The sequence below is a fragment of the Schistocerca serialis genome, unplaced genomic scaffold, assembly GCF_023864345.2.
Source record: "Schistocerca serialis cubense isolate TAMUIC-IGC-003099 unplaced genomic scaffold, iqSchSeri2.2 HiC_scaffold_1393, whole genome shotgun sequence".
Lineage (NCBI taxonomy): Eukaryota > Metazoa > Arthropoda > Insecta > Orthoptera > Acrididae > Schistocerca > Schistocerca serialis.
In genome coordinates, this window is record NW_026047617.1 from 32,610,134 (window position 1) to 32,682,222 (window position 72,089).

Genomic DNA, 72,089 nt, shown 5'->3' on the forward strand with positions numbered 1-72,089 from the left:
TCTCGACGCAATTCGAGTGTTCCATCGTCATTAGGAGGCCCTGAACGTTTCAATAAACTATCAGTTTTTCGTCGTATTCGATAATCCTCACCCACAGGAGAACGACCAAAAGGCGCACGAGCAACAATAGACCCTTGGAGACAAGTCGGCTGGAGGACGATGTATTGAATCGCGACGGAATTTGAGTGTTCCATTGTCATTAGGAGGCCCTGCACGTTTCAATTAACTATCATTTTGCGTCGGATTCGATAATCTAGACTCACAGGAGAACGACCATAAGGTGCCCGAGGCAGCAATAGACCCTTGGAGACAAGTCGGCTGGAGGACGATGTATTGAATCGCGACGCAATTTGAGTGTTCCATCGTCATTACGAGGCCCTGAACGTTACAATTAACTATCAGTATCGCGTCGGTTTCGAAAATCTAGACTCTCAGGAGGCGGACCGTATGGTGCCCGAGGCAGCAACATCCCCCTGAAGACAAATCGGCTTGTGGACGATGGATTGAATTTCGCCGCAATTTGAGTGTTCCATCGTCATTAGGAGGCCCTGAACGTTACAATTAACTATTAGATTTGCGTCTGATTCCACAATCTAGACTCACAGGAGAACGATCATAAGGTGCCCGAGGCAACAATAGACCCTTGGAGACAAGTCGGCTGGAGGACGATGTATTGAATCTCGACGCAGTTTGAGTGTTCCATCGTCATTAGTAGGCCCTGAACGTTACAAATAACTATCAGTTACGCGTCGGATACGAAAATCTAGACTCATAGGAGACGGACCATATGGTGCCCGAGGCACCAATATCCCCTTGGAGACAAGTCGGCTTTAGGACGATGTATTGAATCTCGACGCAATTTGAGTGATCCATCGTCATTAGGAGGCCCTGAACGTTTCAATTAACTATCAGTTTTCGTCGTATTCGATAATCCTCACCCACAGGAGAACGACCAAAAGGCGCCCGAGCAACAATAGACCCTTGGAGACAAGTCGGCTGGAGGACGATTTATTGAATCGCGACGGAATTTGAGTGTTCCATTGTCATTAGGAGGCCCTGCACGTTTCAATTAACTATCATTTTGCGTCGGATTCGATAATCTAGACTCACAGGAGAACGACCATAAGGTGCCCGAGGCAGCAATAGACCCTTGGAGACAAGTCGGCTGGAGGACGATGTATTGAATCGCGACGCAATTTGAGTGTTCCACCGTCATTAGGAGGCCCTGAACGTTACAATTAACTATCAGTATCGCGTCGGTTTCGAAAATCTAGACTCACAGGAGACGGACCGTATTGTGCCCGAGGCAGCAATATCCCCCTGAAGACAAATCGGCTGGTGGACGATGGATTGAATTTCGCCGCAATTTGAGTGTTCCATCGTCATTAGGGGGCCTGAACGTTACAATTAACCATCAGTTTTGCGTCGGATTCGAAAACCTAGATTCACAGGAGAAGGACCACAAGGTGCCCGAGGCAGCAATATCCCCTTGGAGACAAGTCGGCTGGAGGACGATGGATTGAATTTCGCCGCAATTTGAGTGTTCCATCGTCATTAGGAGGCCCTGAACGTTACAATTAACTATCAGATTTGCGTCTGATTCCACAATCTAGAGTCACAGGAGAACGATCATAAGGTGCCCGAGGCAACAATAGACCCTTGGAGACAAGTCGGCTGGAGGACGATGTATTGAATCTCGACACAGTTTGAGTGTTCCATCGTCATTAGTAGGCCCTGAACGTTACAATTAACTATCAGTTTTGCGTCGGATTCGAAAATCTAGACTCACAGGAGTACGACCAAAAGGCGCCCGAGGCAGCAATAGACCCTTGGAGACATATCGGCTGGAGGACGATGTATTGAATCCCGACGCAATTTGAGTGTTGCATCGTCACTTGGAGGCCCTCAACGTAACAATTAAGTATCAGTTTTGCGTCTGATTCAAAAATCTAGACTCTCAGGAGAACGACCATAAGGTACCTGAGGCAGCAATAGGCCCTTGGAGACAAGTCGGCTGAAGGACGATGTATTGAATTTCGACACAATTTGAGTGTTCCATCGTCATTAGGAGGCCATGAACGTTACAATTATCTGTCAGTTTCGCGTCGGATTCGAAAATCGTGACTCACAGGAGACGGACCATAAGGTGCCCGAGGCAGCAATATCCCCTTGGAGACAAGTCGGCTGGTGGACAAGGTATTGAATCTCGACGCAATTTGAGTGTTCCATCGTCATTAGGAAGCCTTGAACGTTACAGGTAACTACCAGTTATGCGTCGGATTCGAAAATCTAGACTCACAGGAGTACGACCAAAAGGCGCCCGAGAAAACAATAGACCCTTGGAGACAAGTCGGATGGAGGACGATGTATTGTATCTCGATGCAATTTGAATGTTCCATCGTCTATAGGAGACCCTGAACATTACAATTAAGTATCAATTTTGCGTGGGATTCGATAATCTAGACTCACAAGAGAACGATTATAAGGTGCCCGAGGCAACAATAGACCCTTGGAGTCAAGTCGGCTGGAGGACGATGTATTGAATCTCGATGCAATTTGAGAGTTCCATCGTCATTAGAAGGCCCTGAACGTTACATTTAACTATCAGTTTTGCGTGGGATTCCATAATCTGGACTCACAGGAGAACGATCATAAGGTGCCAGAGGCAACAATAGACCCTTAGAGACAAGTCGGCTGGAGGAAGATGTATTGAATCGCGACGCAATTTGAGTGCTCCATCGTCATTAGGAGGCCCTGAACGTTACAATTAACTATCAGTGTCGCGTCGGTTTCGAAAATCTAGACTCACAGGAGACGGACCGTATGGTGCCCGAGGCAGCAATATCCCCCTGAAGACAAATCGGCTGGTGGACGATGGATTGAATTTCGCCGCAATTTGAGTGTTCCATCGTCATTAGGAGGCCCTGAACGTTACAATTAACTTTCAGATTTGCGTCTGATTCCATAATCTAGACTCACAGGAGAACGATCATAAGGTGCCCGAGGCATCAATAGACCCTTGGAGACACGTCGGCTGGAGGACGATGTATTGAATCTCGACGCAGTTTGAGTGCTCCATCTTCATTAGTAGGCCCTGAACGTTACAATTAACTATCAGTTTTGCGTCGGATTCGAAAATCTAGACTCACAGGAGTACGACCAAAAGGCGCCCGAGGCAACAATAGACACTTGGAGACAAGTCGGCTGGAGGACGATGTATTGAATCTCGACGCAATTTGAGTGTTCCATCGTCATTAAGAGGCCCTGAACGTTACAATTAACTATGAGTTTTTCACCTGATTCGAAAATCTAGACTCACAGGAGAACGACCATAAGGTGCCCGAGGCAGCAATAGACCCTTGGAGACAAGTCGGCTGGGGGACGAGGTATTGAATCGCGACGGAATTTGAGTGTTCCACCGTCATTATGAGGCCCTGGACGTTACAATTAACTATCATTTTGCGTCGGATTCGATAATCTAGACTCACAGGAGAACGACCATAGGGTGCCCGAGGCAGCAATAGACACTTGGGGACAAGTCGGCTGGAGTACGATGTATTGAATCGCTACGCAATTTGAGTGTTCCATCGTCATTAGGAGGCCCTGAACGTTACATATAACTATCAGTATCGCGTCGGATTCGAAAATCTAGACTCAAAAGAGACGGACCGTATGGTGCCCGAGGCAGCAATATCCCCTTGAAGACAAGTCGGTTGGTGGACGATGTATTGAATCTCGCCGCAATTTGAGTGTTCCTTCGTCATTAGAAGGCCCTGAACGTTATAATTAACTATCAGTTTTGCGTCGGGTTCGAAAATCTAGACTCACAGGAGAACGATCATAAGGTGCCCGAGGCAGCAATATCCCCTTGGAGACAAGTCGGCTGGAGGACGATATATTGAATCTCGATGTAAATTGAGTGTTCCATCATCATTAGGAGGCCCTGAACGTTACAATTAACTATCAGTTATGCGTCGGATTCGTAAATCAAGACTCGTAGGAGAACGACCACAAGGTGCCCGAGGCAGCAATAGACCCTTGGAGACAAGTCGGCTGGAGGAAGATGTATTGAATCTCGACGCAATTTGAGTGTTCCTTCGTCATTAGGAGGACCTGAACGTTACAATTAACTATCAGATTTGCGTCCGATTCCATAATCTAGACTCACAGGAAAACGACCATAAGGTGCCAGAGGCAGCAATAGACCCTTGGAGACAAGTCGGCTGGAGGACGATGTATTTAATCTCGACGCAATTTGAGTGTTCCATCGTCATTGGAGCCGTGAACGTTACAATTAACTATCAGTTTTGCGTCGGATTCAATAATCTAGACTCACAGGAGAACGAATAAAAGGCGCCCGAGGCAACAATAGGCCCTTTGAAACAAGTCGGCTGGAGGACTATGTATTGAATCGCGATGCAATTTCAGTGTTCCATCGTCAATAGGAGGCCCTGAACGGTACAATTAACTATCAGTTTTGCGTCGGATTCGAGAATCTAGAGTCACAGGAGAACGACCATAAGGTGCCCGAGGCAGCAATAGACCCTTGGAGACAAGTCGGCTGGAGGACAATGTATTGAATCTCGTTGCAATTTGAGTGTTCAATCGCCATTAGGATGCAGTGAACGTTACAATTATCTGTCAGTTTTGCGTCGGATTCGACAATCTAGACTCACAGGAGAACGACCAAAAGGCGCCTGAAGCAACAATAGACCCTTGGAAACATGTCGGCTGGAGAACGATGAATTGAATCGCGACGAAATTTGAGTATTCCATTCTAATTAGGAGGCACCGAACGTTACAATTAACTATCAGTTTCGCGTCGGATTCCGAAATCTAGACTCACAGGAGACGGACCATATGGTGCCCGAGTCAGCAATATCCCCTTGGAGACAAGTCGGCTGGAGGACGATGTATTGAATCTCGACGCAATTTGAGTGTTCCATCGTCATTAAGAGGCCCTGTACCTTACAATTAACTATCAGTTTTGCGTCTGATTCGAAAATCTAGTTTCACAGGAGAACGACCATAAGGTGCCCGAGGCAGCAATAGACCCTTGGAGACAAGTCGGCTGACGGACGATGAATTGAATGTCGACACAATTTGAGTGTTCCATCGTCATTAGGAGGCCAATGAACTTTACAACTAAGTATCCGTTTTGCGTCGGATTCGATAATCTAGACTCACATGAGAACGACCATAAGGTGCCCGAGGCAACAATAGACCCTTGGAGACAAGTCGGCTGGAGGACAATGTATTGAATCTCGACGCAATTTGAGTGTTCCATCGTCATTAGGCGGCCTTGAACGTTACAATTAACAATCAGTTTTGCGACGGATTCGAAAATCTTGACTCACAGGAGAGCGACCATAATGTGCCCGAGGCAGCAATAGACCCTTGGAGACAAGTCGACTGAAGGCGATGTATTGAATCTCGACGCAATTTGAGTGTTCCATCGTCATTAGAAGGCACTGAACGTTACATTTAACTATCAGTTTTGCGTCGGATTCCATAATCCGGACTCACAGGAAAACGACCATTAGGTGCCAGAGGCAGCAATAGACCCTCGCAGACAAGTCGGCTGGAGGACGATGTATTTATCTCGACGCAATTTGAATGTTCCATCGTCATTAGGAGCTGTGAACGTTACAATTAACTATCAGTTTCGCGTCGGATTCGAAAAATAGAGTCGCAGGAGTACGACCATAAGGTGCCCGAGGCAGTAATAGACCCTTGGAGACAAGTCGGCTGAAGGACGATGTATTGAATTTCGACACAATATGAGTGTTCCATCGTGATTAGGAGGCCATGAAAGTTTCAATTAACTACCAGTTGCGCGTCGGATTCGAAAATCTAGACTCACAGGAGACGGACCAGAAGGTGCCCGAGGCAGCAATATCCCCTTGGAGACAAGTCGGCTGGGGGACGATGTATTGAATCGCGACGGGATTCGAGTGTTCCATCGTCATTAGGAGGCTCTACCGCGGGCACCCTATTATCGTTCTCCTGTGAGTCTTCGAATCCGACGGGAAACTGACGGTTAATCGTAACTTTCAGAGCCTCTTAATGACGATGAAACACACAAATTGCGTTGCGATTCAATACATCGCCCTCCAGCCGACTTGTCCCCAAGGGTCTGTTGCTACCTCTGGCACATTATGGTCGTTCTCCTGTGAGTCTAATGTTTGGAATCCGACGGAAACTGACAATTAATTGTAACGTTTAGAGCCTCTTAATGACGATGGAACACACAAATTGCGTCGAGGTTCAATACATCGTCCCCCAGCCGACGTGCCTCCAAGGGTCTATTGCTGCCACGGGGACCTTACGGTCGTTCGCCTCTGAGTCTAGTATTTCGAATCCGACGCAATACTGACAGTTAATTGTAACGTTTAGAGCCTTTAAATGACGATGGAACACACAAATTGCGTCGAGATTCGTTACATCGTCCTCCAGCCGACTTGTCTCCAAGGGTCTGTTGCTACCTCTGGCACATTATGGTCGTACTCCTGTGAGTCTAGTATTTGGAATCCGACGCTAAACTGACAGTTAATTGTAACGTTCAGAATCTCGTAATAAGCATGGAACACACACTGCTAACGACGATGGTAAATTTAGTCGAGATTCAATACATCGTCCTCCAGCCGACTTGTCTCAAAGGGTTTAAGGCTGCCTCGGGCACCTTATGGTCGTTCTCCTGTGGGTTTACATTTTCGAATCCGACCAAAACTGACATAGAATTCTAACGTCCCGACCCTGCTAACGCCGATGATACATTCAAGTTTGGTCGGGATTCAATACATCGTCCTCCAGCGGACTTGTCTCCAAGGGTCTATTGCTGCCTCGGGCAACTTATGGAAGTTCTACTGTGAGTCTACGTTTTCGAATCCGACGCAAAAGTGTCATTGAATTCTAAGGTTCCGACCCTGCTATCTACGATGATACATTCAAGTTTGGTCGTCCTCCAGCCGACTTCTCTCCAGGGTTGTATTGCTGCCACGGGCAACTTATGGTCGTTCTCCTGAGAGTCTAGATTTTCGAATCCGACGCAAAACTGACATTCAATTACAGCATTCCGACCCTGCTAAAGACGATGGTAACCTCATGTTTGGTCGAGATTCAATAAATCGTCCTGCAGCCGATTTGTCTCCATGGGTCTACTTCTGCCTCGTTCACCGTATTGACGTTCTACTGTGAGTCTACATTTCCATTGGAGACTAGCCGGCTGGAGGACGATGTATTGAATCTCGACCAAACTTGAATGTATCATCGGCGTTAGCAGGGTCAGAACGTTAGAATTCTATGTCAGTTTTGGTCGGATTCGAAAATGTAGACTCACAGGAGAACGACCATAAGGTGACCGAGTCAGCAGTAGACCCTTGGAGAGACGTCGGCTGTAGGACGACTTATTGAATCTCGACCATACATGAGTGTACCATCGTCTTTAGCAGGTTGGGAACGTTTAATAGAATGTCAGTTTTGCGTCGGATCCGAAAACGTAGATTAACAGGAGAACGAACATAATGTGTCCGAGGCGGCAATAGACCCTTGGACACAAGCCGGCTGGAGGACGATGCGTTGAATCTCGACCAAATTTGAATATACCATCGTCGTTAGCAGGGTCGGAACGTTAGAATTAAATGTCAGTTTTGCGTCCGATTCGAAAATCTAGACTCACAGGACAACGACCATATGGTGTCCGAGGCAGCAATAGCCCCTTGTCACATGTCGGCTGGAGGACGATGTGTTGAATCTCGACCAAACTTGTGTCTACCATCGTCGTTAGCTGGGTCACAACGTTAGAACTAAATGTCAGTTTTGCGTCCGATTCGAAAATCTGGACTCACAGAAGAACGACCAGTAAGTGCCCGAGGCAGCAATAGACCCTAAGAGACAAGTCGGATGGAGGACGATGTATTGAATCTCGACCAAATTTGAATGTATCATCATCGTTAGCAGGGTCGGAAAGTTAGAATTCAATGTCACTGTTGCGTCGGATTCGAAAATCTAGACTCACAGAAGAACGACAATAAGGTGCCCGAGGCAGCAATAAACCCCTGGAGACAAGTCGGCTGGAGGACGATGTATTGAATCCCGAAAAAACTTGAATGTAGTATGGTCGTTAGCAGGGTCGGAACATTGGAATTCAATGTCCGTTTTGCGTCGGATTCGGAAATCTAGCCTAACAGGAGAGCGACCATAAGGTTTCCGAGGCAGCTGTAGACACTATGAGACACGTCAGCTGGAGGACGATGTATAGAATCTCGACCAAACTTAGGTGTACCATCGTATTTAGCAGCTTCGGAACGTTATAAGTAAATGTCACTTTTTCGTCGGATTCGAAAATGTAGACTCACAGGAGAACGGCCATAAGGTGAGCGAGGCTGCAATTGACCCTTGGACACAAGTCGGCTGGAGGACGATGTATTGAATCTCGCCCAAACATGTGTGTACCATCGTCTTTAGCAGGGTCGGAAAGTTATAATTAAATGTCAGTTTCGCGTCGGATTCGAAAACCTAGACTCACAAGAGAATGACCATAAGGTTCCCGAGGCAGCAATAGACCCTTGGACCCAAGTCGGCTGGAGGACGGTATACTGAATCTCGACCAAATTTGAATGTACCATCGCGGTTAGCAGGGTCGGAACGTTAGAATTAAATGTCAGTTTTTCCTCCGATTCGAAAATCTAGACTCACAGAAGAACGACCATAAGGTGCCCGAGGAAGCATGAGACCCTTAGAGACAAGTAAGCTGGAGGATGGTGTATTGAATCTTGACCATACTTGAATAAACCATCGTCGCTAGCAGGGTCGGAAAGTTAGAATTAAATGTCAGTTTTGCGTCCGATTCGAAAATCTAGGATCGCAGGAGAACGAATATAAGGTGCCCGAGGCAGACCTAAACCGTAGGAGACAAATCGGCTGGAGGACGATGTATTGAATCTCAACCAAAATTGAATGTACCATCGTCGTTAGCAGGGCCAGAACGTTAGAATTAAATGTCAGTTTTGCGTCGGATTTGAAAACCTAGATTCACAAGAGAACGACCAAAGGTGCCCGAGGCAGCAATATACCCTATGAGACAAGTCGGCTGGAGGACCATGTATTGAATCTCGACCAAACTTCAACGTATCATCGTCGTTAGCAGGGTCGGAACGTTAGAGTTCAATGTGTTTTGCGTCGGATTCGAAAATCTAGACTCAGAGGAGAACGTCCCATATGGTGGCCGTGGCAGCAATAGCACCTTGACACAAGTCGGCTGGAGGACGATGTATTTAATCTCGACCAAATTTGTGCCTACCATCGTCGTTAGCAGCGTCGGAACGTTAGAATTAAATGTTAGTTTTGCGTCGGATTCGAAAATGTGGACTGGGAAACCGCCATAAGGTGCCCGAGGCAGCAATAGACCCCTTGGAGACAAAACGGAAGGAGGACGATGTATTGAATCTCGACCAAACTTGAATGTACCAGCGTCGTTAGCAGGGTCAGAACGTTAGAATTAAATGTCAGTTTTGCGTCCGATTCGAAAATCTAGACTCACAGGAGAACGACCATAAGGTGCCCACTGCAGCCTTAAGCCCTTGGAGGCAAGTAGGCTGGAGGACGATGTATTGAATCTCGACCAAACTTGAATAAACCATCGTCGTTAGCAGGGTCGGAACGTTAGAATTAAATGTCGGTTTTCCATCCGATTCGAAAAAGTAGCATCACAGGAGAACGACCATAAGGTGCCCGAGGCAGCGTCAAACCCATGCAGACAAGTCGGCTGGAGGACGATGTATTGATCCTCGACCAAAGTTGAATGTATCATCGTCGTTAGCAGGGTCGGAACTTTAGAATTAAATGTCAGTTTTTCGTCCGATTCAAAAATCTAGACTCACAGAAGAACGACCATTAGTGCCCGAGGCAGCAATAGACCCAGTGAGACAAGTCGCCTGGAGGACGAAGTATTGAATCTCGACCAAAGTTGAATGTACCATCGTCTTTAGCAGGGTCGGAACGTTACAATTAAATGTCAGTTTCGACCAAATGTGGGTGTACCATAGTATTTAGCAGCTTCGGAACGTTATAATTAAATGTCAGTTTTTCGTCGGATTCGAAAATCTAGACTCGCAGGTGAACGGCCATAAGGTGAACAAGGCTGCATTAGATCCTTGGACACAAGTCGGCTGGAGGACGATGTATTGAATCTCGATCAAACTTGTGTCTACCATCGTTGTTAGCAGCGGCGGAACGTTAAAAAAGAATGTCTGTTTTGCGTCGGATTCGGAAAGGAGACTCACAGGAAGACGAACATAAGGTGCCCGAGGCAGTTATAGACCTTTGGAGACAAGCCGTCTGAAGGACGATGTATTGAATCTCGACCAAACTTGAATGTATCATCGGCGTTAGCAGGGTCGGAACTTTAGAATTCTATGTAAGTTTTGGTCGGAGAACGACCATAAGGTGCCCGAGGCAGCAATAGACCATTGGAGACAAGTCGACTGTAGGACGATTTATTGAATCTCGACCAAACTTGAGTGTACCACCGTCTTTGGCAGGGCCGGAACGTTATACGTATTTGAAGGTCAGTTTTGCGTCCGATTCGATAGTCTAGAGTCACAGGTGAGTGACCATAAGGTGCCGGAGGCAGCCTTAAACCCTTGGAGACAATTCGGCTGGAGGACCATGGATTGAATCTCGACCAAACTTCAATGTATCATCGTCGTTAGCAGGGTCGGAACGTTAGATTTCAATGTGTTTTGCGTCGGATTCGAAAATCTAGACTCACAGGAGAACGACCATAAGGTGACCGACGCAGCAATAACCTCATGACACAAGTCGGCTGGAGGACGATGTATTAAATCTCGATCAAATTTGTGTCCACCATCGTCGTTAGCAGCGTAGGAACGTTAGAAATAAATGTCAGTTTTGCGTCGGATTCGAAACGGAGACTCACAGGAGAACGAGCATAAGGTGCCCGAAGCAGCAATAGACCCTTGGAGGCAAGTCTGCCGGAGGCCGATGTATTGAAGCTCGACACAATTTGTGTGTTCCATTGTCATTACGTGGCTCTGAACGTTACAATTAACTGTCAGTTTTACGTCGGATTCGAAAAGGAGACTCACACGAGAAATACCATAAGGAGCCCGAGGCAGCAATAGACCCTTGGTGACTAGGCGGCTGGAGGACGATGTATTGAATCTCGACCAAACTTAAATGTATCATCGACGTTAGCAGGGTCGGAAGGTTAGAATTCTATGTGAGTTTTGATCAGCTTCGAAAATGTAGACTCACAGGAGAGCGACCATAAGGTGCCCGAGGCAGCAATAGAACCTCGGAGACAAGTCGGCTGGAGGACGATGTATTGATTCTCAACCAAATTTGAATCTACCTTCGTCGTTAGCAGGGTCGGAATGTTAGAATTAAATTTCAACTTTTCGTCCGATTCGAAAATCTAGACTCACAGAAGAACTTCCATAAGGTGCCCGAGGCAGCAATAGAACCTATGAGACATGACAGCTGGAGGACGATGTATTGAATCTCGACCATACTTAAATGTATCATCGTCGTTAGCAGGGTCGGAACGTTAGGATTCAATGTGAGTTTTGATCGGCTTCGAAAATCTAGACTCACTGGAGAACGACCATAAAGTGCCCGAGGCAGCAATAGACCCTCGGAGACAAGTCGGCTGGAGGGCGACGTATTGGATCTCCACCAAACTTGAATGTACCATCAACGATAGCAGGGTCGGAACGTTAGAATTAAATGTCAGATTTGCTCCGATTCGATAATTTAGAGTCACAGGAGAACGACCATAAGGTGCCCGAGGCAGCCTTAAACCCTTGGAGACAAGTCGGCTGGAGGACGATGTATCGAATCTCGATTAAACTTGAATTTACCACTGTCGTTAGCAGGGTCGGAACGTTAGAATTAAATGTCAGTTTTTCGTCCGATTCGAAAATCTAGACTCACAGAAGATCGTCCATAAGGTGCCCGAGGCAGCAATAGACCCTATGAGACAAGACGGCTGGAGGACGATGTATTGAATCTCGACCATACCTGAATCTATCATCGTCGTTAGCAGCTTCGGAACGTTAGGATTCAATGTGAGTTTTGCGTCGGATTCGAGAATGTAGACTCACACGAGAACGAACATAAGGTCACCGAGGCAGCAATAGCCCCACGCACACAACTCGGCTGGAGTACGATGTATTGAATCTCGACCAAACTTGTGTCTACCATCGTCGTCAGCAGCGTCGGAACATTAGAATTAAATGTAAGTTTTGCGTCGGATTCGAAAATGTACACTCATGTTTGGTCGAGATTCAATAAATCGTCCTGCAGCTGACTTGTCTACAAAGGGTCTACTGCTGCCTCAGGCACCTTACGGTCGTTCTCCTGTGAGTCTAGGTTTTCGAATCCGACGTAAACTGTTATTCAATTATAACGTACCGACCAGGCTATAGGCGATGGTACACTCATGTTTGGTGGAGATTCAATAAATCGTCCTACACCCGACTTGTCTCCAAAGGTCTATTGCTACTTCGGGCACCTTATGGTCGTTCTCCTGTTAGTCTAAATTTTCGAATCCGACGCAAAACTTGTAGTTAATTGTAACGTTCATGGCCTCCTAATGACGATGGAACACTCAAATTGCGTCGAGATTCAATACATTGTCCTCATGCCGTCTTGTCTCAAAGGGGATATTGCTGCCTCGGGCACCATGTGGTCCGTCTCCTGTGAGTCTAGGTTTTCGAATTCGACGCAAAACTGTTATTTAATTATAAAGTTCCGACCCTGTTAAAGACGATAGTACACTCATGTTTGGTCGAGATTCAATAAATGGTCCTCCAGCCGACTTGTCTCCAAGGGTTTAACGCTACCTCGGGCACCTTATGGTCGTTCTCCTGTGAGTCTAGATTTTCGAATCGGACGCAAAAGTGACATTTAATTCTAACGTTTCGACCCTGCTAACGACGATGGTAAATTCAAGTTTAATCGAGATTCAATACATCGTCCTCCAGCCGACTTGTCTCATAGGGTCTATTGCTGCCTCGGGCACCTTATGGTGGTTCTCCTGTGAGTTTACATTTTCGAATCCGACGCAAAACTGACTTTGAATTCAAAAGTTCCGAGAAATGCTAACGACGATGATACATTCAAGATTGTTCGAGATTCAATAAAACGTCCTCCAGCCGACTTGTCTCCAAGGGCCTTTTCCTGGCTCGGGCACCTTATAATTGTTCTCCTGTGGGTCTAGGTTTTCGAATCCGACGCAAAACTGTTATTTAATTATAACGTTCCGACCCTGCTAAAGACTATAGTACACTCATGTTTGGTCGAGATTGAACAAATCGTCCTTCAGCCGACTTGTCTGCAAGGGTTTGACGCTGCCTCGGGCACCATATGGTCGTTCTCCTGTGAGTCTACATTTTCGAATCGGACGGAAAACCGACATTTAATTCTAACGTTCCGACTCTGCTAACGACGATGGTACATTCAAGTTTGGTCGAGATTCAATACATCGTCCTGCATCCGACTTGTCTTCTAGGGTCTACGTGTGCCTCGTGCACCTTACGGTCGTTCTCCTGACAGTCTAGATTTTTCTATTCCGACGCAAAACTGACATTAAATTCTAAAGTTCGGACCCATCTTACGACGATGGTGCATTCAATTTTGGTCGAGATTCAATACATCGTCCTCCAGCCAACTTCTCTCATAGCGTCTATTGCTGCCTCAGGCACTTTATGGTCGTTCTCCTGTTAGTCTAGATTTTCGAATCCGACGCAAAACTGACATTGAATTAGGACGTTCCGACCCTGCTAACGACGATACTATATTCAAGTTTGGTGGAAATTCAATACATCGTCCTCCAGCCGACTTGCATCCAAGGGTTTAAGGCAGTCTCGGGCAGCATATTGTCGTTCTCCTGTGAGTCCAGATTTTCGAATCATACGCAAAACTGACATATAATTCTAACGTTCAAAAACTGCTAACGACGAGGGTAGTCACAAGTTTGGTCGAGATTCAACACATCGTCCTCCAGCCGTCTTGTGTCGAAGGGGCTATTGCTGCCTCGGTCACCTTATGGTCGTTCTCCTGGGAGTCTAGATTTTCGAATCCGACCCAAAACTGACATAGATTCGTAACCTTCCGAACCTGCTAACGACGATGATACATTCAAGTTTGGTCGAGATTAAATACATCGTACTCCAGCCGTCTTGTCTCTTAGGGTCTATTGCTGCCTCGGACACCTTATGGACATTCTTGTGTGAGTCTAGAATTTCGAATCGGACGAAAAACTGACATTTAATTCTAACGTTTCGACCCTGCTAACGACGATGGTAAATTCAAGTTTAATCGAGATTCAATACATCGTCCTCCAGCCGACTTGTCTCATAGGGTCTTTCGCTGGCTCGGGCACCTTATGGTCGTTCTGCTGTGGGTCTAGGTTTTCGAATCCGACGCAAAACTGTTATTTAATTATAACGTTCCGACCCTGCTAAAGACGATAGTACACTCATGTTTGGTCGAGATTCAGTAAATCGTCCTCCAGCCGACTTGTCTGCAAGGGTTTGACGCTGCCTCGGGCACCTTATGGTCGTTCTCCTGTGAGTCTACATTTTCGAATCGGACGCAAAATCGACATTAAATTCTAACATTCCGACCATGCTAACGACGATGGTACACACAAATTGCGTCGAGATTCAATACATCGTCCTCCAGTCGACATGTCTACAAGGGTCTATTGCTGCCTCGAGCACCTTATCGTCGTTCTCCTGCGAGTCTAGATTTTCGAACCCGACGCAAAACTGACGTTCAATTATAACGTTCCGACCCTGTTAAAAACGATGGTACACTCATGTTTGGTCGAGATTCAATACATCGTCCTCCAGTCGACTTGTCTCCAAAGGTCTATTGCTACCTCGGGCACCTTATGGTCGTTCTCCTGTTAGTCTAAATTTTCGAATCCGACGCAAAACTTGTAGTTAATTGTAACGTTCATGGCCTCCTAATGACGATGGAGCACTCAAATTGCGTCGAGATTCAATACATTGTCCTCACGCCGTCTTGTCTCAAAGGGGATATTGCTGCCTCGGGCACCATGTGGTCCGTCTCCTGTGAGTCTAGATTTTCGAATCCGACGCAAAACTGTTATTTAATTATAACGTTCCGCCCCTGTTAAAGACGATAGTACACTCATGTTTGGTCGAGATTCAATACATCGTCCTCCAGCCGACTTGTATCCAAGGGTTTAAGGATGCCTCGGGCATCTTATGGTCGTTCTCCTGTTAGTCTAGATTTTCGAATCCGACGCAAAACTGACATTTAATTCTAACGTTCTGACCCTCCTAACGACCATAGTACATTCAAGTTTGATCGAGATTCAATACATTGTACTCCAGCCGACTTATCTCCAGAGGTCTATTGCTGCCTCGGGCACCTTACGGTCGTTCTCCTGTGAGTCTAGATTATCGAATCTGACGCAAAACTGACTCAGAATTCAAAAGTTCCCACAATGTTAACGACGATGATACATTCAAGTTTGGTCGAGATTCAATACATCGTCCTCCAGCCGACTTGCACCCAAGGGTTTAAGGCAGTCTCGGGCAGCATATTGTCGTTCTCCTGTGAGTCCAGATTTTCGAATCGTACGCAAAACTGACATTTAATTCTAACGTTCAAACACTGCTAACGACGAGGGTAGTCACAAGTTTGGTCGAGATTCAATACATCGTCCTCCAGCCGACTTGTGTCGAAGGGGCTATTGCTGCCTCGGTCACCTTATGGCCGTTCTCCTGGGAGTCTAGATTTTCGAATCCGACCCAAAACTGACATAGAATCGTAACCTTCCGACCCTGCTAACGACGATCATACATTCAAGTTTGCTCGAGATTAAATACATCGTCCTCCAGCCGTCTTGTCTCTTAGGGTCTATTGCTGCCTCGGACACCTTATGGATATTCTTCTTTGAGTCTAGAATTTCGAATCGGACGAAAAACTGACATTTAATTCTAACGTTTCGACCCTGCTAACGACGATGGTAGATTCAAGTTTAATGGAAATTCAATACATCGTCCTCCAGCCGACTTGTCTCATAGGGTCTATTGCTGCCTCGGGCACCTTATGGTCGTTCCCCTGTGTGTTTACTTTTTCGAATCCGACGCAAAACTGACTTTGAATTCGAAAGTTCCGAGAAATGCTAACGACGATGATACATTCGAGTTTGTTCGAGATTCAATAAAACGTCCTCCAGCAGACTTGTCTCCAAGGGTCTTTTGCTGGCTGGGGCACCTTATGGTCTAGGTTTTCGTATCCGACGCAAAACTGTTATTTAATTATAACGTTCCGACCCTGCTAAAGACGATAGTACACTCATGTTTGGTCGAGATTCAGTAAATCGTCCTCCAGCCGACTTGTCTGCAAGGGTTTGACGCTGCCTCGGGCACCTTATGGTCGTTCTCCTGTGAGTCTAGGTTTTCGAATCCGACGAAAACTGTTATTCAATTATAACGTTCCGACCAGGCTATAGGCGATGGTACACTCATGTTTGGTCGAGATTCAATAAATTGTCCTACACCCGACTTTTCTCCAAAGGTCTATTGCTACCTCGGGCACCTTATTGTCGTTCTCCAATGAGTTTACATTTTCGAATCCGACGCAAAAGTGACTTTGAATTCAAAAGTCCAAGAAATGCTAACGACGATGATACATTCAAGTTTGTTCGAGATTCAATAAAACGTCCTCCAGCCTACTTGTCTCCAAGGGTCTTTTGCTGGCTCGGACACCTTATGGTCGTTCTCCTGTGGGTCTAGGTTTTCGAATCCGACGCAAAACTAGTATTTAATTATAACGTTCCGGCCCTGCTAAAGACGATAGTTCACTCATGTTTGGTCGAGATTCAGTAAATCGTCCTCCTGCCGACTTGTCTGCAAGGGTTTGACGCTGCCTCGGGCATCTTATGGTCGTTCTCCTGTGAGTCCCGATTATCGAATCGAACGCAAAACTGACATTTAATTCCAACGTTCCGACCCTGCCAACGACGATGGTAGATTCAAGTTTTGTCGAGATTCAATACCACGTCCTCCAGCCGACTTGTCTCCAAAGGTCCATTGTTGCCTCGGGCACCTTATGGTCGTTGTCCTGGGTCTACATTTTCGAATCCGACGCAAAACTGTTATTTAATTATAACGTTCCGACCCTGCTAAAAACGATGGTAAACTCATGTTTGGACGAGATTCAATAAAGCGTCCTGCAGCTGAATTGTCTACAAAGGGTCTACTGCTGCCTCAGGCACCTTACGGTCGTTGCCGGCCGGTGTGGCCGTGCGGTTAAAGGCGCTTCAGTCTGGAACCGCGTGACCGCTACGGTCGCAGGTTCGAATCCTGCTTCGGGCATGGATGTGTGTGATGTCCTTAGGTTAGTTGAGTTTAAGTAGTTCTAAGTTCTAGGGGACTGATGCCCACAGAAGTTAAGTCCCATAGTGCTCAGAGCCAGCCTTACGGTCGTTCTCCTGTGAGCCTAGATTTTCGAATCCGACGCAAAACTGACGTTCAATTATAACGTTCCGACCCTGCTAAAAACGATGGTACACTCATGTTTGGTCGAGATTCGATAAATCGTCCTCCACCCGATATGTCACCAACGGTTTGACGCTGCCTCGGGCACCTTATGGTCGTTTTCCTGTGAGTCTAGATTTTGGAATCCGACGCAAAACTGACATTCAATTATATCGATCCGACCCTGCTGAAAACAATGGTACACTCATGTTTGGTCGAGATTCAATACATCGTCCTCCAGCCGACTTGTCTACAAGGGTCTATTGCTGCCTCGAGCACCTTATGGTCGTTCTCCTGTGAGCCTAGATTTTCGAATCCGACGCAAAACTGACTTTGAATTCAAAAGTTCCGAGAAATGCTAACGACGATGATACATTCAAGTTTGTTCGAGATGCAATAAAACGTCCTCCAGCCGACTTATCTCCAAGGGTATTTTGCCTGCTCGGGCACCTCATGGTCGTTCTCCTGTGGGTCTAGGTTTTCGAATCCGACGCAAAACTGTTATTTAATTATAACGTTCCGACCCTGCTAAAGACGATACTACACTCATGTTTGGTCGAGATTCAGTAAATCGTCCTCCAGCCGACTTGTCTGCAAGGGTTTGACGCTGCCTCGGGCACCTTATGGACGTTCTCCTGTGAGTCTAGATTTTGGAATCCGACGCAAAACTGACATTCAATTATATCGTTCCGACCCTGCTGAAAACTATGGTACACTCATGTTTGGTCGAGATTCTATAAATCGTCCTGCAGCCCACTTGTCTTCAAGGGTCTACTGCTGCCTCGGGCACCCAACGGTCGTTCTCCTGAGAGTCTAGATTTTTGAATCCGACGCAAAATTGACATTTAATTCTAACGTTCGGACCCTGCTTACGACGATGGTAGATTCAATTTTGCTCGAGATTCGATACATCGTCCTCCAGCCGACTTGCCTAAAAGGGTTTAAGGCTGCCTCGGGCATCTTATGGTCGTTCTCCTGTGAGTCCCGAATATCGAATCGGACACAAAACTGACATTTAATTCCAACGATCCGACCCTGCTAACGACGATGGTAGATACAAGTTTTGTCGAGATTCAATACATCGTCCTCCAGCCGACTTGTCTCCAAAGGTCCATTGGTGCCTCGGGCACCTTATGGTCGTTCTCCTGGGTCTACATTTTCGAATCCGACGCAAAACTGTTATTTAATTATAACGTTCCGACCCTGCTAAAAACGATGGTAGACTCATGTTTGGTCGAGATTCAATAAATTGTCCTGCAGCTGACTTGTCTACAAAGGGTCTACTGCTGCCTCAGGCACCTTACGGTCGTTCTCCTGTGAGTCTAGGTTTTCGAATCCGACGAAAACTGTTATTCAATTATAACGTTCCGAAAAGGCTATAGGCGATGGTACACTCATGTTTGGTCGAGATTCAATAAATCATCCTACACCCGACTTGTCTCCAAAGGTCTATTGCTACCTCGGGCACCTTACTGTCGTTCTCCTGTCAGTCTAGATTTTCGAATCCGACGCAAAACCGACATTTAATTCTTACGTTCCGACCCTGCTAACGCCGATGATACATTCAAGTTTGGTCGAGATTCAATACATCGTCCTCCAGCCGACTTGCCTCCAAGGGTTTAAGGCTGCCTTGGGCACCTTTTGGTCGTTGTCCTGTGAGTCTAGATTTTCGAATCGGATTCAAAACTGACATTCAATTATAACGGTCCATCCCTGCTAAGGACGATGGTACACACATGTTTGGTCGAGATGCAATAAGTCGTCTTCATCTGACTTGTCTTCAAGGGTCTATGTGTGCCTCGGGCACCTTAAGGTCGTTCTCCTGAGAGTCTAGATTTTCGATTCCGACGCAAAACTGACATTAAATTCTAACGTTCGGACCCATCTTACGACGATGGTACATTCTATTTTGGTCGAGATTCAATACATCGTCCTCCAGCCGACTTGTCTCCAAGGGTTTATTTCTGCCCCGGGCATCTTATGGTCGTTCTCCTGCTAGTCTAGATTTTCGAATCCGACGCAAAACTGACATATAAATTTAACGTTCCGACCCTCCGAACGACCATAGTACATTCAAGTTTGATCGAGATTCAATACATTGTCCTAGAGCCGACATATCTCCAGAGGTCTATTGCTGCCTCGGGGGACTTACGGTCGTTCTCCTGTGAGTCTAGATTTTCGAATCTGACGCAAAACTGACTCTGAATTCAAAAGTTCCGACAATGCTAACGACGATGATAGATTCAACTTTGGTCGAGATTCAATACATCGTCCTCCAGCCGACTTCTCTCATAGGGTCTATTGCTGCCTCGGGCACCTTATGGTCGTTCTCCTGTGAGTTTACATTTTCGAATCCGACGCAAAACTGACTTTGAATTCAAAAGTTCCGAGAAATGCTAACGACGATGATACATTCATGTTTGGTCGAGAACAGTAAATCGTCCTCCAGCCGACTTGTCTGCAAGGGTTTGACGCTGCCTCGGGCACCTTATGGTCGTTCTCCTGTGAGTCTACATTTTCAAATCGGACGCAAAACTGACTTTGAATTCAAAAGTTCCGAGAAATGCTAACGACGATGATACATTCAAGTTTGTTCGAGATTCAATAAAACGTCCTCCAGCCGATTTGTATTCAAGGGTCTTTTGCTGGCTCGGACACCTTTTGGTCGTTCTCCTGTGGGTCTAGGTTTTCGAATCCGACGCTATACTAGTATTTAATTATTACGTTCCGACCCTGCTAAAGACGATAGTACACTCATGTTTGGTCGAGATTCAATAAATCGTCCTCCACCCGATATGTCACCAATGGTTTGACGCTGCCTCGGGCACCTTATGGTCGTTTTCCTGTGAGTCTAGATTTTGGAATGCGACGCAAAACTGACATTCAATTATATCGATCCGACCCTGCTGAAAACTATGGTACACTCATGTTTGGTCGAGATTCTATAAATCGTCCTGCAGCCCACTTGTCTTCAAGGGTCTACTGCTGCCTCGGGCATCCAACGGTCGTTCTCCTGAGAGTCTAGATTTTCGAATCCGACGCAAAATTGACATTTAATTGTAACGTTCGGACCCTGCTTACGACGATGGTAGATTCAATTTTGCTCGAGATTCGATACATCGTCCTCCAGCCGACTTGCCTAATAGGGTTTAGGGCTGCCTCGGGCATCTTATGGTCGTTCTCCTGTGAGTCCCGATTATCGAATCGGACACAAAACTGACATTGAATTCCAACGTTCCGACCCTGCTAACGACGATGGTAGATTCAAGTTTTGTCGAGATTCAATACATCGTCCTCCAGCCGACTTGTCTCATAGGGTCTATTGCTGCCTCGGGCACCTTATGGTCGTTCTCCTGTGAGTTTACATTTTCGAATCCGACGCAAAACTGACTTTGAATTGAAAAGTTCCGAGAAATGCTAACGACGATGATACATTCAACTTTGGTCGAGATTCAATACATAGTCCTCCAGCCGACTTCTCTCATAGGGTCTATTGCTGCCTCAGGCACTTTATGGTCGTTCTCCTGTTAGTCTAGAATTTCGAATCCGACGCAAAACTGACATTGAATTAGGACGTTCCAACCCTGCTTACGACGATAGTATATTCAAGTTTGGTGGAAATTCAATACATCGTCCTCCAGACGACTAGTCTACAGGGGTCTATTGCTGCTTCGGGCACCTTATGGTCGTTCTCCTGTGGGTCTAGATTTTCGAATTGGACGCAAAACTGACATTTAATTCTACGGTCCGATGCTGCTAACGACGATGGTACATTCAAGATTGGTCGAGATTCAATACATCGTCTTCCAGCCGACTTGTATCCAAGGGTTTAAGGCAGTCTCGGGCACCATATTGTCGTTCTCCTGTGAGTCTAGATTTTCGAATCGGACGCAAAACTGACATTTAATTCTAACGTTCAAACCCTGCTAACGAGGATGGTAAATTCAAGTTTAATGGAGATTCAATACATCGTCCTCCAGCCGACTTGTCTCATAGGGTCTATTGCTGCCTCGGGCACCTTATGGTCGTTCTCCTGTGAGTTTACATTTTCGAATCCGACGCAAAACTGACTTTGAATTCAAATGTTCCGAGAAATGCTAACGACGATGGTACATTCAACTTTGTTCGAGATGCAATAAAACGTCCTCCAGCCGACTTGTCTCCAAGGGTATTTTGCCTGCTCGGGCACCTCATGGTCGTTCTCCTGTGGGTCTAGGTTTTCGAATCCGACGCAAAACTGTTATTTAATTATAACGTTCCGACCCTGCTAAAGACGATAGTACACTCATGTTTGGTCGAGATTCAGTAAATCGTCCTCCAGCCGACTTGTCTGCAAGGGTTTGACGCTGCCTCGGGCACCTTATGGACGTTCTCCTGTGAGTCTACATTTTCGAATCGGACGCAAAACCGACATTTAATTCTAACATTCCGACCATGCTAACGACGATGGTACACACAAATTGCGTCGAGATTCAATACATCGTCCTCCAGCCGACTTGTCTCCAAGTGTCTATTGCTGCCTCGAGCACCTTATGGTCGTTCTCCTGTGGGTCTAGGTTTTCGAATCGGACGCAAAGCCGACATTTAAATCTAACATTCCTACCATGCTAACGACGAAGGTACACACAAATTGCGTCGAGATTCAATACATCGTCCTCCAGCCGACTTGTCTCCAAGGGTCTATTGCTGCCTCGGGCACCTTCTGGTCGTTCTCCTGTGAGTCTAGATTTTGGAATCCGACGCAAAACTGACATTCAATTATATCGTTCCGACCCTGCTGAAAACTATGGTACACTCATGTTTGGTCGAGATTCTATAAATCGTCCTGCAGCCCACTTGTCTTCAAGTGTCTACTGCTGCCTCGGGCACCCAACGGTCGTTCTCCTGAGAGTCTAGATTTTCGAATCCGACGCAAAATTGACATTTAATTCTAACGTTCGGACCCTGCTTACGACGATGGTAGATTCAATTTTGCTCGAGATTCGATACATCGTCCTCCAGCCGACTTGCCTAAAAGGGTTTAAGGCTGCCTCGGGCATCTTATGGTCGTTCTCCTGTGAGTCCCGAATATCGAATCGGACACAAAACTGACATTTAATTCCAACGATCCGACCCTGCTAACGACGATGGTAGATACAAGTTTTGTCGAGATTCAATACATCGTCCTCCAGCCGACTTGTCTCAAAAGGTCCATTGTTGCCTCGGGCACCTTATGGTCGTTCTCCTGGGTCTACATTTTCGAATCCGACGCAAAACTGTTATTTAATTATAACGTTCCGACCCTGCTAAAAATGATGGTAGACTCATGTTTGGTCGAGATTCAATAAATTGTCCTGCAGCTGACTTGTCTACAAAGGGTCTACTGCTGCCTCAGGCACCTTACGGTCGTTCTCCTGTGAGTCTAGGTTTTCGAATCCGACGAAAACTGTTATTCAATTATAACGTTCCGAAAAGGCTATAGGCGATGGTACACTCATGTTTGGTCGAGATTCAATAAATCATCCTACACCCGACTTGTCTCCAAAGGTCTATTGCTACCTCGGGCACCTTACTGTCGTTCTCCTGTTAGTCTAGATTTTCGAATCCGACGCAAAACCGACATTTTATTCTTACGTTCCGACCCTGCTAACGCCGATGATACATTCAAGTTTGGTCGAGATTCAATACGTCGTCCTCCAGCCGACTTGCCTCCAAGGGTTTAAGGCTGCCTTGGGCACCTTATGGTCGTTGTCCTGTGAGTCTAGATTTTCGAATCGGATTCAAAACTGACATTCAATTATAACGGTCCAACCCTGCTAAGGACGATGGTTCACACATGTTTGGTCGAGATGCAATAAGTCGTCTTCATCTGACTTGTCTTCAAGGGTCTACGTGTGCCTCGGGCACCTTAAGGTCGTTCTCCTGAGAGTCTAGATTTTCGATTCCGACGCAAAACTGACATTAAATTCTAACGTTCGGACCCATCTTACGACGATGGTACATTCTATTTTGGTCGAGATTCAATACATCGTCCTCCAGCCGACTTGTCTCCAAGGGTTTATTTCTGCCCCGGGCATCTTATGGTCGTTCTCCTGCTAGTCTACATTTTCGAATCCGACGCCTAACTGACATATAATTTTAACGTTCCGACCCCCCGAACGACCATAGTACATTCAAGTTTGATCGAGATTCAATTCATTGTCCTCCAGCCAACATATCTCCAGAGGTCTATTGCTGTCTCGGGGGACTTACGGTCGTTCTCCTGTGAGTCTAGATTTTCGAATCTGACGCAAAACTGACTCTGAATTCAAAAGTTCCGACAATGCTAACGACGATGATAGATTCAACTTTGGTCGAGATTCAATACATCGTCCTCCAGCCGACTTCTCTCATAGGGTCTATTGCTGCGTCGGGCACGTTATGGTCGTTCTCCTGTTAGTATAGATTTTCGAATAGGACGCAAAACTGACAGTTTATTCTAACGTTCCGGTCTTGCTAACGACGATGGTACACACAAATTGCGTCGAGATTCAATATATCGTCCTCCAGCCGACTTGTCTCCAAAGGTCTATTGCTGCCTCGGGCACCTTATGGTCGTTCTCCTGTGGGTCTAGATTTTCGAATAGGACGCATAACTGACAGTTAATTCTAACGTTCCGGTCCTGCTAACGACGATGGTACATTCAAGATTGGTCGAGATTCAATACATCGTCCGCCAGCCGACTTGTATCCAAGGGTTTAAGGCAGTCTCGGCCATCATATTGTCGTTCTCCTGTGAGTCTAGATTTTCGAATCGGACGCAAAACTGACATTTAATTCTAACGTTCAAACCCTGCTAACGACGATGGTAAATTCAAGTTTAATGGAGATTCAATACATCGTCCTCCAGCCGACTTGTCTCATAGGGTCTATTGCTGACTCGGGCACCTTATGGTCGTTCTCCTGTGAGTCTACATTTTCGAATCGGACGCAAAACCGACATTTAATTCTAACATTCCGACCATGCTAACGACGATGGTACACACAAATTGCGTCGAGATTCAATACATTGTCCTCCAGCCGATTTGTCTCCAAGGGTCTATTGCTGCCTCGGGCACCTTATGGTCGTTCTCCTGTGAGTCTAGAATTTCGAATCCGACGCAAAACTGACGTTCAGTTATAACGTTCCGACCCTGCTAAAAACGATGGTACACTCATGTTTGGTCGAGATTCAATAAATCGTCCTGCAGCTGACGTGTCTACAAAGGGACTACTGCTGTCTCAGGCACCTTACGGTCGTTCTCCTGTGAGTCTAGGTTTTCGAATCCGACGAAAACTGTTATTCAATTATAACGTTCCGACCAGGCTATAGGCAATGGTTCACTCATGTTTGGTCGAGATTCAATAAATCGTCCTACACAAGACTTGTCTCCAAACGTCTATTGCTACTCGGGCACATTATTGTCGTTCTCCTGTTAGTGTAGATTTTCGAATCCGACGCAAAACTGACATTGAATTAGGACGTTCCGACCCTGCTAACGACGATAGTACATTCAAGTTTGGTGGAAATTCAATACATCGTCTTCCAGCCGACTAGTCTCCAGGGGTCTATTGCTGCCTCGGGCACCTTATGGTCGTTCTCCTGAGGGTCTAGGTTTTCGAATCCGACGCAAAACTAGTATTAAATTATAACGTTCCGACCCTGCTAAAGACGGTAGTACACTCATGTTTGGTCGAGATTCAATTTATCGTTCTCCAGCCGACTTGTCTCATAGGGTCTATTGCTGCCTCGGGCACCTTATGGTGGTTCTCCTGTGAATTTACATTTTCGAATCCGACGGAAAACTTACTTTGAATTCAAAAGTTCCGAGAAATGCTAACGACGATGATACATTCAAGTTCGTTCGAGATTCAATAAAACGTCCTCCAGGCGACTTGTTTCCAAGGGTCTTTTGCTGGCTCCGGCACCTTATGGTCGTTCTCCTGTCGGTCTATGTTTTCGAGTCCGACGCAAAACTGTTATGTAATTATAACGTTCCGACCCTGCTAAAGACGACAGTATACTCATGTTTGGTCGAGATTGAATAAATCGTCCTCCAGCCGACTTGTCTTCAAGGGTTTGACGCTGCCTCGGTCAACTTATTGTCGTTCTCCTGTGAGTCTACTCTTTCGAATCGGACGGAAAACCGACATTTAATTCTAACGTTCCGACCCTGCTAACGACGATGGTACATTCAAGTGTGGTCGAGATTCAATACATCGTCCTCCAGCCGAGTTGCCTCCAAGGGTTTAAGGCTGGCTTGGGCACCTTATGTTCGTTCTCCAGTGAGTCTACATTTTCGAATCGGACGGAAAACCGACATTTAATTCTAACGTTCCGACCCTGCTAACGACGATGGTAAATTCAAGTTTAATCGAGAGTCAATATTTCGTCTTCCAGCCGACTTTTCTCATAGGGTCTATTGCTGCCCTAGGCACCTTATGGTTGTTCTCCTGTTAGTCTAGATTTTTGAATCCGACGCAAAACTGACATTGAATTAGGACGTTCCGACCCTGCTTACGATGATAGTATATTCAAGATTGGTGGAAATTCAATACATCGTCCTCCAGAAGACAAGTCTCCAGGGGTCTATTGCTCCCTCGGGCACCTTATATTCGTCCTCCTGTGGGTCTAGATTTTCGAGTAGGACGCAAAACTGACATTTAATTCTAACGTTCCGATCCTGCTAACGACGATGGTACATTCAAGTTTGGGCGAGATTCAATACATTGTCCTCCAGCCGACTTGTCTCCTGGGTTCTATTGCTGCCTCGGGGACCTTATGGTTGTTCTCCTCTCAGTCTAGATTTTCGAATCCGACGCAAAACTGACATTGAATTAGGCCGTTCCGACCCTGCTAACGACGATTGTACATTCAAGTTTTGTGGAAATTCAATATACCGTCCTCCAGCCGAATAATCTCCAGGGGTCTATTGCTGCTTCGGGCACCTTATGGTCGTTCTCCTGAGGGTCTAGATTTTCGAATCGGACGCATAACTCACATTTAATTCTAACGTTCCGACCCTGCTAACGACGACGGTACACACAAATAGCGTCGAGATGCAATACATCGTCCTACAGCCGACTTGTCTACAAGGGTCTATTGCTGCATCGGCAACCTTATGGTCGTTCTCCTTTGAGTCTAGATTTTAGAATCCGACGCAAAACTGACATTCAATTATATCGTTCCGACCCTGCTAAAAACGATGGTACACTCATGTTTGCTCGAGATTCAATAAATCGTCCAGCTGCCGACTTGTCTTCAAGGGTCTACTGCTGCCTCGGGCACCCAACGGTCATTCTCCTGAGAGTCTAGATTTTCGAATCCGACGCAAAATTGACATTTAATTCTAACGTTCGGACCCTGCTTACGACGATGGTAGATTCAAGTTTGTCGAGATTCGATACATCGTCCTCCAGCCGACTTGCCTCCAAGGGTTTAAGGCTGCCTCGGGCATCTTATGGTCGTTCTCCTGTGAGTCCCGAGTATCGAATCGGACGCAAAACTGACATTTAATTCCAACGTTCCGACCCAGCTAACGACGATGGTAGATTCAAGTTTTGTCGAGATTCAATACATCGCCCTCCAACCGACTTGTCTCCAAAGGTCTATTGCTGCCTTGGGCACCTTGTGGTCGTTCTCCTGAGTCTACATTTACGAATCCGACGCAAAACTAACATTTAATTCTAACGTTCCCACGCTGCTAACGACGATGGTAGACACAAGTTTGGTCGAGATTCAATACATCGTCCTCCAGCCGACTTGTGTCCAAGGGGCTATTGCTGCCTCGGTCACCTTATGGTCGTTCTGATGGGAGTCTAGATCTTCGAATCAGACCCAAAACTGACACAGAATCCTAACCTTCCGACCCTGCTAACGGCGATGATACATTGAAGTTTGGTCAGGATTAAATAAATCGTCCTCCAACCGTCTTGTCTCTTAGGGTCTATTGCTGCCTCGGACACCTTATGGACATTTTTGTGTTTAAGGGTTTAACGCTACCTCGGGCACCTTATAGTCGTTCTCCTGTGTGTCTAGATTTTCGAATCGGACGCAAAACTGACATTTAATTCTAACATTCCGACGCTGCTAACGACGATGGTAGACACAAGTTTGGTCGAGATTAAATACATCGTCCTCCAGCCGACTTGCCTCCAAGGGTTTAAGGCTGCCTCGGGCATCTTATGGTCGTTCTCCTGTGAGTCCCGATTATCAAATCGGACCCAAAACTGACATTTAATTCCAACGTTCCGACCCCGCTAACGACGATGGTAGATTCAAGTTTGTCGAGATTCAATACATCGTCCTCCAGCCGACTTGTCTCATAGGGTCTATTGCTGCCTCGGGCACCTTATGGTGGTTCTCCTGTGAGTTTACATTTTCGAATCCGACGCAAAACTGACTTTGAATTCAAAAGTTCCGAGAATTGCTAACGACGATGATACATTCAAGTTTGTTCGAGATTGAATAAATCGACCTCCAGCCGACTTGTCTGCAAAGGTTTGACGCTGCCTCAGGCACCTTATGGTCGTTCTCCTGTGAGTCTAGATTTTCGAATCAGACGCAAAGCTGACATTTAATTCTAACTTTCCGACCCTGCTAACGACGACGGTTCATTCAAGTTTGGTCGAGATTCAATACATCGTCCTCCAGCCGACTTGGTTCCAACGGTCTATTGCTGCCTCGGGCACCTTATGATCGTTCTCCTGTGAGTCTAGATTTTCGAATCCGACCCAAAACTGACATAGAATCTTAACATTCCGACCCTGCAAACGACCATGACACATTCAAGTTTGGTCGAGATTCAATACATCGTCCTCCAGCCGTCTTGTCTCATAGGATCTATTGCTGCCTCGGGCTGCTACACTACATCTCCTCACTCCTCTTGCCACCATGGACCAGCTCCTGCCATTAGATGCTCACATCAGCCACCGTGCCACATCCTACCGCCTGCTGCCACCCTGGCCCTGGTCATGACGATAGACACTCTCACCAGCAACCTCCTTACATCTGATGCCATCCTGGCCCAGGTCCCTTCAATAGACAGTCACTTCGGCCAGCGCTCCACCTCCTCGCTACTGCTGCTGCCCTGGGCCAGGTTCTCAGAATAGGCGCTTGCATGAGCTAATGCACCACCTCCCCATACTGGCTGCCACCCAGGCCCAGGTCTCGGTAATAGAACCTCACATTGGCCCTTGCTTTTGCTGCCACACTGGTCAAGCACATGGCGAGGGACACAAACATTGCCAACCACGCTACCTCCTCGCACATGTACCACCCTGGCCAAGGTCCTGCCAATAAATGCTCACTACGGCCACAGTGACACCTCTTCACACCTGCTGTAACCTGGCCCAGTTCCTGTCAAGAAAAACACTTATTTCGGTAACCGCTCCACCTTGTCGCCCCTGCTGCCACACTGGCCCATGTCCTGGCAATAGACACACACCTCAGCCCTTACTCTATCTCCTCGAACCTGCTGCCACCCTGGCCCACATCCTGGCCGTAGTCGCTCACATCATGAACTGCTCCACCTCGTTGTGCCTGCTGCCAACCTCGCCACAAGTCCTGGAAATCAGCGACTGGCAACCTTCTCACAACTGCTGCCACACTACAACGTCCTTGCAATAGACACTCCCATTGCCCACTGCTCCACCTGCTCATGCCGGCTGCCACCCTAACCCAGGTCCTGGCAGTAGATGCTCACATCGGCTGCCGCACCACCTCTTCATGCCTGCAGCCGCCCTGACCCAGAACCTGCAGATAAGCACTCACATCGGCCACCACACAACCTATTTGCACCTGCTGCCACCTTGGTCCAGGCCTGGCAGTAGACGCTCACATTGGCCACCGCTCCACTTCCCCACATCTGCTGCCACACTGGCCCAAGTCCTTGAAATAGGCCCTAACATAGACAATGATTTTTGGCCACTGCTGCACATCCCTACACCTGCAACCAGCCTGGCCCAGGCCGTGACGAATGACGCCCTTGCATTGGTCACTCACATCTGTCATCACACCACCTCACCACACCTGCTGCCACCCTAGCCCAGGTACTGACGAAAGACACACAACGGACACTAATCAACCACTTCGCCCCTACTACCACACTGGCCTAAGCACTGGCAATAGATGCTATCATCGGCGTCCACTCTACCTCGTCGCGCTTACTACCAACCTGGCTCAGATCCTGGCAGTTGATGCTCACATCAGCCACCGCTCTACCTCGTCGTGCCTGCTGCCTACCTGACACCGATTCCTGGTAATAGATGCTCACATAGGTACCCGTGCAATCTCCCCACACAACTGCTGCTACAGTGCCGAGGTCCTCGCAATAAATGCTGACATTGGCCACTGGGCCACCTGCAAGTGAAGGGTGCCACCCTGTCCGAGATCATCGACCTCCATGCCACCTCCTTGCTCCTGCTGCCACCCTGGCACAGTTGTAGAGGACAGGGTGTGATTTCTAGGAAATACGGAGCGAAATTGTGATTTGCTGTGTTTCAGTGCGCGATGCGCCAGTTTCACGGCAAACGGTGGACGAAAGCTGGACAGTGCATTATGCAGGTGACATAGTTTTGCAACGAGCGTCGGTATGTGTGTACGTGCACAGCAATCATCAGAACGCAGCATAAGCAGAATTACACAGGCGCGGGCCGCGTGTGGTGTGGGTGTGTTAGCCAACTCATCCAAAACCTTCTAACAGACACCCCGCTGCATACCCGGGGATTCAACAGCGGCTTGCACTATTGAAGGGCGTCAGCATTCGGTTCAATCGAATAGGCATTTGGTCGCTGTAACGTCGTTATCGTTAGTGACGCTGCCTCCGAAGACCGGTTCGCGGTGGGCATTGCCTGCTGCTGCACTGGCGACTCCTGGCGTTGTCACGAGCCGCAGCATCTGCAGGAGGCGAGCTGGGCCAGGCCTCGTGCTGCTAACCTCCAACAGCCTGCGCAGCCGTGGACCGATCCCGGTGTCGCGTTCCACAGACTGCGTGCATCAGCAAGGCTCCACCACAACACGTGTTTTGGGGCTGAGCCACCGGAAAATGTATTGGGAGAATCAACAAGAAAGAGAAAGATTGCTAAAAAAATGTTTCAAATGGATCTGAGCACTATGGGTTCATCAGTCCCCTAGAACTTAGAACTACATAAACCTAACTAACTTAAGGACATCACACACTGTCATTCCCGAAGTCGCGCGGTTCCAGACTGTAGCGCCTAGAGTAGAATTCTACAATCAGCCATCTTCTTCCACAAAGCCAATCCTTACAACCCTGAACACGTCTCCCGCTCCGGTCATCCGATTACACAGGTCCTGGCAATAGACACTCACATCAACCACTGCTCCACCTCCTTGCACATTCTGCTACCCTCGCCCAAATCCTGGCTATAGACGCTCACATTTGAAACCAAACCACCACCCCACACCTGCTGCTTCCCTCAAATAGGTCCTGCCATCCTGGTCCAGGTTCTGGCAATAGACGTTCAAATCAACCTCTGTGCCACCTCTTAGCGCATACTGCCACCCTGGCCGTGGCAAATGACGGTAACATCTGCCACCACACCACCTCACCACCGCTCCACAACAGCCGTCACCCTGGATCTGGCCCTAGCAATAGATGCTCACATCTGACACGTCGCCACCACCTTACACCTGCTGCTTCCCTCACCAAGGGGCTGGCAATAGACGCTCACATCAGCCACCACACCACACTCCCTCACCTGCTACCGCGGTGGCCCATGTCTTGCAATAGACACTCAAATTGGCCCAAACCCGATCTCTATGCGCCGGCTTCCCCTGAGGCAATACATGCTCACATCAGTCAGTGCTCCACCTCGTTGTTCCTACTGCCGAACAGGCCCTGAGTCTTGGCAATAGACAATCACATCGGCGACCATGCCATCTCCACACAACTTGTGTCACCCTGCCCAGGTACATGCAAGAAACGCTCGCATTGGTCACTGCTCCACCTGCTTATGCTGGCTGCCAGCCAAACCCAGGTCCTGGCAATAGACGCTCACATCGGTCACCACGCCACCTCGACACGCCTCCTGCCAACCTGGCCCTGGTCTTAGCAATAGACGATCACATTGGCCACTGCTACACCTCGCCACACCTGCTGCCCCCCTGGCCAAGGCACTGGCAATGGTCGCTGACATCTGCCATCACTCACCTCCCCATACCTGCTGCCACCCTGGCCCAGGTCCTGGCAGTAAATAGTAACATCAGCCACCACTCCACCTCGCCACCCCTACTGCCACACTTGCCCAGGTCCTGGCAACAAACCCTCACATCAACCTCCACCTTACCTCCTCACGCCTGCTGCCCTCCCTGTTCCAGATCCTGGCAGTAGACGCTCACATCAGCCACCATACCATCTTCACACAACTGCTGTCATCCTGCACAGACCCTCACAATACATGCTGACATTGGCCAAAGCTCCACCTGATCGTGCTGGCTTCCACCCTAATCCAAATCAAGGTAATAAGTGCTTACATCGGCCACCGCATCACCTCTTCACACCTACTGCTCTCCTGGTCCAGGACCTCGATATAGACACTTTCATCAGCAGCCTTCAACCCCTTTGCGCCTGCTGGCACCTTGTCCAAGGACCTGAAATAAACACTCACATCAGCCATTGCTCCTCCACCACCTTCTTCTACCCTGGCTCGTGTCCTGGCAGTAGATGTTCGCATTGGCCACTACTACACCTCCCCACACCTGCTACAACTCTGGCCCAGGCCCTGGCAATTGACAAACACATCTGCCACCACACCATATCCCCACACCGTGGCAATAGGAACTCGCTTCGAGCACCATGCCACCTCCTTGCTCCTGCTTGAATCCTACCTCAGCCTAGGTCCTGGCATTAGACACACAAATCTGCCACCATGCCATCTCCCCACACCGGCTTCCACGCCGGAACAGGTCATGTCAATAGACAGTCACATTAGCCACCGCTACACCTCCTCACGCCTGCTGCTAATAGGGCCCAGAGTCCTGGCAGTAGACGATCACATCAGCCACCGCTCCATCTGTTTGTGCCTGCTGCCATCCTGGTCCCGAGTCCTGGCAATAGACGCTCACATCGGCCACAGTGCCACCTCCACACAATTTGAAACATATCCTTCGAAAAATTAATTGATTACTGAGCTTATAATCCTCTACATTATTTGATTTTCTAACAGCTGGGCAAAACTGAATGTACTGAGTCATTAATCTCTTTACTTATTCGGATCAACACTAAACTGACCTACAATATTTTTAGCGCAACGCAATCTGACTTTCAAAAATCGCTACAAAAGAATGGCCCTGACTAACAGTAACCTATACCTTTCATGAATCATTTACCTCACAAAACTCTTCGTTACTCGAACTGTCGCAAAACAGCGAGCGCCACTACTGCCAGCTAAATAGAACATTCTAGCTACTGAAGGCACTAACTATAACTACTGATGGACATAGTCAGCAATTGAACGATTTTGATAGAGAACAATCAATGTATTTCCTTTAAGAATGTTCAAAATTCATAATATATATATGTCAGTTCGTGATATCCAGTATACCAAATTTACTCTTTCTGGCAGACGTATGTCCAGATCGTCCACTCTTAAAATTCTGCCATCTCTCTCCTCACATCCACCACTGCTGGTGGCACACATCCAACTGCGCAACGCTACGCACTGTTCACATTCCGCTGCCCAACACTACTATAGTCAATATTCCAACAACACAAACCAGCCACAGGCTGCACACAACACCTTCAGTGATTTTCATGCAGAGCGCTATCTGGCATTACCAACATAAAAACCTAAGCAGCCTACCTACATAGCCATCATGCTCCCCACAAAAAATGTTTCAAATTGTTTTAAGCCGTGACCAATAGTGGTTTGATATAATTTTTCATAATTACAATAACAAAGATATCAAATGCACACACTTTTGATGCAATGTAGGTCAAAAGCAAGAATTGTTCTCATAAAGACAGTCCAGATCATTCATAACGATAGTAATTACAGTTTTCTTTTTTTCTGAATGTCTGAGCAGTAAAAGAAAATGCACACGTAAGTAGTTAATGTCCATGCAGTCTCGAAGATATAATGTTGTCCTTCCGACTGAAAGACAGTGCTGAATCATGACATGCAGACAGCTAACGAGCCACAACAGAACAAACCCAAAACACAGTCATTCGAATTTTTGAAGAATAATTGATGGTAGGTCATCACAGAGCAGACCCACAGGAGTCCTGGTACAGAGTATGGTATTGGTGGGACATCAAAGGTCCAGACCCACTGCAGTCATTGTAGAGGTGGTCAGCAGCCATCTGTTGGGGCTGTGCAGGTGCTCAATCACCATCGAAGTGTCTTACGGACAATATAGCAAGTCCTTAAACCACTACTTACGCACTCACAATGTTTTTGGAATTGTCCATAGAACCAGCAATGCTGTTAACCAGTCCCTTGCTCAATTATTAACGCACGAGCAAACACTAACAGTCTCAACTTCTCACATATTGTGCATATACTATTACCAACAGAAATGTGTACTATGAAATGAATGCTTACAAGTTACTTAATTTAATGAAGTAGTGTCAATTGCAATTTTATAACATGTGAATACAATTCCAAAGGTACAGAAAACATCATTAAAAACAATAATACACATAACATTTGTAGTGATATAGACTTTACAAAAGATTAGAAATAAACATACACATCAGTGGTACAGTAATTGACAAATGTAAATACATAAAAGATCAGAATATCTTTCTTGAATAGTGTCTAATCATCTTTACGAAGTAAAACACATATTATTAATGCAAATTAAATTTGAGTATAACAGTACTTCTCATCATAGTGTGTGTAGCTTAGAAATAGAAAATTTCTGTAACATGAATGTTGTTTGCTAAACACATAACGTTAGGACAAACACAAATACACAAGGGTACACAAACACAAAGCAGAATAACACAAAAGGAAAGACGGGGTTTGTTTTCAGTGTAACATTTGTTACTTCAGTCCAAACCAAAACTTTATTCCGTAGATCTTTCCTCTTACTTCAACATTTGTTCACACACAAAATAAATTGTATTAAAACATGCTTTCTGCAGTTATAGGTTCATATATTGCTTACCTCATAATTTATTATCCATTATCATATATTTCCCAGAAAATCCTACCTGAGCCCGTCAGTAGACACGTCAGCCATTGCTCCTGCCCCTCGCGCATTCTGCTAACCTGGCCCAGATCCTGGCAATAATGCTCACATTGGCCACTGCTCCATCTCCCGACACCTGCTGCCACCCTGGCCCAGGTCCTAGAAATAGACGCTCAAATTTTCTACCGTGCCACTTCCACACACTGATTGCCACACTGGTCCAGGTCATGGCAAAAGAAACTCACATCGGCCTCTGTGCCACCTCCTTGATGATGCTGCCACCCTGACCTTGGCAATAGACACATCAATTACACTACATCTCCTCACTCCTATTGCCCCCATGGACCAGCTCCTGCTAGTAGGTGCTCACATCAGCCACCGTGCGACATCCACCCGCCTGCTGCCACCCTGACCCTGGTCATGGCGATAGACACTCTCACCAGTAGCCTCCTAACATCTGATGCCATCCTGGCCCAGGTCCCTTCAATAGACAGTCACTTCGGCCAGTGCTCCACCTCCTCGCTACTGCTGCTGCCGTGGGCCAGGTTCTCAGAATAGGCGCTTGCATTGGCTAAAACACCACCTCACCATACTGGCTGCCACCCAGGCCCAGGTCTCGGTAATAGAACCTCATATTGGCCCCTGTGCCACCTCCTTGCTCTAGCTGCCACACTGGTCAATGACATGGCGAGGGACACACACATTGCCAACCACGCTACCACCTCACACCTGTGCCACTCTGGCCCAGGTCCTGCCAATAAATGCTCACTACAGCGACAATGACACCTCTTCACACCTGCTGCCACCTGGCCCAGTTCCTGTCAAGAAAAACACTTACTTCGGCCACCGCTCCACCTTGTCGCCCCTGCAGCCACACTGGCTCATGTCCTGGCAATAGACACTCACCTCAGCCCTTACTCTACCTCCTCGGACCTGCTGCCACCCTGGCCCACATCCTGGCCGTAGTTGCTCACATCAGGAACTGCTCCACCTCGTTGTGCCTGCTGCCAACGTCGCCACAAGTCCTGGAAATCAGCGAATGTGCCACCTTCACACAACTGCTGCCACCCTAAATGGTCCTTGCAATAGACACTCACATTACCCACTGCCCCACCTGCTCATGCCGGCTGCCACCCTAATCCAGGTCCTGGCCGCAGACGCTCACATCGGCTGCCGCACCACCTCTTCATGCCTGCAGCCACCATGGCCCAGAACCTGTCGATAAACACTCACATTGGCATCCACACAATCTCTTTGCTCCTGCTTCCACCTTGGCCCAGGCCTGGCAGTAGACGCTTACATTGGCCACCGCTCCACTTCCCCACATCTGCTGCCAGACTGGCCCAACTTCTTGAAGTAGGCACTAACATCGGCTACCATGCCAGTTCCCCATACTCCCTGCCACCCTGGCCCAGGTCGTGGGAATAGAAATTCACAAAAGCCTCTGAGCCACCTCCTTGCTCCTGCTACCAACCTGGTCTGGGCCCTGGCAATAGACACTCACATCAGCCACCTCTCCACCTCCTAGCACCTTCTGCTACCCGCGCCCATGTTCTGGCAGTAGACAATGATTTTTGGCCACTGCTGCACATCCCAACACCTGCTGCCACCCAGTCCCAGGCGCTGGCGATTGACGCCCTTGCATTGGTCACTCACATCTGTCATCACACAACCTCCCCACACCTGCTGCCACACTAGCCCAGGTACTGACGATAGACACACATCGGCCACCAATCCACCACTTCGCCCCTACTACCACACTGGCCTACGCCCTGGCAATAGATGCTAACATCGGCGTCCACTCTACCTCCTCGCGCCTGCTACCAACCTGGCTCAGATCCTGGCAGTTGATGCTCACATCAGCCACCGCTCTACCTCGTCGTGCTTGCTGCCTACCTGGCCCCGATTCCTGGTAATAGATGCTCACGTAGGTACCCGTGCAACCTCCACACAACTGCTGCCACACTGCCGAGGTCCTGGCAATATATGCTGACATTGGTCACTGGTCCACTTGCAAGTGAAGGCTGCCACCCTAACCGAGATCATCGACCTCCGTGCCACCTCCTTTCTCCTGCTGCCACCCTGGAACAGTTGGAGAGGACAGGGGGTGATTTTTAGGAAATACGGTGTGAAATTGTGATTTAAAGTGTTTCAGTGCGCGATGCGCCAGATTCACGGCAAACGGTGGACGAAGGCTGGACAGTGCATTATGCAGGTGACATAGTTTTGCAACGAGCGTCGGTATGTGTGTACGTGCACAGCAAACATCAGAACGCAGCATTAGCAGAATTACACAGGCGCGGGCCGCGTGTGGTGTGGGTGTGTTAGCCAACACATCAAGAACCTTCTAACAGACACCCCGCTGCGTACCCGGGGATTCAACGACGGCTTCCGCTATTTAAGGGCGTCAGCATTCGGTTCAATGGAATAGGCATCTGGTCGCTGTAACGTCGTCATCGTCAGTGACGCTGCCTACGAAGACCGGCTGTCGGTGGGCATTGCCTGCTGCTGCACTGGCGACTCCCGGTGTTGTCACGAGCCGCAGCATCTGCAGGAGGCGAGCTGGGCCGGGCCTCGTGCTGCTAACCTCCAACAGCCTGCGCAGCCGTGGACCGATCCCGGTGTCGCGTTCCACGGACTGCGTGCATCAGCAAGGCTCCACCACAACATGTGTGATGGGTCTGAGCCACCGGAAAATGTATTGGGAGAATCAAAGAGAAAGAGAAAGATTGCTAAAAAAATGTTTCAAATGGCTCTGATCACTATGGGTTCATCAGTCCCCTAGAACTTAGAACTACATAAACCTAACTAACCTAAGGACATCACACACTTTCATTCCCGAGGTCGCTCGGTTCCAGACTGTAGCGCCTAGAGAAGAATTCTACAAACAGCCACCTTCTTCCACAAAGCCAAGCCTTGCTACCCTGAACACGTCTCCCATTCCGGTCATCCGATTACACAGGTCCTGGCAATAGACACTCACATCAACCACTGCTCCACCTCCTTGCACATTCTGCTACCCTCGCCCAAATCCTGGCTATAGACGCTCACATTTGCCACCAAGCCACCACCCCACACCTGCTGCTTCCCTCATATAGGTCCAGGCAATAGATGCTCTCGTTGGCCAACATACGACCTTCTTGTGCCTGCTGCCACTGTGGACTAGGTCCTAGCAATAGTTGCTCACATCAGCCTCCACACCACATAATCGTGACTGCTGCCACACTGGCCCAGGTAATGGCAAGAGACAGTCACATCAGACACAGTGTCACCTCCTCACACATGCTGTCGTCCTAGCCCAGGTCTTGGCAGTAAACACTTATAATCAGCCTCCGTTCCCCTTCCTCTCAACTTCTGCCGCCATGCTCCATGTCCTGGCAATAGATGCTCAAATTGGCATCCACTCAAACTCTTCGTGCCTGCTCCCTCCATGTCCCAGGTCCTGACAATAGATGCTCACATCAGCCACCGCTTGACCTCTTCGAGCCTGCTGCCATCCTGGTCCAGGTTCTCGCAATAGACGATCAAATCAACCTCTGTGCCACCTCTTAGCGAACACTGCCACCCTGGCCCAGACCGTGGCAAATGACGGTAACATCTGCCACCACACCACCTCACCACCTCTCCACAACAGCCGCCACCCCGGTTCAGGCCCTAGCAATAGATGCTCACATCTGCCACGTCGCCACCACCTTACACCAGCTGCTTCCCTCACAAATGTGGCAATAGACTCTCACATCAGCCACCACACCACACTCACCTGCTACCGCCGTGGCCCGTGTCTTGGCAATAGACACTCAAATTGGCCACTGCTACACCTCCCCACACCTGCTGCCCCCAGGCCAAGGCACTGGCAATGGTCGCTGACATCTGCCATCACTCACCTCCCCCTACCTGCTGCCACCCTGGCCCAGGTCCTGGCAGTAAACAGTAACATAAGCCACCACTCAACCTCGCCACCCCTACTGCCACACTTGCCCAGGTCCTGGCAACAAACCCTCACATCAACCTCCACCTTACATCCTCACACCTGATGCCCTCCCTGTTCCAGATCCTGGCAGTAGACGCTCACATCAGCCACCATGTCATCTTCACACAACTGCTGTCATCCTGCACACGCCCTCACAATACATGCTGACATTGGCCAATGCTCCACCTGATCGTGCAGGCTACCACCCTAATTCATTTCAAGGCAATAAGTGCTTACATCGGCCACCGCATCACCTCTTCACACCTGCTGCTGTCCTGGTCCAGGACCTCGATATAGACACTTTCATCAGCAGTCACGCAACCTCCTTGCTCCTGTTGGCACCTTGTCCAAGGACCTGAAATAAACACTCACATCAGCCATTGCTCCTCCACCACCTTCTTCTACCCTGGCTCGTGTCCTGGCAGTAGATGTTCGCATTGGCCACTACTACACCTCCCCACACCTGCTACCACTCTGGCCCAGGCCCTGGAAATTGACACCCACATCTGCCACCACACCACATCCCAATACCGCCTGCCAGCCTGGCCAATTTCGTGGCAATAGGAACTCTCTTCGAGCACCATGTCACCTCCTGGCTCCTTCTTGAATCCTACCCCAGCCTAGGTCCTGGCATTAGACACACAAATCTGCCACCATGCCATCTCCCCACACCTGCATCCACGCCGGAACAGGTCCTGGCAATAGACAGTCACATTAGCCACCGCTACACCTCCTCACGCCTGCTGCTAATAGGGCCCAGAGTCCTGGCAGTAGACGATCACATCAGCCACCGCTCCATCTATTTGGGCCTGCTGCCATCCTGGTCCCGAGTCCTGGCAATAGACGCTCAAATCGGCCACTGTGCCACCTCCACACAATATGATACATATCCTTCGAAAAATTAATTAATTACAGAGCTTATAATCCTCTAAATTATTTGATTTTGAAACAGCTGGGCAAAACTGAATGTATTGAGTCATTAATCTCTTTACTTATTCGGATCAACACTAAACTGACACACAATATTTTTAGCGCAACGCAATCTGTCTTTCAAAAATCGCTGCAAAAGAATGGCCCTGACTAACAGTAACCTGTAGCTTTCATGAATCATTTACCTCACAAAACTCTTCGTTACTCGAACTGTTGCAAAACAGCGAGCGCCACTACTGTGAGCTAAATAAAAGATTCTAGCTACTGAAGGCACTAACTATAACTACTGATAGACATAGTCAGCAAATGAACGATTTTGATGGAGAACAATTAATGTATTTACTTTAAGAATGTTCAAAATTCATAATATATATATGTCAGTTCGTGATATCCAGTATTCCAAATTTACTCTTTCTGGCAGACATATGTCCAGATCATCCACTCTTAAAATTCTGCCATCTCTCTCCTCACATCCACGACTGCTGGTGGCACACATCCAATTGCGCAACGCTACACACTGTTCACATTCCGCTGCCCAACACTACTATAGTAAGTATTCCAACAACACAAACCAGCCACAGGCTGCACACAACACAGTCAGTGATTTTCATACAGAGCGCTATTTGGCGTTACCAACATAAAAACCTAACCTACATAGACATCATGCTCCCCACAAAAAATGTTACAAATTGTTTTGAGCCGTGGCCAATAATGGTTTGATATAATTTTTCTTATTTACAATAACAAAGATATCAAATGCATACACTTTTGATGCAATGTAGGTCAAAAGCAAGAATTGTTCTCATAAATATAGTCCAGATAATTCATAACGATAGTGATTACAGTTTTCTTTTTTTCTGAATGTCTGAGCAGTAAAAGAAAATGCACACGTAAGTAGTTAATGTCCATGCAGTGTCGAAGATATAATGTTGTCCTTCCAACGGAAAGACAGTGCTGAATCATGACATGCAGACAGGTAATGGGCCACAACAGAACAAGCCCAAAACACAGTCATTCGAATATTTGAAGAATATTGGATGGTAGGGCATCACAGAGCAGACCCACAGGAGTCAACATCAAAGGTGCAGACCCACTGCAGTCATTGTAGAGATGGTCAGCAGCCATCTGTTGCGGCTGTGCAGGTGCACAATCACCATCGAAGAGTCTTACGGACAATATAGCAAGTCCTTAAACCACTACTTATGCACTCACAATGTTTTTGGAATTGTCCATAGAACCAGCAATGATGTTAACCAGTCCCTTGCTCAATTATTAACGCACGAGCAAACACTAACAGTCTCAACTTCTCACATATTGTGCATATACTATTACCAACAGAAATGTGTACTATGAAATGAATGCTTACAGGTTACTTAATTTGATGATGTAGTGTTAATTGCAATTTTATAACATGAGAATACAATTACAAAGGTACAGAAAACATCATTAAAAACAATAATACACATAACATTTGTAGTGATATAGGCCTTACTAAAGAATAGAAATAAACGTACACATCAGTGCTACAGGAATTATGACATAAGTAAATACATAAAAGATCAGAATATTTTTCGTGAATAGTGTCTAATCATCTTTACGAAGTAAATAACAAATTATTAATGCAAATTAAATTTGAGTATAACAGTATTTCTCATCATAGTGTGTGTAGCTTAGAAATAGAAAATTTCTGTAACATGAATGTTGTTTGCTAAACACATAACGTTAGGACAAACACAAATACACAAAGGTACACAAACGCATAGCGGAATAACACAAAAGAAAAGATGGGGTTTGTTTTCAGTGTAACATTTGTTACTGAGTCCAAACCAAAACTTCATTCCGTAGATGTTTCCTCTTATTTCAACATTTGTTCACACACACAAAAAAAAAATATCAAAACATGCTTTCTGCATTTATATATTCACATATTTCTTACCTCATAATTTATTTTCCATTATCTTACCTCATCATATATTTCCGAGAAAATCCTACCTGAGCCAGTCAATAGACACGTCAGCCATTGCTCTACCCCCTCTTGTATTCTGCTACCCTGGCCTAGATCCTGGCAATAGACGCTCACATTGGCCACTGGTCCATAATCCGACACCTGCTGCCACCCTGTCGCAGGTGCTAGCAATAGACGCTCACATTTTCTACCGTGCCACTTCCACACACTGGCTGCCACTCTGGCCCAGGTCATGGCTAAAAAAACTCACATTGGCCTCTGTGCCACCTCCTTGATGATGCTGCCACCCTGGCCCAGGCCCTGGCAATAGACGCTTACATCAGCTACACTACATCGCCTCACTCCTCTTGCCACCATGGACCAGCTCCTGCTATTAGATGCTCACTTCAGCCACCGTGCCACATCCTCCCGCATGCTGCCACCCTGGCCCTGGTCATGGCGATAGACACTCTCACCAGCAACCTCCTAACATCTGATGCCATCCTGGCCCAGGTCCCTTCTATAGACAGTCACTTCGGCCAGCGCTCCTCCTCCTCACTACTGCTGCTGCCGGAAAATACTGCTACTGGATATCACGAACTGACATATATATATTATGAATTTTGAATATTCTTAAAGGAAATACATTGATTGTTCTCTATCAAAATCGTTCATTTGCTGACTATGTCTATCAGTTGTTATAGTTAGTGCGTTCAGTAACTAGAATCTTTCATTTAGCTGGCAGTAGTGGCGCTCGCTGTTTTGCAACAGTTCGAGTAACTAAGAGATTTATGAGGTAAATGATTCATGAAAGGTATAGGTTACTGTTAGTCAGGGCCATTCTTTTGAAGCGATTTTTGAAAGTCAGATTGCGTTGCGCTAAAAATATTGTGTGTCAGTTTAGTGTTGATCCGAATAAGTAAAGAGATTAATGACTCAGTACATTCAGTTTTGCCCAGCTGTTAGAAAATCAAATAATTTAGAGGATTATAAGCTCAGTAATTAATTAATTTTTCGAACGATATGTTTCAAATTGTGTGGAGGTGGCACAGTGGCCGATGTGAGCGTCTATTGCCAGGACTCGGGACCAGGATGGCAGCAGGCCCAAATAGATGGAGCGGTGGCTGATGTGGTCGTCTACTGCCAGGACTCTGGGCCCTATTAGCAGCAGGCGTTAGGAGGTGTAGTGGTGGCTAATGTGACTGTCTATTGCAAGGACTGATCCGGCGTGGAAGCAGGTGTGGGGAGATGGCATGGTGGCAGATTTGTGTGTCTAATGCCAGGACCTAGGCTGGGTTAGGATTCAAGCAGGAGCAAGGAGGTGGAATGGTGCTCGAAGTCAGTTCCTATTGCCATGAAATTGGCCAGGGTGGCAGGCGGTATTGGGATGTAGTGTGGTGGCAGATGTGGGTGTCATTTGCCAGGGCCTGGGCCAGAGTGGTAGCAGGTGTGGGGAGGTGTAGTAGTGGCCAATGCGAACATCTACTGCCAGGACGCGAGCCAGGGTAGAAGAAGGTGGTGGAGGAGCAACGGCTGATGTGAGTGTTTATTTCAGGTCCTCTGACAAGGTGCCAGCAGGCGCTAGGAGGTTGCGTGACTGCTGATGAAAGTGTCTATATCGAGGTCCTGGACCAGGACAGCAGCAGGTGTGAAGAGGTGATGCAGTAGTGGCCGATGTAAGCACTTATTGCTGGAAATGGATTAGGGTGGTAGCCTGCACGATCAGGTGGAGCATTGGCCAATGTCAGCATGTATTGTGAGGGCCTGTGCAGGATGACAGCAGTTGTGTGAAAATGGCATGGTGGCTGATGTGAGCGTCTACTGCCAGGATCTGGAACAAGGAGGGAAGCAAGTGTGAGGAGGTAAGGTGCAGCTTGATGTGAGGGTTTGTTGCCAGGACCTGGGCAAGTGTGGCAGTAGGGGTGGCGAGGTGGAGTGGTGGCTGATGTGAGCATCTATTGCCAAGACCAGGGCCGGGTTGGCAGGAGGCGTGAAGAGGTATGGTGGTGACCGATGTGAGTGTCTATTGCCAGGACCTGGGTTTGGCTGGCAGCTAGCACAAGCAGGTGGAGCAGTGACCAATGCGAGCGTTTATTGCATGTACCTGGGCAGGTTGTCACAAGTTGTGAGGAGATGGCATGGTCGCCGATGTGAGCGTCTATTGCCAAGACTCAGGGCCAGTTTGGAAGTAGGAACAACGAGGTGGAGCAGTGGCAGATGTGAGCATCTATTGCCTCAGGGGAAGCTGGCGCATAGAGTTCGGGTTTGGGCCAATTTGAGTGTCTATTGCCAACACATGGGCCACGGCGGTAGCAGGTGAGGGAGTGTGGTGTGGTGGCTGATGTGAGCGTCTATTGCCAGCCCCTGGGTGAGGGAAGCAGCAGGTGTAAGGTGGTGGCGACGTGGCAGATGTGAGCATCTATTGCTAGGGCCTGAACCAGCTTGGCAGCTGTTGTGGAGAGGTGGTGAGGTGGTGTGGTGGCAGATGTTACCGTTATTTGCCACGGCCTGGACCAGGATGGCAGCAGGCTCGAAGAGGTCAAGCGGTGGCTGATGTGAGCATCTATTGTCGGGACCTGGGACATGGAGGGAGCAGGCACGAAGAGTTTGAGTGGATGCCAATTCGAGCATCTATTGCCAGGACATGGAGCATGGCGGCAGAAGATGAGCGGAAGGGGAAAGGTGGCTGATTTAAGTGTTTACTGCCAAGTCCTGGGCTGGGGCGACAGCATGTGTGAAGAGGTGGCACTGTGTCTGATGTGATTGTCTCTTGCCATTACCTGGGCCAGTGAGGCAGCAGTCACGATTAGGTGGTGTGGAGGCTGATGTGAGCGACTATTGCTAGGACCTAGGCCACAGTGGCAGCAGGCGCAAGAAAGTCGTATGTTGGCCAACATGAGCATCTATTGCCTGGACCTATTTGAGGGAAGCAGCAGGTGTGGGGTGGTGGCTTGGTGGCAAATGTGAGCGTCTATAGCCAGGATTTGGGCGAGGGTAGCAGAATGTGCAAGGAGGTGGAGCAGTGGTTGATGTGAGTGTCTATTGCCAGGACCAGTGTAATCAGATGACCGAGTGGGAGACTTGTTCAGGGTTGTAAGGCTTGGCTTTGTGGAAGAAGGTGGCTGTTTCTAGAATTCTTCTCTAGGCGCTGCAGTCTGGAACCGCGCGACCTCGGGAATAAAAGTGTGTGATGTCCTTAGGTTAGTTAGGTTTACGTAGTTCTAAGTTCTAGGGGACTGATGAACCCATAGTGCACAGAGCCATTTGAAACATTTTTTTAGCAATCTTTCCGGTGGCTCAGCCCCACCACACGTGTTCTGGTGGAGCTTGCTGAAGCACGCAGTCCGTGAACGTGACACCGGGCTCGGTCCACGGCTGCGCAGGCTGTTGGAGGTTAGCAGCATGAGGCCTGGCCCAGCTCGCCTCCTGCAGTTGCTGCGGCTCGTGACAACGCCGGGAGTCGACAGTGCAGCAGCAGCCAATGCCCACCGCCAGCCGGTCTTCGGAGGCAGCGTCACTGATGATGAAGACGTTACAGCGACCAGATGCCTATTCTGTTGAACCGAATGCTGACGCCCTTAAATAGCGCAAGCCGCTGTTGAATCCCTGGGCACGCAGCGGGGTGTCTGTTAGAAGGTTCTTGATGAGTTGGCTCATACTCCCACACCACACGCGGCCCGCGCCTGTGTAATTCTGCTGATGCTGCATTCTGATGATTGCTGTGCACTTACACACATACCGACGCTCGTTGCAAAACTATGTCACCTGCATAATGCACTGTCCAGCCTTCGTCCACCGTTTGCCGTGAATCTGGCGCATCGCGCACTGAGACACACCAAATTACAATTTCGCACCGTATTTCCTAAAAATCACCCCCTTGTCCTCTACAACTGTGCCAGGGTGGCAGCAGGAGCAAGGAGGTGGCACGGAGGTCGATGATCTCGGCCAGGGTGGCAGCCTTCACTTGCAGGTGGACCAGTGGCCAATGTCAGCATATATTGCGAGGACCTCGGCAGTGTGGCAGCAGTTGTGTGGAGGTTGCACAGGTACCTATGTGAGCATCTATAACCAGGAATCGGGACCAGGTAGGCAGCAAGCACGACGAGGTAGAGCGGTGGCTGATGTGAGCATCAGCTGCCAGGATCAGAGCCAGGTTGGTAGTAGACGCGAGGAGGTAGAGTGGACGCCGATGTTAACATCTATTGCCAGGGCTTAGGCCAGTGTGGTAGTAGGGGCGAAGTGGTGGATTGGTGGCCGATGTGTGTCTATCGTCAGTACCTGGGCTAGGGTGGCAGCAGGTGTGGGGAGGTTGTGTGATGACAGATGTGAGAGACCAATGCAAGGGCGTCAATCGCCAGCGCCTGGGCCAGGGTGGCAGCAGGTGTTGGGATGTGCAGCAGTGGCCAAAAATCATTGTCTACTGCCAGACCATGGGCCTGGGCAGCAGAAGGTGCTAGGAGGTGGAGAGGTGGCTGATGTGAGTGTCTATTGCCAGGGCCCAGACCAGGTTGGTAGCAGGAGCAAGGTGGTGGCACAGAGGCTGATGTGAATTTCTATTGCCACGACCTGGGCCAGGGTGGCAGGTGGTATGGGGAACTGGCATGGTAGCCAATGTTAGTGCCTATTTCAAGGACTTGGGCCAGTGTGAAAGCAGATGTGGGGAAGTGGAGCGGTGGCCAATGTGAGCGTCTACTGCCAGGCCTGGGCCAAGGTGGTAGCAGGTGCAAAGAGGTTGCGAGTGTTTATCGACAGGTTCTGGGCCATGGTGGCTGCAGGCATGAACAGGTTGTGCGGCAGCCAATGTGAGCATCTGCTGCCAGGACTGGATTAGGGTGGCAGCCGGCATGAGCAGGTGGGGCAGTGGGCAATGTGAGTGTCTATTGCAAGGACCTTGTAGGGTGGCAGCAGTTGTGTGAAGGTGGCACAATCGCTGATTTCCAGGACTTGTGGCGAGGTTGGCAGCAGGCACAACGAGGTGGAGCAGTTCCTGATGTGAGCAACTACGGCCAGGATGTGGGCCAGGGTGGCAGCAGGTTCGAGGAGGTAGAGTAAAGGCTGAGGTGAGTGTCTATTGCCAGGAGATGGGCCAGTGTGGCTGCAGGGGCGGCAAGGTGGAGCGGTGGCCGAAGTAAGTGTTTTTCTTGACAGGAACTGGACCAGGACAGCAGCTGGTGTGAAGAGGTGATGCGGTGGCCGATGTAAGCACTTATTGCCTTGAAATGGATTAGGGTGGTAGCCAGCACGATCTGGTGGAGCATTGGCCAATGTCAGCATGTATTGTGAGGGCCTGTGCAGGATGACAGCAGTTATGTGAAGATGGCATGGTGTCTAATGTGAGCGTCTACTGCCAGGATCTGGAACAGGGAGGGCAGCAGGCGTGAGGAGGTAAGGTGGAGGTTGATGTGAGGGTTTGTTGCCAGGACCTGGGCAAGTGTGGCAGTAGGGGTGGCGAGGTGGAGTGGTGGCTGATGTTACTGTATACTGCCAGGACCTGGGCCAGGGTACCATCAGGTAGGGGGAGGTGAGTGATGGCAGATGGCAGCGACCACTGCCAGTGCCTTGGCCAGGGGTGCAGCAGGTGTGGGGAGGTGTAGCAGTGGCCAGTGTGATCGTCTATTGCCAAAACCAGGGCCAGGTTTGCAGGTGGCGTGAAGAGGTGGCATGGTCGCCGATGTGAGCGTCTATTGCCAAGACTCAGGGCCAGTTTGGCAGTAGGAACAACGAGGTGGAGCTGTGGCAGATGTGAGCATCTATTGCTTCATGGGAAGCCGGCGCATAGAGTTTCGGTTTGGGCCAATTTGAGTGTCTATTGCCAAGACATGGGCCACGGCGGTAGCAGGTGAGGGAGTGTGGTGTGGTGGCTGATGTGAGCGTCTATTGCCAGCTCCTAGGTGAGGGAAGCAGGAGGTGTAAGGTGGTGGCGACGTGTCAGATGTGAGCATCTACTGCTAGGGCCTCAACCAGGGTGGCGGCTGTTGTGGAGAGGTGGGGAGGTGGTGTGGTGGCTGATGTTACCGTCATTTGCCACGGCCTCGCCAGGGTGGCAGTATGCGCTAAGAGGTGGCACAGAGGTTGATTTGATCGTCTATTGCCAGAACCTGGTTCAGGATGGCAGCAGGCTCGAAGAGGTCAAGCGGTGGCTGATGTGAGCATCTATTGTTAGGACCTGGGCCATTGAGGAAGCAGGCACGAAGAGTTTGAGTCGATGCCAATTTGAGCGTCTATTGCCAGGACATGGAGCATGGCGGCAGAAGTTGAGAGGAAGTGGAACGGTGGCTGATATAAGTGTTTACTGCCAAGACCTGGGCTAGTTCGACAGCATGTGTGAGGAGGTGGCACTGTGTCTGATGTGACTGTCTCTTGCCATTACCTGGGCCAGTGTGGCAGCAGTCACGATTAGGTTGTGTGGAGGCTGATGTGAGCGGCTATTGCCAGGACCTGAGCCACAGTGGCAGCAGGCGCAAGAAGGTCGTATGTTGGCCAACGTGAGCATCTATTGCCTGGACCTATTTGAGGGAAGCAGCAGGTGTGGGGTGGTGGCTTGGTGGCAAATGTGAGCGTCTGTAGCCAGGATTTGGGCGAGGGTAGCAGAATGTGCAAGGAGGTGGAGCAGTGGTTGATGTGAGTATCTATTGCCAGGACATGTGTAATCGGATGACGTAGTGGGAGACGTGTTCAGGGTTGTAAGGCTTTGCTTTGTGGAAGAAGGTGGCTGTTTGTAGAATTCTGCTCTAGGCGCTACAGTCTGGAACCGCGCGACCTCGGGAATGAAAGTGTGTGATGTCCTTAGGTTAGTTAGGTTTACGTAGTTCTAAGTTCTAGGGGACTGATGAAACCATAGTGCTCAGAGCCATTTGAAACATTTTTTTAGCAATCTTTCTCTTTCTTGTTGATTCTCCCAAAACATTTTCCGGTGGCTCAGCCCCACCACACGTGTTGTGGTGGAGCCTTGTTGATGCACGCAGTCCGTGGAACGCGACACCGGGCTCGGTCCACGGCTGCACAGGCTGTTGGAGGTTAGCAGCATGAGGCCTGGCCCAGCTCGCCTCCTGCAGATGCTGCGGCTCGTGACAACGCCGGGAGTCGCCAGTGCAGCAGCAGGCAATGCCCACCGCCAGCCGGTCTTCAGAGGCAGCGTCACTGACGATGACGACGTTACAGCGACCAGATGCCTATTCGATTGAACCGAATGCTGACGCCCTTAAATAGCGCAAGCCACTGTTGAATCCCCGGGTACGCAGCGGGGTGTCTGTTAGAAGGTTCTTGATGAGTTGGCTAACACACCCACACCACACGCGGCCCGCGCCTGTGTAATTCTGCTAATGCTGCGTTCTGATGATTCTTGTGCACGTACACACATACCGACGCTCGTTGCAAAACTATGTCACCTGCATAATGCACTGTCCAGCCTTCGTCCACCGTTTGCCGTGAACCTGGCGCATCGCGCACTGAAACACACCAAATCACAATTTCGCACTGTATTTCCTAAAAATCACCCCCTGTCCTCTACAACTGTGCCAGGGTGGCAGCAGGAGCAAGGAGGTGGCACGGAGGTCGATGATCTCGGCCTGGGTGGCAGCCTTCACATGCAGGTGGACCAGTGGCCAATGTCAGCATATATTGCGAGGACCACGGCAGTGTGGCAGCAGTTGTGTGGAAGTTGCACGGGTACCTATGTGAGCATCTATTACCAGGATTCGGTGCCAGGTAGGCAGCAAGCATGACGAGGTAGAGCGGTGGCTGATGTGAGCATCAACTGCCAGGATCTCAGCCAGGTTGGTAGTAGGCGCGAGGAGGTAGAGTGGACGCCGATGTTAGCATCTATTGCCAGGGCTTAGGCCAGTGTGGTAGTAGGGGCGAAGTGGTGGATTGGTGGCCGATGTGTGTCTATCGTCAGTACCTAGGCTAGGGTGGCAGCAGGTGTGGAGAGGTTGTGTGATGACAAATATGAGTGGCCAATGCAAGGGCGTCAATCGCCAGGGCCTGGGCCTGGGTGGCAGCAGGTGTGGGGATGTGCAGCAGTGGCCAAAAATCATTGTCTATTGCCAGAACATGGGCCCGGGTAGCAGAAGGTGCTAGGAGGTGGAGAGGTGACTGATGTGAGTGCCTATTGCCAGGGCCCAGACCAGGTTGGTAGCAGGAGCAAGGAGGTGGCACAGAGGCTGATTTGAATTTCTACTGCCACGACCTGGGCCAGGGTGGCAGGTGGTATGGGGAACTGGCATGGTAGCCGATGTTAGTGCCTATTACAACGACTTGGGCCAGTGTGGCAACAGATGTGGGGAAGTGGAGCGGTGGCCAATGTGAGCGTCTACTGCCAGGCCTGGGCCAAGGTGGCAGCAGGTGCAAAGAGGTTGTGTGGTTGCCGATGTGAGTGTTTATCGACAGGTTCTGGGCCAGGATGGCTGTAGGCATGAAGAGGTGGTGCGGCAGCCGATGTGAGCATCTACTGCCAGGACCTGGATTAGGGTGGCAGCTGGCATGAGCAGGTGGGGCTGTGGGCAATGTGAGTGTCTATTGCAAAGACCTTGTAGGGTGGCAGCAGTTGTGTGAAGGTGGCACAGTCGCTGATTTCCAGGACTTGTGGCGAGGTTGGCAGCATGCACAACGAGATGGAGCAGTTCCTGATGTGAGCGACTATGGCCAGGATGTGGGCCAGGGTGGCAGCAGGTTCGAGGAGGTAGAGTAAAGGCTGAGGTGAGTGTCAATTGCCAGGAGACGGGCCAGTGTGTCAGCAGGGGCGACGTGGTGGAGCGGTGGCCGAAGTAAGTGTTTTTCTTGACAGGAACTGTGCCAGGTGGCAGCAGGTGTGAAGAGGTGTCATTGTGGCCGTGGTGAGCATTTATTGGCAGGACCTGGGCCAGGGTGCCAAGGTGCGAGGAGGTTGCGTGGTTTTACAATGTGTGTGTCCCTCGCCATGTCCTTGACCAGTGTAACAGCAAGAGCAAGGAGGTGGCACAGGGGCCAATGTGAGGTTCTACTACCGAGACCTGGGCCTGGGTGGCAGCCAGTATGGGGAGGTGGTGCATTAGCCCATGCAAGCGCCTATTCTGAGAACCTGGCCCAGGGCAGCAGCAGTAGCGAGGAGGTGGAGCACTGGCCGAAGTGACTGTCTATTGAAGGGACCTGGGCCAGGATGGCATCAGATGTTAGGAGGTTGCTGGTGAGAGTGTCTATTGCCATGACCAGGGCCAGGGTGGCAGCAGGCGGGAGGATGTGGCATGGTGGCTGAAGTGAGCATCTAATAGTAGGAGCTGGTCCATGGTGGCAAGAGGAGTGAGGGGATGTAGTGTAGCCGATGTAAGTGTCTATTGCCAGGGCCTGGGCCAAGGTGGCAGCATCATCAAGGAGGTGGCACAGAGGCCGATGTGAGTTTCTTTTGCCATGACCTGGGCCAGGGTGGCAGCCAGTGTGTGGAAGTGGCACGGTAGAAAATGTGAGCGTCTATTTCTAGGACCTGGGCCAGGGTGGCAGCAGGTGTCGGGAAATGGAGCAGTGGCCAATGTGAGCATCTATTGCCACGATCTGGGCCAGGGTTGCAGCATCCCTGAATATGGAAGTTAATAGGAATATAAAAAAGGGAGGAAGGTTTATCTGTTTAGCGAGAGTAATAGAAGGCAGATTTCAGACTACCTAACACATCAAAACGAAAATTTCTGTTCCGACACTGACAATGTTGAGTGTTTATGGAAAAAGTTCAAGGCAATCGTAAAATGCGTTTTAGACAGGTACGTGCCGAGTAAAACTGTGGGGGACGGGAAAAACCTACCGTGGTACAACAACAAAGTTAGGAAACTACTGCGAAAGCCAAGAGAGCTTCACTCCAAGTTTAAACAAGGCCAAAACCTCTCAGACAAACAGAAACTAAACGATATCAAAGTTAGCCTAAGGAGGGCTATGCGTGGAGCGTTCAGTGGATTCGAAAGTAAAATTCTATGTACCGACTTGACAGAAAATCCTAGGAAGTTCTGGTCTTACGTTAAATCAGTAAGTGGCTCGAAACAGCATATCCAGACACACCGGGATGATGATGGCATTGAAACAGAGGATGACACGCGTAAAGCTGAAATTCTAAACACCTTTTTGCAAAGCTGTTTCACAGAGGAAGACCGCACTGCAATTCCTTCTCTAAATCCTCGCACAAACGAAAAAATGGCTGACATCGAAATAAATGTCCAAGGAATAGAAAAGCAACTGGAATCACTCAATAGAGGAAAGTCCACTTGACCTGACGGGATACCAATACGATTCTACACAGAGTACGCGAAAGAACTTGCCCCCCTTCTAACAGCCGGGTACCTCAAGTCTCTAGAGGAACTGAGGGTTCCAAATGATTGGAAAAGAGCACAGGTAGTCCCAGTCTTCAAGAAGGGTCGTCGAGCAGTTGCGCAAAACTATAGACCTATATCTCTGACGTCGATCTGTTGTAGAATTTTAGAACATGATTTTTGCTCGAGTATCATGTCGTTTCTGGAAACCCAGAATCTACTATGTAGGAATCAACATGGATTCCGGAAACAGCGATTGTGTGTGACCCAACTCGCTTTATTTGTTCATGAGACCCAGAAAATATTAGATACAGGCTCCCAGGTAGATGCTACTTTTCTTGACTTCCGGAAGGCGTTCGATACGGTTCCGCACTGTCACCTGATAAACAAAGTAAGAGCCTACGGAATATTTATTTTTTTTATTTATTTATTTATTGTTCCGTGGGACCATATTTAGGAGAAGTCTCCATGGTCATGGAACGAGTCAATACATGAAATTATAACACGATTGTAGAAACAGATAAAATGAAATATAAGAAATATATTCAGGCGACAAGTCGTTAGTTTAAATAAAGAAAATCAAGAATGTAACACTGGAATTTGCTTAATTTTTTATCTCTTCCAGGAGCTCCTCGACAGAATAGAAGGAGTGAGCCATGAGGAAACTCTTCAGTTTAGACTTAAAAGTGTTTGGGCTACTGCTAAGATTTTTGAGTTCTTGTGGTAGCTTATTGAAAATGGATGCAGCAGAATACTGCACTCCTTTCTGCACAAGAGTCAAGGAAGTGCATTCCACATGCAGATTTGATTTCTGCCTAGTATTAACTGAGTGAAAGCTGCTAACTCTTGGGAATAAGCTAATATTGCTAACAACTAACGACATTAAAGAAAATACATACTGTGAGGGCAATGTCAAAATTCCCAGACTATTGTATAGGGGTCGACAAGAGGTTTTCGAACTTACACCATACATAGCTCGAACATCCCGTTTTTGAGCCAAAAATACCCTTTTTGAATCAGAAGAATTACCCCAAAAAATAATCCGTCCAAAACCTCACAGAGAAAAGAGACTATAGCATTTTCAGTTGTTAAGCCATTTCTAAAACCAAACTGTACATTTGACAGCAAATTATGTGAATTTAAATGCTGCAGTAACCTTGTATATACAACCCTCTCGATAACTTTAGCAAACACCGATGGCATAGAAATAGGTCTATAATTGACAACATTATCCCTGTCACCCTTTTTATAAAGTGGCTTCACTACCGAGTACTTTAATCGATCAGGAAACCGACCACTCCTAAAGGAAAAGTTACAGATATGGCTAAGTATTGAGCTAACATACGTGGAACAATACTTCAGTATTCTGCTAGATACCCCGTCATATCCATGAGAGTTCTTGGTCTTTAGTGATTTAATTATTAACTCAATCTCCCTCTTGTCAGTATCATGGAGGAGCATTTCAGGTAACAGTCTCGGAACACTTTTTTCTAAGAGCGCTATATGATTCCCTGTTGGGACTAGGTTTCTATTTAGTTCACCTGCTATATTCAGAAAGTGATTATTAAGTACTGTACATATATGCGACTTATCAGTAACACGGACATCCCCACTACGCACTGATTCTATATTCTCGACCTGTCTCTGCAGACCAGCCACTTCCTTTACGACTGACCATATGGTTTTAATTTTATCCTGAGACTTAGCTATTCTATCTGCATACCACATACTTTTTGCCTTCCTAATAACTTTTTTAAGCACCTTACAATACTGTTTGTAATGGGCTGCTGCATTTAGATTTTGACTGTTTCTAACGTTTTGATATAATTGCCACTTTGTTCTACAAGATATTCTTATCCCTTTAGTCACCCACCCAGGCTGCCTGTTTGTGTTAGTACCCTGTTTTGAACGTTCTAACGGAAAACAACTTTCAAAGAGCACGAGAAAAGTCTTGAGGAAAGCATTATATTTATCGTCTACTGTATCAGCACTATAAACATCTTGCCACTCTTGTTCCTTGATAAGGTTTACAAAAGTCTGTACAGCAACTGGATCAGCTTTCCTAAAAAGTTGGTAACTATATTTAACATGTGTTGCAGCACAAAAATCTTTTAGACTTAAAATTTGTGCATCATGATCTGAAAGGCCATTCACATTTTTGCTAACAGAATGCCCTTCTAATAATGACGAATGGACAAAAATATTGTCTATGGTTGTTCTACTGTTCCCTTGCACTCTCGTTGGAAAGAATACGGTTTGCATAAGATTATATGATTTAAGGAGGTCTACCAGCATCCTTTTCCTTGCACAATCACTTATACAATTAATATTGAAGTCACCACATATAACTAACTTTTTGTATTTCCTATAAAGTGAACCAAGAACCTCCTCTAGCTTTAGCAAAAATGTTGTGAAATCGGAGTCTGGGGATCTATAAATAACAACAGTAAGAAGTTTAGCTCCACTAAATTTAACCACACCTGCACAACATTCAAACACCTTTTCAGTGCAGTACTTTGAAACATCAATTGACTCAAATGGGATACCGTTTTTCACATACATGGCTACTCCCCCACACCGCAAAGAGCTCCTAGAAAAGCTGCCAGCCAACCTGTATCCTGGTAAAGGAAGCCTCTGAATTATCTCCTTATTTAAGAAGTGTTCAGATATACCAATAATTTCAGAGTCAACATCTATAAGCAGTTCACTAACTTTATCTCTAATACCTTGTATATTTTGATGAAATATACTAATTCCCTCATTAATTGGATACCCAAGCTTTGTAGAAAGTGGTTTCTTTGTTAGAGAGACTTCCCTTAAGCAGGAATACCCATCAGCTGACTTCAATCTAAAAAAGGTACAGCTTTAACACCCACAACTACCGGAATTTTCCCATGAGTGATCACACCACCCCCACCTATGCTGTCACCTATAAGTTTTGCCAACCTCCCCTTCCCATACCTGTTGAGGTGCAGGCCACGTCTAGTGAAACCCGTCCTACTGATAGACTCCACCGACACCACTGAAATGTGACTCATGCCTTCTGTCATCAGCGCACCCCCAAGTCTCATGTTATTACGCCTGACGGCTGTATTAAGATGAGGCCGATCGTGACGCTGAAACAGTTCCACTAAATGCACATTCGTGTTGCCAGTCTGAGTGGCTATCTTTTCCAGGTCACCATCTATGTCGTACTCCCCATCCCTATCAATACTATTACCAGCCCCACCCACAATCACTACCTGATCCTCTTTAGTAAAATCCCTACATAACCCCCCTACGTTAAAAGTCACCTGAGCCAATCCTGCATTAGGCTTCACAATGCTGGTGACCTGGTACTTACTCCCCAAAACTTCCTGCAACTGCTGGCCTACACCTCTACCATGAGAACTACCTAACAGCAGAACCTTCTTTTTTCTCTTAGACTTTGCAACTGTCCTAGCCACCGTAACTGCTGAGGTCTGCTGCATACTTCCTATATCTACAGCTACTAGAGATTCCTCTCCACTAGACTCTGACAGTTGGTCATATCTATTACAAACACCAATAGTAAAACTATCTGAAAATCTCCTTTTCCTAGCAGATCTCTTGCCAACAGCCAGCTCCCATTCCCCAACCCCCTTCTCCCTCCTCATCCTATCTAGCTCCTCCTGTGCGTTTTTCAACGGCACCTGAAGGGCACAGATCTTACGCTCCTGCTCCTCTATCAACTTACTCTTGCTACATAACCTGCAATTCCAGGAGAGGATCTCACCAGAATGCCCACTGGCTTCCCCACTGCATTCCCTCCAGTGAAAATACTTCGAAAAAGTATCACACCGCAATCCACTACTCACGAACCTACGGCAAAGCCCACACTTCTCACTCATGGTAAAATTTTACAATTATTGAAACAAGAAAACAACTTTATCTAAGTTCCGCTACTACAATAAGAAGATGTTAAAAACTGACTACAATTATCACAAACTTGCTCTACAAGGAAAGTAACTATTATTATTGGCAGTATTAATCAACAACAAACGAGAATTTAACAAAATACTAACACAGAAAGAAAATCAAACGTCTAATGACAGTAACGAAACTGAAAATTTCTTCTGAAGTTATTTCACCGGAAAACACCAAGAACACCGGTTGAAGCCTACTAAAGTTCCTAAATAAACTACTATACACAAACAATTAATTAGTACTTAGCTTTCGATGCGCCGCTACAGCTGCAACTGGTCAGCGCGGAATGTAAACACGGGTAAGAGGTTAAGTTGCTCGATACGAAACACTCACAAATATCAGGTCACAACACAAGAAATGCAGAGGTGAATGAAGAAACCACTAATAAGTCACTTATATAGTAAATATTGTCACAAAAACAGTTAAAATATATATCTGAAACCTAAAAATAGATGAAAACTAAGAGAGCGATCTCACACGCAGTCACGCGCTTATGACGTCAGCTCTGTGGCTGGATTGAAGAGTTTTTAGCAAACAGAACACAGCGTGTTGTTATCAATGTTTAATAAACTCAAGTGGCAGACAATGCAAGAGAGGCGCTCTGCATCGCTGTGTAGATTGCTCGCCAGGTTTCGAGAGGGTGCGTTTTTGGATGAGGTATCGAATATATTGCTTCCCCCTACTTATACCTCCCGAGGAGATCACGAATGTAGAATTAGAGAGATTAGAGCGCGCACGGAGGCTTTCAGATAGTCGTTCTTCCCGCGTACCATACGCGACTGTAACACGAAAGGGAGGAAATGACAGTGGCACGTAAAATGCCCCCCGCCACACACCTTTAAGTGGCTTGCGGAGTATAAATGTAGATGTAGATGTAGATGTAGAGGTGGAGCAATGGCTGACGTGTCTATTGACGGGCTCAGGTAGGATTTTCTCGGAAATACACTCCTGGAAATGGAAAAAAGAGCACATTGACACCGGTGTGTCAGACCCACCATACTTGCTCCGGACACTGCGAGAGGGCTGTACAAGCAATGATCACACGCACGGCACAGCGGACACACCAGGAACCGCGGTGTTGGCCGTCGAATGGCGCTAGCTGCGCAGCATTTGTGCACCGCCGCCGTAAGTGTCAGCCAGTTTGCCGTGGCATACGGAGCTCCATCGCAGTCTTTAACACTGGTAGCATGCCGCGACAGCGTGGACGTGAACCGTATGTGCAGTTGACGGACTTTGAGCGAGGGCATGTAGTGGGCATGCGGGAGGCCGGGTGGACGTACCACCGAATTGCTCAACATGTGGGGCGTGAGGTCTCCACAGTACATCGATGTTGTCGCCAGTGGTCGGCGGAGGGTGCACGTGCCCGTCGACCTGGGACCGGACCGCAGCGACGCACGGATGCACGCCAAGACCGTAGGATCCTACGCAGTGCCGTAGGGGACCGCACCGCCACTTCCCAGCAAATTAGGGACACTGTTGCTCCTGGGGTATCGGCGAGGACCATTCGCAACCGTCTCCATGAAGCTGGGCTACGGTCCCGCACACCGTTAGGCCGTCTTCCGCTCACGCCCCAACATCGTGAAGCCCGCCTCCAGTGGTGTCGCGACAGGCGTGAATGGAGGGACGAATGGAGACGTGTCGTCTTCAGCGATGAGAGTCGCTTCTGCCTTGGTGCCAATGATGGTCGTATGCGTGTTTGGCGCCGTGCAGGTGAGCGCCACAATCAGGACTGCATACGACCGAGGCACACAGGGCCAACACCTGGCATCATGGTGTGGGGAGCGATCTCCTACACTGGCCGTACACCACTGGTGATCGTCGAGGGGACACTGAATAGTGCACGGTACATCCAAACCGTCATCGAACCCATCGTTCTACCATTCCTAGACCGGCAAGGGAAATTGCTGTTCCAACAGGACAATGCACGTCCGCATGTATCCCGTGCCACCCAACGTGCTCTAGAAGGTGTAAGTCAACTACCCTGGCCAGCAAGATCTCCGGATCTGTCCCCCATTGAGCATGTTTGGGACTGGATGAAGCGTCGTCTCACGCGGTCTGCACGTCCAGCACGAACGCTGGTCCAACTGAGGCGCCAGGTGGAAATGGCATGGCAAGCCGTTCCACAGGACTACATCCAGCATCTCTACGATCGTCTCCATGGGAGAATAGCAGCCTGCATTGCTGCGAAAGGTGGATATACACTGTACTAGTGCCGACATTGTGCATGCTCTGTTGCCTGTGTCTATGTGCCTGTGGTTCTGTCAGTGTGTTCATGTGATGTATCTGACCCCAGGAATGTGTCAATAAAGTTTCCCCTTCCTGGGACAATGAATTCACGGTGTTCTTATTTCAATTTCCAGGAGTGTATATGATGAGGTAAGATAATGGAAAATAAATAATGATGTAAGAAATATGTGAACATATGAATGCAGAAAGCATGTTTTAATACAATTTTTTTGTGTGTGAACAAATGTTGAAATAAGAGGAAAGATCTACGGAATGAAGTTTTGCTTTGGACTGCAGTAACAAATGTTACACTGAAAACAAACCCCGTCTTTCCTTTTGTGTTATTCCGCTATGTGTTTGTGTACCCTTGTGTATTTATGTTTGTCCTAACGTTATGTGTTTAGCAAACAACATTCATGTTACAGAAATTTTCTATTTCTGAGCTACACACACTATGATGAGAAATACTGTTATACTCAAATTTAATTTGCATTAATAATATGTTATTTACTTCGTAAAGATGATTAGACACTATTCACGAAAGATATTCTGATCTATTATGTATTTACTTATGTCATAATTCCTGTAGCACTGATGTGTACGTTTATTTCCATTCTTTTGTAAAGGCTATATCACTACAAATGTTATGTGTATTATTGTTTTTAATGATGTTTTCTGTACCTTTGTAATTGTATTCTCATGTTATAAAATTGCAATTGACACTACTTCATCAAATTAAGTAACTTGTAAGCATTCATTTCATAGTGAACATTTCTGTTGGTAATAGTATCTGCACAATATGTGAGAAGTTGAGACTCTTAGTGCTTGCTCGTGCGTTAATAATTGAGCAAGGGACTGGTTAACAGCATTGCTGGTTCTATGGACAATTCCAAAAACATTGTGAGTGCATAAGTAATGGTTTAAGGACTTGCTATATTGTCCGTAAGACTCTTCGATGGTGATTGTGCACCTGCACAGCCGCAACAGGTGGCTGCTGACCATCTCTACAGTGACTGCAGTGGGTCTGCACTTTTGATGACCCCCCACCACTACCATACTCTCTACCAGGACTCCTGTGGGTCTGCTCTGTGATGACCTACCATCCAATATTCTTCAAAAATTCGAATGACTGTGTTTTGGGTTTGTTCTGTTGTGGCCCATTACCTGTCTGCATGTCATGATTGAGCACTGTCTTTCCGTTGGAAGAACAACATTATATCTTCGAGACTGCATGGACATTAACTACTTACGTGTGCATTTTCTTTTACTGCTCAGAGATTCAGAAAAAAAGAAAACTGTAATTACTATCGTTATGAATGATCTGGACTGTCTTTATGAGAACAATTCTTGCTTTTGACCTACATTGCATCAAAAGTGTGTGCATTTGATATCTTTGTTATTGTAATTATGAAAAATTATTTCAAACCATTATTGGCCACGGCTCAAAACAATTTGTAACATTTTCTGTGGGGAGCATGATGGCTATGTAGGTTAGGTTTTTATGTTGGTAACGCCACATAGCTCTCTGTATGAAAATCCCTGGCTGTGTTGTGTGCAGCCTGTTGCTGGTTTGTGTTGTTGGAATATTTACTATAGTAGTGTTAGGCAGCGGAATGTGAACAGTGCGTAGCGTTGCGCAGTTGGATGTGTGCCACCAGCAGTAGTGGATGTGAGGAGAGAGATGGCAGAATTTTAAGAGTGGACGATCTGGACATATGTCTGCCAGAAAGAGTAAATTTGGAATACTGGATATCACGAACTGACATATATATATTATGAATTTTGAACATTCTTAAAGTACATACATTGATTGTTCTCTATCAAAATCGTTCATTTGCTGACTATGTCTATCAGTAGTTATAGTTAGTGCCTTCAGAAGCTAGAACCTTTTATTTAGCTGGCAGTAGTGCCGCTCGCTGTTTTGCAACAGTTCGAGTAACGAAGAGTTTTGTGAGGTAAATGATTCATGAAAGGTACAGGTTACTGATAGTCAGGGCCATTCATTTGTAGCGATTTTTGAAAGTCAGATTGCGTTGCGCTACAGATATTGTGGGCCAGTTTAGTGTTGATCCGAATAAGTAAAGAGATTAATGACTCAGTACATTTAGTTTTGCCCAGATGTTTGAAAATCAAATAATTTAGAGGATTATAAGCTCAGTAATTAATTAATTTTTCGAAGGATATGTTTCAAATTGTGTGGAGGTGGCACAGTGGCCGATGTGAGCGTCCACTGCCTGGATCTGGAACAGGGTGGGCAGCAGGCGTGAGGAGGTAAGGTGGAGGCTGATGTGAGGGTTTGTTGCCAGGACCTGGGCAAGTGTGGCAGTAGGGGTGGCGAGGTGGAGAGGTGGCTGATATTACTGTTTACTGCCAGGACCTGGGCCAGGGTGGCAGCAGGTAGGGGGAGGTGAGTGATGGCAGATGTCAGCGACCATTGCCAGTGACTTGGCCAGGGGGCAGCAGGTGTGGGGAGATGTAGCAGCGGCCAATGTGATCGTCTATTGCCAAGACCAGGGCCAGGTTGGCAGGTGGCATGAAGAGGTGGAGTGGTGACCGATGCGAGCGTCTATTGCCAGGACCTGGGTTTGACTGGCAGCCAGCACAAGCAGGTGGAGCAGTGACCAATGCGAGCGTTTATTGCATGTAACTGGGCAGGGTGACACAAGTTGTGTTGAGATGGCATGGTCGCCGATGTGAGCGTCTATTGCCAAGACTCAGGGCCAGTTTGGCAGTAGGAACAACGAGGTGGAGCAGTGGCTGATGTGAGCATCTATTGCCTCAGGGGAAGCCGGCGCATAGAGTTCGGGTTTGGGCCAAATTGAGTGTCTATTGCCAAGACATGGGCCACGGCGGTAGCAGTTGAGGGAGTGTGGTGTGGCGGCTGATGTGAGCGTCTATTGCCAGCCTCAAGGGTGAGGGAAGCAGCAGGTGTAAGGTGGTGGCGACGTGGCAGATGTGAGCATCTACTGCTAGGGCCTGAACCAGGGTGCCGGCTGTTGTGGAGAGGTGGTGAGGTGGTGTGGTGGCAGATGATACCGTCATTTGCCACGGCCTGGGCCAGGGTGGCAGTATGCGCTAAGAGGTGGCACAGAGGTTGATTTGATCGTCTAGTGCCAGAACCTGGACCAGGATGGCAGCAGGCTCGAAGATGTCAAGCGGTGGCTGATGTGAGCATCTATTGTCAGGACCTGAGCCATGGAGGAAGCAGCCACGAAGAGTTTGAGTGGATGCCAATTTGAGCGTCTATTGCCAGGACATGGATCATGGCGGCATAAGATGAGAGGAAGTGGAACGGTGGCTGATATAAGTGTTTACTGCCAAGATCTGGGCTAGGGCGACAGCGTGTGTGAGGAGTTGGCACTGTGTCTGATGTGACTGTCTCTTGCCATTACCTGGGCCAGTGTGGCAGCAGTCACGGTTAGGTGGTGTGGAGGCTGATGTGAGCGATAATTGCCAGGACCTGAGCCACGGTGGCAGCAGGCGCAAGAAGGTCGTATGTTGGCCAACGTGAGCTTCTATTGCCTGGACCTATTTGAGGGAAGCAGCAGGTGTGGGGTGGTGGCTTGGTGGCAAATATGAGCGTCTATAGCCAGGATTTGGGCGAGGGTAGCAGAATGTGCAAGGAGGTGGAGCAGTGGTTGATGTGAGTGTCTATTGCCAGGACCTGTGTAATCGGATGACCGGAGTGGGAGACATGTTCAGGGTTGTAAGGGTTGGCTTTGTGAAAGAAGGTGGGTGTTTGCAGAATTCTTCTCTAGGTGCTACAGTCTGGAACCGCGCGACCTCGGGAATGAAAGTATGTGATGTCCTTAGGTTAGTTAGGTTTATGTAGTTCTAAGTTCTAGGGGACTGATGAACCCATAGTGCTCAGAGCCATTTGAAACATTTTTTTAGCAATCTTTCTCTTTCTTGTTGATTCTCCCAATACATTGTCCGGTGGCTCAGCCCCACCACACGTGTTGTGGTGGAGCCTTGCTGATGCACGCAGTCCGTGGAACGCGACACCGGTCTCGGTCCACGGCTGCACAGGCTGTTGGAGGTTAGCAGCACGAGGTCTGGCCCAGCTCGCCTCCTGCAGATGCTGCGGCTCGTGACAACGCCGGGAGTCGCCAGTGGAGCAGCAGCCAATGCCCACCGCCAGCCGGTCTTTGGAGGCAGCGTCACTGACGATGACGACGTTACAGCGACCAGATGCCTATTCGATCGAACCGAATGCTGGCGCCCTTAAATAGCGCAAACCGCTGTTGAATCTCGGGTACGCAGTGGGGTGTCTGTTAGAAAGTTTTTGATGATTTGCCTAACACACCCACACCACACGCGGCCCGCGCCTGTGTAATTCTGCTAATGCTGCGTTCTGATGATTGCTGTGCACGTACACACATACCGACGCTCGTTGCAAAACTATGTCACCTGCATAGTGCACTGTCCAGCCTTTGTCCACCGTTTGCTGTGAAGCTGGCGCATCGCGCACTGAAACACACCAAATCACAATTTCGCACCGTATTTCCTAAAAATCACCCCCTGTCTTCTACAACTGTGCCAGGGTGGCAGCAGGAGCAAGTAGGTGGCACGGAGGTCGATGATCTCGGCCAGGTTGGCAGCCTTCACTTGCAGGTGGACCAGTGGCCAATGTCAGCATATATTGCGAGGACCTCGGCAGTGTGGCAGCAGTTGTGTGGAGGTTGCACGGGTACCTATGTGAGCATCTATTACCAGGAATCTATGCCGGGTAGGCAGCAAGCACGACGAGGTAGAGCGGTGGCTGATGTGAGCATCAACTGCCAGGATGTTAGCCAGGTTGGTCGTAGGTGCGAGGAGGTAGAGTGGACACCGATGTTAGCATCTATTGCCAGGGCTTAGGCCAGTGTGGTAGTAGGGGCGAAGTGGTGGATTGGTGGCCGATGTGTGTCTATTGTCAGTACCTGGGCTAGGGTGGCAGCAGGTGTGGGGAGGTTGTGTGATGACAGATGTGAGTGACCAATGCAAGGGCGTCAATCGCCAGGGCCTGGGCCAGGCTGGCAGCAGGTGTGGGGATGTGCAGCAGTGGCCAAAAATCATTGTCTATTGCCAGAACATGGGCCCAGGTAGCAGAAGGTGCTAGGTGGTGGAGAGGTGACTGATGTGAGTGTCTATTGCAAGGGCCCAGACCAGGTTGGTAGCAGGAGCAAGGAGATGGAACAGAGGCTGATGTGAATTTCTATTGCCACGACCTGGGCCAGGGTGGCAGGTGGTATGGGGAACTGGCATGGTAGCCGATGTTAGTGACTATTTCAAGGACTTGGGCCAGTGTGGCAGGAGATTTGGGGAAGTGGAGCGGTGGCCAATGTGAGCGTCTACTGCCAGGCCTGGGCCAAGGTGGCGGCAGGTGCAAAGAGGTTGTGTGGGTTGTCGATGTGAGTGCTTATCGACAGGTTCTGGGTCAGGGTGGCTGTAGCCATGAAGAGGTGGTGCGGCAGCCGATGTGAGCATCTACTGCCAGGACCTGGATTAGGGTGGCAGCCGGCATGTGCAGGTGGGGCAGTGGGCAATGTGAGTGTCTACTGCAAGAACCTTGTAGGGTGGCAGCAGTTGTGTGAAGGTGGCACAGTCGCTGATTTCCAGGACTTGTGGCGAGGTTGGCAGCAGGCACAACGAGATGGAGCAGGTCCTGATGTGAGTGACTACGGCCAGGATGTGGGTCAGGGTGGCAGCAGGTTCGAGAAGGTAGAGTAACGGCTGAGGTGAGTATCTATTGCCAGGACATGAATCTCGACGCAATTTGTGTATTCCATCTTCATTGAGAGGTTCTGAACGTTACAATTAACTGTCAGTTTTGCGTCGGATTCGAAAAACTATTCTCACAGGAGAACGACCAAAGGGTGCCCGAGGTAGCATTAGACCCTTGGAGACAAGTCGGCTGGAGGACGATATATTGAATCTCGACGCAATTTGTGTATTCCATTGTCATTAAGAGGCTCTGAACGTTGCAATTAACTGTCAGTTTTGCGTCGGATTCGAAATACTAGACTCACAGGAGAACGACGGTAAGGTGCCAAAGGTGCTCAGAGTTATCAGCGAGCGGAACGCTGCCAAGCGCTGACGTAATCACATGCAACTGTTACATAAGCATATCTACTGTGATAGGCCCCTGAGGGGAGCCAGGGAGCAGGATACTGAGTGAGGTGTGGTGCTACAAAAGCATAAAATCGGTTCTCGGCTTTTGGTAAGATCAATGTGTAGTTTTTATTAATGATAATACACCAAAAAATCTCCAACAAATTTACAATCTTCCATATTAGATGTACCGCTTATTTTAGACCAAATATAAATTTTTTCGTCGGAATTAATCTTACGTCTAGTCCTACAATTAAGTGACAATGAACCATAAGGTACTAAGTAAGAACGGGGGCGAGTTTGCCTGTGGAGAATAACATGTGCCCCGGCCCGCTTGTGGGCGAGTTTGTACAGGCGACTAAGCAGCGTGCGCTTGTATCTTGAGCTATAAATAGCTGCTGATTCAACTTCGCGCATTCATTATATGAATAGCATTATTCAAGAATGGGTCGCCGTTTTGGATATCGCCGTCGCAGACGAATACTGGTCTACAAACAATTGGTGAATATTACTGGCACTTATGGTACCGTTCCAGCGCCAGGTGCCAGTAAAATGGTATCAAATCTCAAGAAGATTGCTAGTCTACCTATATTGTCAGGTCCTAATTACTTTTTAGGAGGACGATGTTTTGAATCGCGACGCAATTTGTGTGTTCCATCGTCATTAAGAGGTTCTGAACGTTACAATTAACTGTCAGTTTTGCGTCGGATTCGAAAAACTAGACTCACAGGAGAACGACCATAGGGTACCCGAGGTAGCAATAGACCCTTGGATAAAAGTCAGCTGGAGGACGATGTATTGAATCTCGACGCAATTTGTGTGTTCCATCGTCATTAACAGGCTCTGAACGTTACAATTAACTATCAGTTTTGCGTCGGACTCTTAAAACTAGACTCACAGGAGTACGACGATAATGTGCCAGAGGCAGCAATAGACCCTTGGAGACACGACGGCTGTGGGACGATGTATTGAATCTCGACGCAATTTGTGTGTTCCATCGTCATTAAGACACTCTGAGCGTTACAATTAATTGTCAGTTTTGCGTCGGATTCGGAAAACTAGACTCACAGGAGAACCACTATGAGATGACCGACACAGCAATAGACTGTTGCAGACGTTTGGGCTAGAGGACGATGCATTGAATCGTGACGCAATTTGTGTGTTCCATGGTCATTAAGAGGCTCTGAACGTTACAAGTAATTGTCAGTTTTGCGTCGGATTCGAAAAACTAGACTCACAGGAGAACCACCATGAGATGACCGACACAGCAATAGACCGTTGGAGACAGTTGGGCTAGAGGACGATGCATTGAATCGCGACGCAATTTGTGTGTTCCATGGTCATTAAGAGGCTCAGAACGTTACAATTAACTGTCAGTTTTGCGTCGGATTCGAAATACATGACTCACAGGAGAACGAACATAAGGTGCCCGAGGCAGCAATAGACCCTTGGAGACAAGCCGGCTGGAGGACGATGTATTGAATCTCGACGCAATTTGTGAGTTCGATCGTCATTAACAGGCTCTGAACGTTACAACTAACTGTCAGTTTTGCGTCGAATTCTTAAAACTAGACTCACAGGAGAACGACGATAATGTGCTAGGGGCAGCAATAGACCCTTGGAAACACATCGGCGGGGGGCGATGTGTTCAATCTCGACGCAATTTGTGTGTTCCATCGTTATTAAGAGGCTCTGAACGTTACAATTAATTGGCAGTTTTGCTCCGGATTACAAATACTAGACTCTCAGGAGAACGACCATAAGGTGCCCGAGGCAGCAATAGACCCTTGGAGACAAGTCGGTTGGAGGTCGATGTATTGAATCGCGACGCAATTTGTGTGTTCCATCGTCATTAAGAGACTCTGAACGTTACGATTTACTGTCAGTTTCGAGTCGGATTTGAAAAACAAGACTCACAAGAGAACGACCATATTTTGCCCGAGGTAGCAATAGTCCCTTGGAGACAAGCCGGCTGGAGGACGATGTATTGAATCTCGACATAATTTGTGTGTTACATCGTCATTAGGAGGTCTGAACGTTACGATTAACTGTCAGTTTTGAGTCCGATTCTTAAAACTAGACTCACAGGAGAACGACCATAAGGTGCACGAGGCAGCAATAGACCATTGGAGACAAGTCGTCTGGAGGACGATGTATTGAATCGCGACGTAATTTGTGTGTTCCATCGTCGTTAGCAGGGTCGGAACGTTACAATTAAATGTCATTTTTGCGTCGGATTCGAAAAACTAGACTCACAGGGGAACAACCATGAGGTGACCGACACAGCAATATACCCTTGGAGACATTTGGGCTAGAGGACGATGCATTGAATCGCAACGGAATTTGTGTGTTCCATCGTCATTAAGAGGCTCTGAACGTTACAATTAGCTGTCAGTTTTTCGTCGGATTCGAAAAACTAGACTCAGAGGAGAACGACCATAAGGTGCCAGAGGTAGCAATAGGCCCCTGGAGACAAGCCAGCTGGAGGACGATGAATTGAATCGCGACGCAATTTGTGTGTTTCATCGTCATCAAGAGCCTCTAAACGTTTTAATTAACAGTCAGTTTTGCGTCGGATTCGAAAAACTAGACTCACAGGGTCACCATAGGTTGCCCGAGGTAGCAATATGTCGCGTCCCAAGCGTGGGTATTGCGAGGGATTGAGCGACACGGTTCGTGGATGGGATTTTAGCCGGTTGACCGTAATGAGAGGGAGACTTTTGATCTGGCTAAGATGTAATAATCCCTGGTTTTCACAAGGCTAGGAAGGTGATAGAAATTAAAGTCGTGATAACTTTAACAAATTGCAGTTTATTCTAAGTGAATACAAATCGCCCTATCTGACGGTGGTTGCACTCACAGGAAGGCCAAGTCTAATACAGAGACGGTGACTGACTCCACCGTTCCGACTGCCTACTAGAAGGTCTGCAACGTTTCTTAACACCCTACGTTAGAGTCCCGCGGCTACGCCCTGACGCTCTCCAGCGACTATCTCCGGCTGCCTGCCTACAGCCCGTTCCCCAGCCCAAGTTGGCTGCTGCTATCTAACTCTTCGCCCTCACCACACAAAACTTAGCTGCCCAGAGCGGCGTGCTCTCGGGTTTTGTTAACGTTTCCCCTCCGACCCCGCCAGCGCTTGGCCTGACGTAGCATCGAAGGCAACGTGCCCTTATTTGGTAGCGTTAAAACATTGTTGTTGCTATTGTTCTTCAGAGGCTGAGTGGAGGGGCAGAGGCGCCTCTCCCTATATGGTCACGCACTGCGTCCTGAGCCCTTATTTGGCTCCTCGTGACGTAGTGCGGTCCCCACCAAGGGCCCTCTTTGTTTCTCTCTCCACTCCCAGACCTCTCTCTCTAGCCAGGAATGCTTACTGTTGATATTCTTAATTGAATGCTTATCATGAGTCCCTGCACAGACCCTCGTTTGTATCTACCGGCTGTTTACTTTCTTATCAAAGCACCCAGCTGCCCTGCAGCTCGAGTGCCGCCTCGGCTGGCCCTTCTGCCACGCCTGGCGTCCCACGCTACAATTTTAACTTCGTCCCACGTACTATTCTTAAGGTACTGCAATTAGACTTGGCTTGTTCCTGCGGTTACAACACCTCCCCCGCCAGGGAAATTGGCGTCACTCCTCAGAGTACCGTCAATTGTGATTCTCTCATTTTATTTGATTACATTTTCTTTGTTACATCAACACTTCATATGTTTCTTTTTCTTTCATATACACTTAATTCCATTAAGTTCTTTGTGAGACAATCATTTTATACATACATTTATCAAGATACACTTTTCTTCTCTTTCTTTTTTTTTTCTTCTTCAATTCATTGCTACAACAATTATTTATCAAACATACATTCATCAAGGTACATTTTTCTTTTTCAGTCATTGATACAATTACAATCAAGGTACATTTTTAAACATTGATACAAAATACCATTTTCATTCAACAAATACATACAGTTTCCAAAATGGACAAAACACTAAAATTGATTACACCTTTTCATAAGACACCTCTAATATATTTTGCCTTTTGATTTGACTTAACGCCTGTTTCTGAACAGAACTGAATCTTCGTGGTTTTTCCCACATCTTTCGTATATTACTACCTCTTCTGTGTCTTTATTAGCTTGCCTTCTGCTTAAGCTAGTCTCTGGATATTGATTTACTATAGTGTTTCTTATACATACTTTTCCACAACAGTTACTATCGTCAAAGTACTTCCATAAACTTTTGAAACATTCCTTACAGCATTTACAATTTTTACAAAAACATGTTATTACAATAACAATGACTATTGCTATAGCTACGTATGTAGTTACTGAGTAATGGGTAAAGTATCTGGAGTATTTTAGTTCCTCCTCCTGCCTTTCGGCCATCCGCTGGACATCGTCCAACCTTTTCCCAGCGACTTTCAAGTCGTCTAATTGTGTTACTACCTGCTCTAGTGGTAAATCTAACGTTAACATTGATACATTCTTCTTTTCTTCGTTTACTACACAACAGTCAAATTCTAAATTAATTTGAGGTATTATATCCTTTTTTGTTACGTTACTATGAATTACTCTATCTGTTTGTATGAACACTCTCGTTCCATACCCTTTACATTTGCTATAAAAACTTATCTTTCCTACCCCTTTCATTAATAAATCCTTCGGGGGTTCTTTTCCACATAACACTGTCAGTCCTTCTTCCTTAGGAGCTACATATAGCCATTCGTTACTGTTTAGATGGGTCCAAAGGCTCTGATTCAGTGCGACTATCTTTCGCACACAATCTTCCGGAATTTCTCTTACCGGTTGTAATAACTTGGCTTCGCATTCCTCATGGTCGAATGTCGATAGCAATGCGAATGACTGCCTGCACAGTTTTTTGTTCTTACTCAATTCTTTACATTTTAAATCATCCGCAGAAAGTTTCGCGTACTGCCTTTTGGATTCATCTATCAGTAGAAATTCTTTCTCTGGCTGTATGTATATGTACCTCCCTTTCATATTTGGAATCTCCTTTGGTAATGGAAGAACTCTGTACAAATTGAAATTATTATTGTCTATTAAAGGGATATTAATTACGTACCCTAGTATGCTACCGGAAATAAAAACATCTAGATCGATTATTCTTAACAAGAGGTAGCCTGATGACTCCGCGAGAGGAACAGGAAACTTCACGTCCTTTAATTCGTCTCGGATTAAACTTAGATACTTCACAATTTGTACTGGATTAATGATGTGAGGCTGAAGTATTCCCTTTTGAGCATTTACAATGGCGTTTATCATTTGCTCGTACTCTTCTTCGATTTGGCCAAACACTGCCGCTAATTGCAATACTTGTTCCGTTACAGTGGCAAAAGTTGCTACTCGTTTGAAACCTATATCTGTCTCCTTTACGTATTCCTTCATGAACCTTTCTAGTCTCTGCATGCCTGTTCTTAGAATGTGTTCGTTTGATTCTAATGTATAGACTGTTCTGTTTACTCCTGCTAATGTGGCCCTTACCATTGCCACTAGTTCCTTAGTTAACCTCAGCAACCCTTCAGAGTTCTTTTCCATAGCATCTATTCTTTCCTTATAGTATGCTGCGTCTGCTTCGTCCAATGTCCCGAACAGTATCTTACTTACCTGTCCGACGAAGTTGAATACTCCTCTCTTTCTTCTGGTTTCGTGTTTTGTGAGTTGCTGTACGAGTTGCTGTAGCCCTGTAATCTTTTCTACGTGATGTGTAACTTGCTGATCTAATACTCTACATTCTATTAATCCAACGTTTAATTGTTTCAATGTGTCACGGCACGTACCGCTGCCTTACCGTACCTCTCTGCTTTTTGAAATCTTTCTGTTATTACATCTAAGTTAACATATGTGACTATTCTCCATGTGGTACTGTATATCTCTATTTGTCCTACGTGATCGTAATACAGTCCTGATGAACTTGGTATTGAGGTTACTTTGAATTCGTTCGTTTCGTATCCTGATGCAACGAAGCTGTATGTTGCTACCACTATGATGAGTTGCACCACTTGCCACTTGAATGCTATACCTGAAATTTTAAAAGAACTGTTTCAGCCTGTTGGCGTGTACTTTTGTTTCCTTATTTCTCTTAACTCTTATGACTACGTTAGGACCTTCCACTTTTAACACTTCAAATGGGCCTCTCCATTGCGAATCTAGTTTCCGAGATCTTCCACGTCTCACTGATTCGTCGTGTAGTAACACCTCGTCTCCTACATTAAATTCTTTTGGATTCTGTTTCAAATCATACTGTCCTTTACTGATTACCTTACTCCTTATAATAGAATCCCTAGCCACTCTATGGGCTTCCTGCATTCGTGCTCTTAACTTATTTACATACGAATCATAATCGTAACTTACCTGCGGTGTTTCTTGCTGCAGTACTCCTGGTATGTTAACCTTTCTTCCGTACATTAACTCGAATGGTGTATAACCTGTGCTACTGTGTGGTGTAGTGTTGAACACAAAAATTGCATACGGCACCCATTTGTCCCATGAACTTTGATCTCCTGTTACAAAGTGTCTGAGATATTCTACAATTGTTCTATGGCTCCTTTCTAGAGCACCATTTGACTCAGGGTGGTACGCTGTAGTATTTATACGTTTTACCTTCAACAATTTACATACACTTTTAAACACATCACTCAAAAAATTTGATCCTTGATCTGTTAACAAAACTGATGGAATCCCATACCTTAATACTATATTTTCTACAAATGCTTCTGCTACAGTTTCAGCGTCTTGCTTGTCAATAGGGACTGCTACTGTGAATTTACTCAGATCGTCTTGGAATGTTAGCATGTACTTTTTTCCTGTACTATTTCGCGTTTTTTATTATCGCATATACGAAAAGAGCCGCGAAATATCTGTTAATAATGCTGTGCTTTGCTTTTCTTTATCATCATTACCCTTTAGCGGAATAAAATGTATATATGGAAGTCTTATTGTTCTGTATCTGGCCTACAATTTAAGGAACGATTTTTCGTAACTGCAACTCATGCCAAGAATCAATATATCTTCCCTACTTCATAGTGATTAAAAGTTGAAATTACTTTGTTATGAGCACTGATGTTACAGTCCGTGTGATCGTTCAAAAACACAAGTTCGCAGTGGATTTTATTTCTCGTTAAAATGCTATTTCATACCACGACTAGCCCAAGAACATGAGACTCTCATTAAAAAATACGTTGTCACTATAAAGTTTGCCAGATCAGAACGGAGCACAGCAAGATTCCTATCAGATTCTGAAGGTACATTAAATTATTTGCACTGTAAATTATATCCTATCAGCAGCCCGCGTCAATCTGCAACACATCATAAAATCTGCTGATCTTCACTGCCAGTCTGGGAGCTAAAAGAAATAATATTATTTTACTATTATTTTACCGCATCCTTGCGGTATGCTCGACTATATTGTAAGTCGTTTAAATACGCCGCGGCAGCGGCTCTTCGTTCTCCACGCAGCTCAGCACCACAGATAATATTTATATAACTGAAAAATGTCTCAACAGGATGGGATAATATGCAAGCAAGCTTAACAATAAATAATACAAGTTTTCATTTAAACAACTCTATTAAAACCTTTAAATATCTCAGTGATTACAGACCTTTGTGAATTCGCACGTAATGGCGTACATTGCTTAGTCTCGACAAAAGAATGCTACACTAGCGTTCGCTACTACGACACAGGATATCTTACTCGTTCGACTCCCAGATGAAGAAGACAAAGAAATTGCTATTCGTCACGTATTATATACTAGTTACTTATTTTAATCTTTGTTCGACATTTATCGTCTGTGGCGGTTTCATTACTCGCCGACGCAGATATTCTCAGAAATAAATAATAAAAAAAATACATAATTTTATACAATAACACAATATGATACATATAATTTTCTCGTTACTACATAATATGTTGTTTTTGTTTCTTACTAGACGTTACAATGCCCCCTGGCAGCAATTGACTAACGTTGAGAATGTTCGGCAATATGCTGCCACTAACGTCTGTTTGGT